The following is a 72,089-nucleotide window of genomic DNA, read 5'->3' as shown; positions in this document are numbered from 1 at the left end:
TTTCCTTCAGTCTCCCACTTGCACTAGAGTCAATAATCTAGTTCACATCGCCATGTGATTTAACATCAATAGTTCACATTACCATGTGATTAGCACCCATAGTTCACATCGTCATGTGACCAACACCCAAAGGGTTTACTAGAGTCAATAATCTAGTTCACATCGCTATGTGATTAATACCCAAAGAGTACTAAGGTGTAATCATGTTTTCTTGTGAGGGAAGTTTAGTCAACGGGTCTGCCACATTCAGATCCGTATGTATTTTGCAAATTTCTATGTCAACAATGCTCTGCACGGAGCTACTCTAGCTAATTTCTCCCACTTTCAATATGTATCCAGATTGAGACTTTGAGTCATCTGGATCAGTGCCAAAACTTGCATCGACGTAACCCTTTACGACGAACCTTTTGTCACCTCCATAATCGAGAAACATATCCTTATTCCACTAAGGATAAGTTTGACCAATGTCCAGTGATCTACTCCTAGATCACTATTGTACTCCCTTGCTAAACTCAGGGCAGGGTATACAATAGGTCTGGTACATAGCATGGCATACTTTATAGAACCTATGGCTGAGGCATAGGGAATGACTTTCATTCTCTCTCTATCTTCTGCCGTGGTCGGGTTTTGAGTCTTACTCAACTTCACACCTTGTAATATAGGCAAGAACTCCTTCTTTGACTGTTCCATTTTGAACTACTTCAAAATCTTGTCAAGGTATGTACTCATTGAAAAACATATCAAGCGTCTTGATCTATCTCTATAGATTTTGATGCTCAATATGTAAGCAGCTTCACCGAGGTCTTTCTTTGAAAAACTCCTTTCAAACATTCCTTTATGCTTTGCAGAATAATTCTACATTATCTCCGATCAACAATATGTCATTCACATATACTTATCAGAAATGTTGTAGTGCTCCCACTCACTTTCTTGTAAATACAGGCTTCACCGCAAGTATGTATAAAACTATATGCTTTGATCAACTTATCAAAGCATATATTCCAACTCCGAGATGCTTGCACCAGTCCATAGATGGATCGCTGGAGCTTGCATATTTTGTTAGTACCTTTAGGATTGACAAAACCTTCTGGTTGCATCATATACAACTCTTCTTTAATAAATCCATTAACGAATGCAGTTTTGTTTATCCATTTGCCAGATTTCATAAAATGCGGCAATTGCTAACATGATTCGGACAGACTTAAGCATAGATACGAGTGAGAAACTCTCATCGTAGTCAACACCTTGAACTTGTCAAAAACCTTTTTGCGAAAATTCTAGCTTTGTAGATAGTAACACTACTATCAGCGTCCGTCTTGCTCTTGAAGATCCATTTAATCTCAATGGCTCGCCGATCAATGGGCAAGTCAATCAAAGTCCATACTTTGTTCTCATACATGGATCTTATCTCAGATTTCATGGCCTCAAGCCATTTCGCGGAATCTGGGCTCATCATCGCTTCCTCATAGTTCGCAGGCTCGTCATGGTCAAGTAACATGACCTCCAGAACAGGATTACCGTACCACTCTGGTGTGGATCTCACTCTGGTTTACCTACCAGGTTCGGTAGTAACTTGATCTGAAGTTACATGATCATCATCATTAGCTTCCTCACTAATTGGTGTAGTAGTCACAGGAACAGATTTCTGTGATGAACTACTTTCCAATAAGGGAGCAGGTACAGTTACCTCATCAAGTTCTACTTTCCTCCCACTCACTTCTTTCGAGAGAAACTCCTTCTCTAGAAAGGATCCATTCTCAGCAACAAATATCTTGCCTTTGGATCTGTGGTAGAAGGTGTACCCAACATTTTCTTTTGGGTATCCTATGAAGATGCACTTCTCCGATTTGGGTTTGAGCTTATCAGGTTGAAACCTTTTCACATAAGCATTGCAACCTCAAACTTTAAGAAACGACAGCTTAGGTTTCTTGCCAAACCATAGTTCATACGTGTCTCAACGGATTTAGATGGTGCCCTATTTAACGTGAATGCAGCTGTCTCTAATGCATAACCCCAAAACGATAGTGGTAGATCGGTAAGAGACATCATAGATCGCACCATATCTAATAAAGTACGGTTATGACATTTGGACACACCATTATACTGTGGTGTTCTAGCTGGCACGATTTTGTGAAACTATTCCACATTGTTTTAATTGAAGACAAAACTCGTAACTCAAATATTTTTCTCTACAGTCAGATCATAGAAACTTTATTTTCTTGTCACGATGATTTTCCACTTCACTCTGAAGTTCTTTGAAGTTTTCAAATGTTTCAGACTTATGTTTCATCAAGTAGATATACTCATATCTGCTCAAATCATCTGTGAAGATCAGAAAATAATGATACCTGCCGCGAGCCTCAATATTCATCGGACCACATACATCAGTATGTATGATTTCCAACAAATCTGTTGCTCGATCCATTGTTCCGGAGAACGGAGTCTTAGTCATCTTGCCCATGAGGCATGGTTCGCAAGCATCAAATGATTCATAATCAAGTGATTCCAAAAGCCCATCAGCATGGATTTTCTTCATGCGCTTTACACCAATATGACCTAAACGGCAGTGCCACAAATAAGTTGCACTATCATTATTAACTTTGCATCTTTTGGCTTCAATATTATGAAAATGTGTATCACCACGATCGAGATCCAACAAACCATTTTCATTGGGTGTATGACCATAGAAGGTTTTATTCATGTAAACAGAACAACAATTATTCTCTAACTTACATGAATAACCGTATTGCAATAAACATGATCCAATCATATTCATGCTCAACGCAAACACTAAATAACATTTATTTTAGGTTTAACACTAATCCCGAAAGTATAGGGAGTGTGCGATGATGATCATATCAATCTTGGAACCATCCAATACACATCGTCACTTCACCCTTAACTAGTCTCTGGTCATTCTGTAACTCCTGTTTCGAGTTACTATTCTTAGCAACTGAACTAGTATCAAATACTGAGGGGTTGCTATAGACACTAGTAAAGTACACATCAATAACATGTATATCAAGTATACCTATGTTCACTTTGCCATCCTTCTTATCCGCCAAATACTTGGGGCAGTTCCGCTTCCAATGACCAGTCCCTTTGCAGTAGAAGCACTTAGTCTCAGGCTTAGGTCCAGACTTGGGCTTCTTCACTTGAGCAGCAACTTGCTTGCCATTCTTCTTGAAGTTCCCTTTCTTTCCCTTTGCCCTTTTCTTGAAACTAGTGGTCTTGTTAATCATCAACACTTGATGCTCTTTCTTGATTTCTACCTTCATCGATTTCATCATCATGAAAAGCTCGGGAATCGTTTTCATCATCCCTTGCATACTATAGTTCATCACGAAGTTCTACTAACTTGGTGATGGTGACTAGAGAATTCTGTCAATCACTATTTTATCTGGAAGATTAACTTCCACTTTATTCAAGCGATTGTAGTACCCAGACAATCTGAGCACATGCTCACTTCTTGAGCTATTCTCCTCCATCTTTTAGCTATAGAACTTGCTGGAGACTTCATATCTCTCAACTCGGGTATTTACTTGAAATATTAACTTCAACTCTTGGAACATCTCATATGGTCCATGACGTTCAAAACGTCTGTGAAGTCCTGATTCTACGCCGTTTAAGTATGATGCACTAAACTATCAAGTAGTCATCATATTGAGCTAGCCAAACGTTCATAACATCTGCATCTACTCCTGCAATAGGTTTGTCACCTAGCGGTGCATCAAGGACATAATTCTTCTGTGCAGCAATGAGGATAAACCTCAGATCACGGATCCAATCCGCATCATTGCTACTAACATCTTTCAACTTAGTTTTCTCTAGGAACATATCAAAAAATAAAACAGGGGTGCTAAACGCGAGCTATTGATCTACAAGATAGATATGCTAATACTACCAGGACTAAGTTCATGATAAATTTAAGTTCAATTAATCATATTACTTAAGAACTCCCACTTAGATAGACATCCCTCTAATCCTCTAAGTGATCACGTGATCCATATCAACTAAACCATGTCCGATCATCACGTGAGATGGAGTAGTTTCAATGGTGAACATCACTATGTTGATCATATCTACTATATGATTCACGCTCGACCTTTCGGTCTCAGTGTTCCGAGGCCATATCTGTTATATGCTAGGCTCGTCAAGTTTAACCTGAGTATTCCGCGTGTGCAACTGTTTTGCACCCGTTGTATTTCAACGTAGAGCCCATCACACCCGATCATCACGTGGTGTCTCAGCACGAAGAACTTTCGCAGCGGTGCATACTCAGGGAGAACACTTATACTTTGATAATTTAGTGAGGGATTATCTTATAATGCTACCATCAATCAAAGCAAGATAAGATGCATAAAAGATAAACATCACATGCAATCAATATAAGTGATATGATATGGCCATCATCATCGTGTGCTTGTGATCTCCATCTCCGAAGCACCGTCATGATCACCATCGTCACCGGCGTGACACCTTGATCTCCATCGTAGCATCGTTATCGTCTCGCCAATCTTATGCTTCCACGACTATCACTACCGCTTAGTGATAAAGTAAAGCATTACAGGGCGATTGCATTGCATACAATAAAGCGACAACCATATGGCTCCTGCCAGTTGCCGATAACTCGGTTACAAAACATGATCGTCTCATACAATAAAATTTAGCATCATGTCTTGACCATATCACATCACAACATGCCCTGCAAAAACAAGTTAGACGTCCTCTACTTTGTTGTTGCAAGTTTTACGTGGCTACTATGGTCTTAGCAAGAACCGTTCTTACCTACGCATCAAAACCACAACGATAGTTTGTCAAGTTGGTGCTGTTTTAACCTTCGCAAGGACCGGGCGTAGCTACACTCGGTTCAACTAAAGTTGGAGAAACTGACACCCGCCAGCCACCTGTGTGCAAAGCACGTCGGGAGAACCAGTCTCGCGGAAGCGTACGCGTAATGTCGGTCCGGGCCGCTTCATCCAACAATACCGCCGAACCAAAGTATGACATGCTGGTAAGCAGTATGACTTATATCGCCAACAACTCACTTGTGTTCTACTCGTTGCATATGACATCTATGCATAAAACCAGGCTCGGATGCCACTGTTGGGGAACGTAGTAATTTCAAAAAAATCCTACGCACACGCAAGATCATGGTGATGCATAGCAACGAGAGGGGAGAGTGTTTTCCACGTACCCTCGTAGACCGAAAGCGGAAGCGTTAGCACAACGCGGTTGATGTAGTCGTACGTCTTCACAATCCGATCGATAAAGTACCGAACATACGGCACCTCCGAGTTCAGCACACGTTCAGCCCGATGACGTCCCTCGAACTCCGATCCAGCCGAGTGTTGAGGGAGAGTTTCGTCAGCATGACGGTGTGGTGACGATGATGATGTTCTACCGACGCAGGGCTTCGCCTAAGCACTGCTACAGTATTATCGAGGTGGACTATGGTGGAGGGGGGCACCGCACACGGCTAAAAGATCAAACGATCAATTGTTGTGTCTATGGGGTACCCCCTGCCCCCGTATATAAAGGAGCAAGGGGGGGTGCGGCCGGCCAAGGAGAGGGCGTGCCAGGAGGAGTCCTACTCCCACCGGGAGTAGGACTCCCCCCCTTTCCTAGTTGGAATAGGATTCGGGAGAAGGAAAGAGAGAGGGGAAGAAGGAAAGAGGGGGCCGGCCCCCCTTGCCCTAAACCAATTCGGTTTGGGCCTTGGGGGGCGCACCCCACACTCCCCTTGCTTCCCTCTATTTCCACTAAGGCCCATATAGGCCCATTAAGCTCCCGGGGGGTTCCAGTAACCTCCCGGTACTCCGGTAAAATCCCGATTTCACCCGGAACACTTCCGACATCCAAACATAAGCTTCCAATATATCAATCTTCATGTCTCGACCATTTCGAGACTCCTTGTCATGTCCTTGATCACATCCGGGACTCCGAACAACCTTCGGTACATCAAAACATATAAACTCATAATATAACCGCCATCATAACGTTAAGCATGCGGACCCTACGGGTTTGAGAACTATGTAGACATGACCGAGACATGTCTTCGGTCAATAACCAATAGCGGAACCTGGATGTTCATATTGGCTCCCACATATTCTACGAATATATTTTATCGGTCAGATCGCATAACAACATATGTTGTTCCCTTTGTCATCGGTATGTTACTTGCCCGAGATTCGATCGTCGGTATCTCAATACCTAGTTCAATCTCGTTACTGGCAAGTCTCTTTACTCGTTCTGTAATACATCATCCCACAACTAACTCATTAGTTGTAATGCTTGCAAGGCTTTAATTGATGTGCATTACCGAGAGGGCCCAGAGATACCTCTCCGACAATCGGAGTGACAAATCCTAATCTCGAAATACGCCAACCCAACAAGTACCTTCGGAGACACCTGTAGAGCACCTTTATAATCACCCAGTTAGGTTGTGACGTTTGGTAGCACACAAAGTGTTCCTCTGGTAAACGGGAGTTGCATAATCTCATAGTCATAGGAACATGTATAAGTCATGAAGAAAGCAATAGCAACAAACTAAATGATCAAGTGCTATGCTAACGGAATGGGTCAAGTCAATCACATCATTCTCTAATGATGTGACCCCGTTAATCAAATGACAACTCATGTCTATGGCTAGGAAACTTAACCATCTTTGATTCAACAAGCTAGTCAAGTAGAGGCATACTAGTGACATACTGTTTGTCTATGTATTCACACATGTATTATGTTTCCGGTTAATACAATTCTAGCATGAATAATAAACATTTATCATGATATAAGGAAATAAATAATAACTTTATTATTGCCTCTAGGGCATATTTCCTTCAGCAGCCGCCCGTGCCACTGCTGCCACACGAAGCCCTACAGGGGAGAGACCGGCGCGCCACGCCGCCCACGCGGATGCACGCGCCCACCATGGCGCTCCCCTGAGAAAGCCTTTGCTGCAGCCTGAAAGTGCGTTATATCGACTAGAGGGGGCGTGAATAGGCGATTTTTATGGAAGTCTTCAAAACGTGGAAGTTTCGAAGACAAACGATAGAAATAAACCTATTACCATGCAGCGGAAGGTAGACTACACTAGGCAAACCATAGTCAAGTATTCAATGAAGTGAAAGCACAATGACTAATAGCAGCAATGTAGTGAGGATCGGGTAGGAAGATATTATGAAGCCAAATAGAACACGCAGTCACTCAGTGAAGACAAAAGATAGTGCAATCATACAATGACTTCACAAGGACCAACAGTAAGTAAAGGGAAGGGAAGGATGAAACCAGTGACTCGTTGAAGACAATGATTTGTTGGACCAGTTCCAGTTGCTGTGACAACTGTACGTCTGGTTAGGGCGGCTAGGTATTTAAACCTGAGGACACACAGTCCCGGACACCCAGTCCTGAACACGCAGCTCAGGACACCCAGTCCTCACCGTATTCCCCTTGAGCTAAGGTCACACAGACCTCGCCCAATCACTCTGGTAAGTCTTCAATGTAGACTCCCAAACCTTCACAGACTTCGTTCACCGGCGATCCACAATGTCTCTTGGATGCTCAGAACGCGGCGCCTAACCGGCTGGAGGATTCACAGTCCTCAAGTGTAATAAGTCTTCAGATCACACAAACAAGAAGACTTAAGTGATGCCTAACACTCTTTGGCTCTGGGTGGTTAGGGCTTTATCCTCGCAAGAAATTCTCTCTCAAAGGCTTCGAGGTGGGTTGCTCTCAAACGATAAAAGCCGTACTCTAACTCTGAGTAGCCAACCGTTTATGGTTGTAGGGGGTGGGCTATTTATAGCCACTAGGCAACCTGAACTGATTTGTCCGAAATGACCCTGGGTCACTAAGGAACTGACACGTGTTCCAACGGTCAGATTTCAAACACACACGGCAACTTTACTTGGGCTACAAGCAAAGCTGACTTATCCGACTCTGGACAAGATTCGCTCTCATAGTCTTCACTCGAAGACATAGGTTTTGGTTAAGCATCACTTCAGTCATTCTGACTGGTTCTCTTGGACCCCACTTAACAGTACGGTGGTTCCTATGACTCAACAGAGAAGAAGAACTACGAAAGATCTAAGTCTTCGAGCTCCATAGGCTTCATGCGATGTCTTCTCTTGTCATAGTCTTCAATGAGAATATCTTCATAAACCACCTTTGACATCAATGTCTTCATATATTTTTAGGGGTCATCTCTGGTAGGAAAACCGAATCAATGAGGGACTTCTACCTGTGTTATCCTGCAATTCTCACAAACACATTAGTCCCTCAACTAGGTTTGTCGTCAATACTCCAAAACCAACTAGGGGTGGCACTAGATGCACTTACAATCTCCCCCTTTTTGGTGATTGATGACAAACTAGTTGAAGTTTTCAACGGGGAATATAATATGTGAAATTGTAAGAGGATAGGGAATTGTCTTCATAAGCTGTGAGGGCTCCCCCTGAAGATGTGCATATAAGTAATTTGCTTTTGGAATGCAAATGCACATGGCAGGTTGTGCTTGTGGAGATCCTCTTCAACTTATGATGACAATCCACTATGCATGTGAAGGTATGTGAAGATAATGACATGCATAATGGAAAATGGACGTCTGCAAAATGATCTAAGTGCGGAATTTATCGTCGCACATGCGGAATTTATCATCACATCACAAAGTGGCAAATAAGTAGCAGACGACCATCGAGTTTAAGTGTTACAACTCAAAGAACCAAATGTATCAAAACGAGAGTTGCAAACACGAAGCAAAATATAAAGCAACCGCCCATATGGACCCGCTTGAAGACTATCAAACTCATATGCTTCTCCCCCTTTTGTCAGTAAGGACCAAAAAGGTTTGAAGACATAGAGCATCTACTCGTTCCCATGAAGAGTAGGTGAAGCAGCAGGGTCGTCGGTGGTGTTCGGCGGTGCAGAAGAACTTGGAGCAGTGTCGAAGCATGCTGAAGGAGGTGGCGGCGAAGTAGCATCGTCTTCATCCTCGATCACTCTAGCATTCACAGTTGCAGCAGAGGAAGAGAACTCAGAGTCTTCAAGAGATGGAGTTCGTCGCAGCACTGCCCTTCAAGGAGGTGTGGAGTCAAACTTGAAGCATTCAGAGAAGCCATCCTCTTGAAGATCATCTTCAGAGCACATGAGCGTCAGCCCTTTCCATGTGCGTCGAGAGGTTTCATGTGCAACAAAGGCATTCTTGGTGGCAAGATTGCGAATACGGTTGACATCCACCAAGAGAATTTGCATTTGGCGCTTCAGCCAGTCATGATGCCTATCCTGTTTCTGATGAAGAGCCACCAGAAGCTCTCGGTCATTGAGGACACGAGTGCGCTTCTTGGGTCGTTGGGCAATTGTGCTATCGGTGGCTTCAGTAAGGGCAGGATGTGGTGCACGTGTAGTTCCAGCCAAAGGATACACACGAGTGACTGCTTCAACTCCTTCAATGTTCTAAGAAAAACTTTGATGCTCCGCATTCTGAAGACTAAGAGGTTCTTTGGCAGGCTCAGGATAAATGGCTTCAATAGACATATCCACATCAGGCAGAAAGATCCGATGATTGCGAGCAGATGGCTGATATGAGATAGCGAAGTGGAGTTTGATCAGCCGCATTATCCATGGAGCGTAGAACTTCAAGCCAAAAAGATCAGAGCCTGATGCAGCAAGTTGGCGGATGAAGAAGTCCTGTGCATTGAAGCATTTGCCATGAAGAACATAGAAGACCAAAGTCTTCATTGCACCTTCTAGCTTGGCATGTGGAGAATGTCCTTTGATGGGCCAGAGAGTTCGTCTTATGATGTGATAAATAGTCCTTGGCAGATACTCAAGGTCTTCAACAAGGAACTCCTTAGGATATGCAGCATCGTGTGGCATTGGCTTCATCATACTGAGCATCTGACTCATGTTTGGTTCAGGCTTCTGAAAGACGCTCTCCATAGCTTCACTGTGAAGCTGACAGCCAGGTTCGTAGAGATCGCCAGGAGTGGGCAGACCAGTGAGCTCAATGATATCAAAGGCTTTGGTTTCGTGATGAACATTTCCTGTCATCCACTCCAGGACCCAAGTCTTCGGATCTCTGTTGTACCCACGGATGTGAAGTGTGGCATAGAATTGGAGCAGCAACTCTTCATTCCAGTGCTCTTGGTCGGTGACAAACGGTAGCAATCCAACCTCTTTGAAGCAATTCAGAGCTTCTTCCAGACAGGGCAGACCAGCTATTGCTTCGATGTCAAGACACTTGTGTGGGAAGATGCGACCTTGATTGTATAGAATGCAGGAGTAATAGCTTCGCTGTGGATAGCTCCAGAACTGATCAGATGATATTCTTTCCCTTGAGTAGGGGTTCCTGGAGCTATTGAAGAAAGTGTTGTCTGCTTTGAAGCCATTGACATTGAAGGATCCAGGTGCGGATGCAGGACCTGGAAACCTGGGCAATCTGGGGATTGGCTTCTGTACCTGAGGCCTGTGCTCAACATGATAGTCAAACTGAGGACCATCAGCAGGCGCGGGAACAGAAGCAGTTGCATCAGTGGCTTCGCTGACTTTTGGTGCTTGGGTTGGTGAAGGCTCCACATTGGCTTCAGCCATGACAGCGTTAGTGGCGTCGGTGGCAGCCTCAAGATTCTCAACCTCCACTTGACGAGCTGGAGGGTCGGTCACAGTCACGTTCTCCTCGAGAATAGCTTCTTGGTGAGATGGGGGTGTAGCAGAGCTTGGGGTTTATTCTTCATCGGCTGATGCAGCCGGAATGTCTTCAGCAGCTTTAGCTTCAGACTCAGAGACTGGAGGCCTTGGTCCTTTGCGAAGCCTGCGTAACGCTGGCGACGCCTGTGGAGTTGGAGTTGGCTGGGCCTCAAAGTCTTCTTCCTCTTGTGCGTGTGGGTGATCAGCCCATGATGCATCCTGAGCAATTGGCGTCAGAGGACGACCAATGCTGATGAGCTCGCTGTGCGTTAGCACAGGCGATGACACCTGTTGGTGCTCGAGCTGAGGAAGAACTGCATCATCTTCAACATGGTCATGGTGACCAATGTCTTCAGCAGCGATGGGATCAGCTGCTGGAAAGTCTTCAGCTTCATGAGCCTCTGTGAAAGCAGGCTCATGGACAGTCAGTTGGCGCTCTTGAGGTTCAGCGTCAGGGCGAACCATGGAGATGGGTTCAACAATCAAGGGCTCTGTGGGAGCAGCTCATTCTCTCTTCATCTTTCGCTTCTTCTTGGAGGGAGCAGTAGCAGAGGCTTCAGGATGTTTCCTCTTTCTGGCTTCAGCCTCAGCAGTCCTCGTCTTCTTCAGCTCTGAAGCGGTTGACCGGGCCTTTGGCTTCGAGCCAGTCATGCTAGTTGGGAAGATAATGGGATCTGCTTCCTGCCTTGGTGCGTCAGGTTCGGCCATAGCAGGCTTCTTCTTCTTCTTTGCAGCCACCCTAGGGTTGATGCCAGGACGCCCAAGGGCCTTGCGCTTCTCAGCCTCATTGTAGGCTTGCACACACTTGTCAGCCAGGCTCTTCATGCGCTCACGAGAACCTTGAGCTTCTTCACGCTTCTTGAGAAAAGCTTCTTTAAGCTCGTGCAGCATGAGCTTGAAGTTCTTGACGTCTTGCACGCTGAGCTTGGCCATATGCTTCTTGAACTGAGCTTTCTCATAGTCAATCTTTTGCTTCAGTTCAACAATGTGTTGGGCAATAGCTAATTCTGAAGCAATGGCGCCATGGAAGGCGACACTGAGGCCAATTGGAAGTTGCAGATCTTCAAAGCTGAGGTTGGGCGTGTCAAACCACTCATCAATGAAGTTGTGGATGATTGCCACATCAAGGAGAGGCTGATCATTGAAGATTTCTGCTTCTTCTTTGCTCTTGATCAGTTGCTCAAGAGCGTCATCTGCAAGATCTTCATCACTGGACAGATCAATGGCATCGTTGCGCAGAATAGCAGCAGCTGTCAGTTCTTGGCCAGTGTGTGGCAAAGGCATCTTGACCTTCTGGGGCTTGGAGATGCGTGACAAATCTTCAGAATGCACACTGTCTTCAGGAGGTGCAGTAGCCAGTGGCTTCGCCCGTGAGATTTTTGGTGCAGAGGCAGGCTTTGAAGCTTTTGGCTGCTTCAGTTTCTTTGGCTTCGGCGCTGCAGGCGCTTCATCTGATTCAACGTCATCTACAGGCTCATTCACGGCAGTCCCTTGAACCACGATATGGGTGATGAGACCTTCAAGGTTGTAGAAAGGACCGATGACATTGGGTTCTGCATCGCGTGTGCCGTCAGCCCGGGGAGCAGAAGGAACAGGGTTGAAGTCTAGTCCCAATGACTTCTTATTTTCCTTGGCCGATGCCTTTGCATGCTGGAAGTTGCGCTTGAAGAGATTATCGTCACGACACCATAGCAATGATGATGGGTCGGCATCTTTAGGCTGAGGTCCACGGACCATACACGGATAGAAACCCTGAGCAATAGCTTCAGCTTTGTTCTTGGGTGAAAGGCCTCGGAAGAGGCTGTATATTCAACATAGTGAAGATAATCATGAAGACATGTTGAGATTGAAGCCAAACCAAATGTGAAGACATAGCAAATGTAACGCCATGAGTGAAACACTTCAAACAGAACCTTTGGTGGTGGCGTTACCCACCGTATAGGAAGTATTAGACCCAGACACGGCGCACAATTATCGTGGCGCTCCGAAGTCAAATTCCACATTAATGTATTCACACTTAGAATGTATGTCTTCATTGATTGAAGATATACTTTACTTCATGTGTTGCACATCTAAGTCATCAATATGCATAAGAGTTAGGATGTGTGCCTGATCACAGGACATTTGAGGATTCCAAGATATTTAGCTCACACCGTAACTTGCAAAATCTCTTCTCATCCAAGGGCTTGGTGAAGATATCTGCCAATTGCTCTTCAGTGTTGACGTGTATGATATCAATATCTTCCTTCACAACATGATCTCTGAGAAAGTGATGACGAATTTCAATGTGCTTTGTCTTCGAGTGCTGAACTGGGTTGTTGGCAATCTTGATGGCGCTTTCGTTGTCGTAGTAGAGTGGCACTTGCTTCAGATGAATGCCATAGTCCTTGGGTGTTTGCTTCATCCACAGAAGCTGAGCGCAGCAAGATCCAGCAGCAATGTATTCAGATTCAGCAGTGGAGAGAGATACACAGTTCTGCTTCTTTGAAGACCAACATACAAGTGATCGTCCCAGAAAATGACATGTGCCTGATGTAGACTTGCGATCCACCTTGTCACTAGCGTAATCAGCATCCAAGAATCCAACCAGATCAAACTCTGAGCCCTTTGGATACCATAATCCTAGAGTTGGGGTGTGAGCCAAATATCGAAGAATTCGCTTCACAGCTAAGTGATGCGACTCCTTTCGTGCCGCTTGGAATCGAGCACACATGCAAACACTAAGCATAATATCTGGCCTAGATGCACATAGATAAAGCAAAGAACCAATCATGGAGCGGTATACCTTTTGATCAAACTCTTTACCATTGTCGTCGGGACCCAGATGATGTTTGGCTAGCATTGGCGTCGTGAAGCCTTTGCAGTCTTGCATACCGAACTTCTTCAGGCAATCTTTGAGATACTTCTCTTGAGATATGAAGATGCCGTTGTGTTGCTGTCGTATTTGAAGACCGAGGAAGAACTTCAGCTCTCCCATCATGGACATCTGATATTGCTCTTGCATCATATATCCAAACTCTTCACTGTACTTCTGATTGGTGTAGCCGAAGATAATGTCATCCACATATATTTGGCATACAAACAGTTCACCATCATATATCTTCGTGAAGAGACTGGAGTCGAGGGAACCAGGTATGAAGCCTTTGCTCTTCAGGAAGTATTTGAGTGTGTCATAACAGGCCCGAGGGGCTTGTTTGAGGCCATACAGTGCCTTGTTGAGCTTGTATACCATGTCAGGATGTTTCGGATCTTCAAAGCCAGGTGGTTGTGCAACATACACTTCTTCTTCAATCTTGCCATTGAGAAAAGCGCTCTTCACATCCATTTGATATAGAAGTATGTTATGATGATTTGCATAGGCCAGCAGTATGCGTATGGCTTCAAGTCGAGCCGCAGGAGCAAATGTTTCATCGAAGTCAATGCCTTCCACTTGAGTATATCCTTGAGCAACGAGACGAGCTTTGTTTCTGAAAACTTGACCATGCTCATCTTGCTTGTTGCGGTATATCCATTTGGTGCCTATTATATTGTGCTTCCGAGGATCAGGACGCTTAACCAGTTCCCATACATTATTCAGCTCAAACTGTTGAAGCTCTTCTTGCATAGCTTGAATCCATTCAGGTTCCATGAAGGCTTCTTCAACTTTCTTGGGTTCTGTTATTGAAACGAATGTGAAGTTCCCACAGAAATTTGCTAGCTGAGTTGCCCTTGAACGAGTGAGCGGACTGGGTGCATTGATGCTATCAATTATTCTCTCAATCTGCACTTCATTGGCAACATGAGGATGTACAGGACGAAGATTTTGCTCTTGCTGATCATTGTCATTGTTAGAAGGATTGTCTTCAGGCTGAGCATTGTCTTCAGGTTGATCAGGTGCGGATATGATAAGTTCCTCTTCAGGTTGAACTTCAGAGGGTATGATTTCTTCAGTTCCCATTAGTTTGATTGATTCACTGGATGGAACTTCATCTAGCACATTTGGCAGGTGCTCTCTTTGTGAACCGTTAGTCTCATCGAACCGCACATCCATTGTTTCAACCACTTTATAATGAAAGAGATTGAAGACTCTGTAGGAGTGCGAATCCTTTCCATATCCAAGCATAAAACCCTCATGTGCTTTCGGTGCAAATTTTGAAGTGTGATGTGGATCCTTGATCCAGCACCTGGCGCCAAATACTCTGAAGTAACTGACATTTGGCTTCTTGCCAGTAAGGAGCTCATAAGATGTCTTGTTCAGAAGCTTGTGAAGATAAACACGATTGATTGTATGGCATGCAGTATCAATGGCTTCAGGCCAAAATTTTCTTGGAGTCTTGTATTCATCTAGCATCGTTCGGGCCATCTCAATGAGTGTTCTGTTCTTGCGTTCGACGACGCCATTCTGCTGTGGCATGTACGGAGCTGAGAATTCATGTGTGATGCCCAAAGTATCAAGATATGTATCAAGGCCAGTGGTCTTGAATTCAGTGCCATTGTCACTTCTGATGTGCTTTATCTTGGCGACATAGTTGTTCATTGCTCGATTGGCGAAGCGTCTGAAGACATCCTGCACTTCAGTCTTGTAGAGGATTATGTGCACCCAAGTATATCTAGAATAATCATCAACAATGACAAAGCCATAGAGACAAGCAGTAGTAGTGAGAGTTGAGTAATGAGTGGGACCGAAAAGATCCATGTGGAGCAGTTCGAAGGGTCGAGTTGTTGTCATGATTGTCTTCGAGGGATGTTTGGCCCTCGTCATCTTTCCTGCTTCACAAGCACCGCATAAGTGATCTTTCTTGAACTTGACGCCCTCGATGCCTATGACATGCTTCTTCTTTGCAAGGGTGTGGAGGTTCCTCATGCCGGCATGCCCTAGCCTCCGATGCCAGAGCCAGCATTCTGAAGCTTTTGCTAGAAGACATACGGCAAGCTGTGGTCCTGCTGAGAAATCTACCACGTACAAATCATCTTTCTGATACCCTTCAAACACTAGAGACTTGTCAGATTCCATTAGAACAAGGCAGCGATATTTTTCAAACATTACGATCATGTTCAAATCGCAAAGCATTGAGACATACATTAAGTTGAAGCCAAGGGATTCAACAAGCATGACTTTATCCATGTGTTGATCCTTTGAGATTGCAACTCTACCTAGACCCAATACCTTACTTTTACCAGTGTCAGCAAATGTGATGTGACTCTTGTCGGATGGACGTAAGGTTGAGTCCATAAGAAGGCTTCTTTTGCCAGTCATGTGATTGGTACACCCACTATCAATAATCCATTCTGAAGACGCTGGTGTCGTACCCTACAGTGCAGTTAGGGGGATAGGCTTCACGAAGAGAATTGTGAAGCAAAAACATTTGACGAACCATTGGGTTATGAAAGCTTAGATCCAGATTAGGACTGATAGGGAGAGTAGCAAGCGATTCAGGAACGAAGTACATAATAATACCATTCGGGCATTTGATCTTGCGCCCTACAAGATGTTTAAGGTCCCCAGCAATAGCGTCAGACGATTTTGGTTTTCTGCTGGAGACCCTTCCCTGCAAAAGAGAGTTAAGCTTTCTTAGCCACCCACATCTTCAAGGGTGGCTTAGAAGCAATAAGTCTAAGTGCAGCATCTGAGAACTTTGGCTTTGGAGCCCTAGCAAACAGTCTTGTAGGCGGACAATAGTACTCATAAGAATAAGCAGAATAGTTCTTGGTCTTATGAACATGGCGGTTTGATGAACCGTGCTCATATTCATAGGCCTAAGTATGGTTTCCCTGCAAAACATTTGCGTTAGTGCGACTCAGGTGAGTCCTTTGTCTGTATGAAGCCTTTGGACCATATGAAGCCTGTGGTCTGGGGTTTGTCTTCTTCACTTGTGGTGTCATGATGACATTCACAGGAAGATTCTCCAGACACTTTTTCGGCACCCAGATCTTCTTCATAGGCAGTCCATTCTTGCAGTTAGTACCAATGTACCTGGCAAACACTTCACCATTCTGATTCTTAAACAGTTTATAGTTTGCATCAAAGGATTCATCAATGACAATGGGGTTAGCACAAGTGAAGCCAGATAGAGTGGATGGATCTGCTGAAGATTCCTTTGCAGCAACCCATGTGGTTTTGGGGTACTGCTCAGGTTTCCAGTAAGAGCCATCAGCATTCATTTTCCTTACGAACCCAACACCCTCTTTCCTCGGGTTTCGGTTCAGGATCTGCCTTTTGAGGACATCACATAGTGTCTGATGCCCTTTAAGACTTTTGTACATCCCTGTTTCAAGCAATGTCTTCAACCTAGCATTCTCATCAGCAATAGCAGTGGTATCCTCAGCAGAGGGGTTAGTTCCCACATCAACAGTTGAAGATATTGCAACAGTAGCAGCAGTAGAACATTCAGCAATAGAAGTGGCAGTATCACGCTCAATGCATTTAAGACATGGTGGTTCAAATCCTTCCTGAGCGGAACTGATCTGTTCGGCGCGAAGTGACTCATTCTCCTTTTGAAGATCTTCATGAGCTGCTCTCAATTTCTCAAGATCTTGCTTCCTTTGAAGATAATCATAGGAAAGCTTTTCATGAGTTGTTGAGAGTGTTTCATGACGACTTTAAAGTTCCTCATACTTAACGTGAAGATTTTTTATGTCTTCAATTAAGGACTCAGATCGAGTCATTTCAGCGCCTAACAGATCATCGCTTTTGTCTATCAGTTTTTGAATATGTTCCATAGCTTTCTGTTGTTCAATTGCAATTTTAGCACGTGTTTTGTAGCTGGGTCTTGAACCACAATCAGAGTCATCTTCACTAGATGTTTGATAGTGAGTAGTGCGTGTGTTTACCTTGGCACCGCGTGCCATGAAGCAGTAGGTAGGAGCAGAGTAGTCCTTGTCATTTGCATCGGTATCGGTTATGAAGTCATTGTCTTCAGTGTTGAAGATGGACTTGGCAACGTATGCTGTAGCCAGACTTGCAACGCCAGAATCGGACTCCTCCTCAGACTCCACCTCTGCCTCCTCAGAAGCGGACTCCTCCTCTGAATCCAATTTCCACATTTGATCAACCGCTTACACAACCTAATCAACCGCTTCAAGCAAAATGACAATGAGAATGTCCAGCACACATTTGATCGGCTCACTGACATCACAAATGAGCTTCAAGCCCTCGGCGCCACTGAGATCACCAAACATGAAATCGTCAAGACGCTGCTGACATCACTTGATAGTTCGTTTGACATACTAGCCCTGATGATTCAAGAACGTCCAGATTTCAAGACACTCGATCCGTCTGACATACTTGATAGGCTCAACACACATGAGTTTCAGCTTCTGAGAAAAGAGATATCTACGGTCCAAACTATGGCAAAATCGTGCCTTGAAGGCAGCTGTTTCCGCATCTGAAGAATGAATCTGACAGCAGCTGATGATCCTGAAGACATTGGAAGGGAACTGCAATGCTGTGAAGAAGTTCCAAAAGTTCACCAAGAAGAAGCTTCAGAAATCTTCACGATCAAGCTTAAGGAACGATGAAGCTTCTGCTCATGACTACAAGAAAAAACATGTCCACAAGTGCAAGAAACTTGGCCACTTCATCTCTGAGTGTCCACAGTGGGACAATGAGAACAAAAAGAAGAAGAAGAGCAAGGAATATGACTGACGACAAGAAGAAGAAGAAGAAATACTCAAAGTCGTCTTCCAAGTCTTCCTCAGTCTTCATCACACAAGGAGCTCATCTGGCAAGGCACGTGCGTTTGTTGGCAAGGAAATGGATTCAGAGGAGAGTCCGCTTCTGAGGAGGCAGAGGTGGAGTCTGAGGAGGAGGTCTAATTCTGGCATTGCAGTCTGGCTTACAGCATAACGTCGCCAAGTCCATCTTCAACTGAAGACAATGACCTCATCAACCACACCGATGGCAAATGACAAGGACTACTCCAGCTCCTACCTACTGCTTCAATGGCACGCGGTGCAAGGTAAAAACGCACTACTTCACTATCAAACATCTAGTGGACGATGACTCTAATTGTGATTCAAAACCAGTTACAGAAATCGCTAAATTGCAACTGAACAACAGAAAGCCATGGAACATATCAAAAACCTGTAAACAGAAGCGATGATCTGTTGGTCTGAAATGACTCGATTTGAATCCTTATTGAAGACATAAAAATCTTCACGTTAAGTATCAGGAAACTTGAAAGATCGTTCATGATACTCTCTCAACAACTCATGAAAAGCTTTCCTATGATTATCTTCAAAGAAGCAAGAACTTGAGAATTGAGAAGCGCTCATGAAAGATCTTCAAAGGAAACGACTTCACTTCGCGTCGAACAGATCAGTCCGCTCAAGAAGGATTGAACCACCTGTCTTAAATGCATTGAGCGTGATAATGCCTACTCTGTTGCTGAATGTTCCACTGCTACTGCTATTGCAATATCTTCAACTGTTGATGTGGTAACTAACCCTCTGCTGAGAATACCACTGCTATTGCTGATGAGAATGCTAGGTTGAAGACATTGCTTGAAACAGGGATGTACAAAAGACTTTAAAGGCATCAGACGCTATGTGATGTCCTGAAAAAGCAGATTCTGAACCGAAACCCTAGGAAAGAGGGTGTAGGGTTCGTAAGGAAAATAAATGCAGAATGGCTCTTACTGGAAACCTGAGCAGTACCCCAAAACCAAGTGGGTTGCTGCAAAGGAACCTTCAGCAGATCCCATCCAATTTATCTGGCTTCACCTGTGCTAACCCCATTATCATTGATGAAATCCCTTTGATGGCAAACTATGTACTGTTTAAAAATCAGAATGGTGTAGTGTTTTGTCAAGGTACATTGGTACTAAACTGCAAGGAATGGACCGCCTATGAAGAAGATCTGGGTTCCGAAAAAGTGTCTGGAAAATCTTCCTGGTGAATTTCTTCATGACACCTCACATGAAGAAGACAAACCTCAGTCCAAAGCTTCATGCAGACAGAGGACTCACCTGAGTCGCACCTAACGCAAATGTTTTGCAGGGAAACCCATACTCAGGCATATGAATATGAGCAGCGGTTCATCAAAAAACCGTCATGTTTCATATGACCAAAAATTATTCTGCCTATTCTTATGAGTACTATTGTCCGCCTGCTAGAACTGTTTGCTAGGGCTCCAAAACCAAAATTCTCATATGCTGGCCACCTTAGACTTATTGGCTTCTAAGCCACCCTTGGAAGATGTGGGTGGTTAAGAAATCTTAACTCTCTTTTGCGGGGAAAGGTCTCCAGCAAAAACAAATCTTCTGACGATATTGCTGGGACCTAAAATCTTGTAGGGTGGCAAGATAAATGCCCGAATGGCATCATTATGTACTTCGTTCCTGAATCGCATTGCTACTCTTCCCTATTTATCCTAAAATCTGGATCTAAGTTCCCATAACCCACTGGTTCGTCAAAATGTTTTTTGCTTCACAATTCTCTTTCGTGAAGCCTATCCCCTAACTGCACTGTAGGGTACGACACCAGCGTCTTCAAAGTCTTCAGAATGGATTATTGACAGTGGGTGTAACAAATCACATGACTGGCAAAAGAAGCCTCTTATGGACTCAAACCTTACGTCCATTCGACAAGAGTCACATCACATTTGCTGACACTGGTAAAAGTAAGGTATTGGGTCTAGGTAGAGTTGCAATCTCAAAGGATCAACACATGGATAAAGTCATGCTTGTTGAATCCCTTGGCTTCAACTTAATGTCTGTCTCAATGCTTTGCGATTTGAACATGATCGTAATGTTTGGAAAATATCGCTGCCTTGTTCTAATGGAATCTGACAAGTCTCTAGTGTTTGAAGGGTATCGGAAAGATGATTTGTACGTGGTAGATTTCTCAGCAGGACCACAACTTCCCGTATGTCTTCTAGCAAAAGCTTCAGAATGCTGGCTCTGGCATCGGAGGCTTGGGCATGCTGGCATGAGGAACCTCCACACCCTTGCGAAGAAGAAACATGTCATAGGCATCGAGGGCGTCGAGTTCAAGAAAGATCACTTATGCGGTGCCTGTGAAGCAGGGAAGATGACGAGGGCAAAACATCCCTCGAAGACAATCATGACCACTACTTGACCCTTCGAACTGCTTCACATGGATCTTTTTGGTCCCACTCACTACTCAACTTTTACTACTACTGCTTGCCTCTATGGCTTTGTCATTGTTGATGATTACTCTAGATATACTTGGGTGCACATAATCCTTTACAAGACTGAAGTGCAGGATGTCTTCAGACGCTTCGCCAATCGAGCTATGAACAATTACGGCGCCAAGATAAAGCACATCAGAAGTGACAATGGCACTGAATTCAAGAACACTGGCCTTGATACATATCTTGATACCTTGGGAATCACACATGAATTCTCAGCTCCGTACACGCCATAGCATAATGGCGTCGTCGAACGCAAGAACAGAACACTCATTGAGATGGCCCGAACGATGCTTGATGAATACAAGACTCCAAGAAAATTCTGAACTGAAGCCATTGACACTGCATGCCATACAATCAATCGTGTTTATCTTCACAAGCTTCTGAACAAGACATCTTATGAGCTCCTTACTGGCAAAAATCCAAATGTCAGTTACTTCAGAGTATTTGGCGCAAGGTGCTGGATCAAGGACCCACATCACACCTCAAAATTTGCACCAAAAGCACATGAGGGTTTTATGCTTGGATATGGAAAGGACTCGCACTCCTACAGAGTCTTCAATCTCTTTCATTATAAAGTGGTTGAAATAGTGGATGTGCGATTCAATGAGACTAACGGTTCACAAAGAGAGCACCTGCCAAATGTGCTAGATGAAGTTCCATCCGGCGAATCAATCAAGCTAATGGGAACTGGAGAAATCATACCCTCTAAAGCTCAACCTGAAGAGGAACTTATCATCTCCGCACCTGATCAACATGAAGACATTGCTCAGCCTGAAGACATTCCTTCCAACAACGACAGTGAACAACAAGAGCAAAGTCTTCGCGCTGTACATCCTCGCATTGCCAATGAAGTGCAGATTGAAAGAATAATTGATAGCATCAATGCACCTGGTCCACTCACTCGTTCAAGGGAAACTCAGCTAGCAAATTTCTGTGGGCACTTCGCATTCGTCTCAATAACAGAACCCAAGAAAGTTGAAGAAGCCTTCATGGAACCTGAATGGGAACTGAGTTAAGCGTGCCCGATCCACGGAAGCACAACATAATAGGCACCAAATGGATATACCGCAACAAGCAAGATGAGCATGGTCAAGTTGTCAGAAACAAAGCTCGTCTCATTGCTCAAGGATATACTCAAGTGGAAGGCATTGACTTCGATGAAACATTTGCTCCTGTGGCTAGGCTTGAAGCCATACGCATACTGCTGGCCTATGCAAATCATCATAACATACTTCTATATCAAATGGATGTGAAGAGTGCCTTTCTCAATGGCAAGATTCAGGAAGAAGTGTATGTTGCACAACCGCCTGGCTTTGAAAATCCAAAACATCCTGACCATGGTATACAAGCTCAACAAGGCACTGTATGGCCTCAAACAAGCCCCTAGGGCCTGGTATGACACACTCAAATACTTCCTGAAGAGAAAAGGCTTCATACCTGGTTCCCTAGATCCCACTCTTTTCACGAAGACATATGATGGTGAACTGTTTGTGTGCCAAATATATGTGGATGACATTATCTTCGGCTGCACCAATCAGAAGTACAGTGAAGAGTTTGGATATATGATGCAAGAGCAATATCAGATGTCCATGATGGGGGAGCTGAAGTTCTTCCTTGGTCTTCAAATACGACAACAACGCAATGGCATCTTCATATCTCAAGAGAAGTATCTCAAAGATTGCCTGAAGAAGTTCGGTATGCAAGACTGCAAAGGCTTCACAACACCCATGCCAGCCAAACATCATCTGGGTCCTGACGACAATGGTAAAGAGTTCGATCAAAAGGTATACCGCTCCATGATTGGTTCTTTACTTTATTTATGTGCATCTAGGCCAGATATTATGCTTAGTGTTTGCATGTGTGCTCGATTTCAAGCGGCACCAAAGGAGTCGCATCACTTAGCTGTGAAGCGTATTCTTCGATATTTGGCTCACACCCCAACTCTAGGATTATGGTATCCAAAGGGCTCAAAGTTTGATTTGGTTGGATTCTCAGATGCTGATTATGCTGGTGACAAAGTTGATCGCAAGTCTACATCATGCACTTGTCACTTTCTGGGACGATCACTTGTATGTTGGTCTTCAAAGAAGCAGAACTGTGTATCTCTCTCCACTGCTGAATCTGAATACATTGCTGCTGGATCTTGCTGCGCTCAGCTTCTGTGGATGAAGCAAACACTCGAGGACTATGGCATTCATCTGAAGCAAGTGCCACTTTACTGCGACAATGAAAGCGCCATCAAGATTGCCAACAACCCAGTTCAGCACTCGAAGACAAAGGACATTGAAATTCGTCATCACTTTCTCAGAGATCATGTTGTGAAGGAAGACATTGATATCATACACGTCAACACTGAAGAGCAATTGGCAGATATCTTCACCAAGCCCTTGGATGAGAAGAGGTTTTGCAAGTTACGGTGTGAGCTAAATATCCTGGAATCCTCAAATGTCCTGTGATCAGGCACACATGCTAACCCTTATGCATATTGATGACTTAGATGTGCAACACACGAAGTGAAGTATATCTTCAATCAATGAAGACATACATTCTAAGTGTGAATACATTAATGTGGAATTTGACTTTGGAGCGCCACGATAATTGTGCGCCGTGTCTGGGTCTAATACTTCCTATAAGGTGGGTAACGCCACCACCAAACGTTCTATTTTGAAGTGTTTCTCTCATGGCGTTACCTTGCAATGTCTTCACATTTGGTTTGGCTTCAATCTCAACATGTCTTCATGATTATCTTCACTATGTTGATTATATAGATATATATATATATATACTGGTGTTCTGTCCTCTACAGCATTCACTTATAGCTATGTCTTCTTGTTGAATCTTTTGAACTAAGTGAATGTGATCGGACCCAAACTTCTCTATGCTCTCTATCTCAAAATTCTATCCATGCATGGTTCGTGGGCCACAGCCTGATGATGCACATCCGTCGTCACTACTCTGGTGTCGTGACGACAATCTGTTCAAGCGCAACTTCCAGTTTGCCCAAAACTCAGCGAAGCAGAACAAGAAGAAATTTGGGTTAGACTTCAACCCTGGTCCCTCAGCACCAAGGGCAGATGGCACACGCGACGCAGAACTCAATATCATCGGTCCGTATGCCAACCTTGAGGGCCTCATCACCCGCATCTTAGTCCAAGGGACTGCCGTGAATGACCCTCCAGCTGACTCTGAGTCTGATGAAGCTCCTGCTGTACCGAAGCCAAAGCAGTCGAAGAAGCCAAAAGCTTCAAAGCCGGCCCCTTCACCAAAAATCTCAAGGGCGAAGCCATTGGCAACTGCACCTCCTGAAGACAGTGTGCAGTCTGAAGACGTATCCCGCGTCTCCAAGCACCAGAAGGCCAAGATGCCTCAGCCACACACCGGCAAAGAGCTCACAGCTGCTGGCATTCTGCGCAGCGAAGCCATTGATCTGTCAAGTGATGAAGATCTTGGAGATGACGCTCTTGAGCAGCTCATCAAGAGCAAAGAAGAAGCTGAAATCTTCAACAATTTGCCTCTCTTTGATGTCGCCATCATCCACAACTTCATCGACGAATGGTTTGCCACACCAAACATCAGCTTCGAAGATCTGCAGCTACCCATTGGCCTCAGCGTCGCCTTCCAAGGCGCTATTGCTTCAGAACTTGCAATTGCCCAGCGCATTGTTGAACTGAAGCAGAAAATTGATCATGAAAAGGCTCAGTTCAAGAAGCACATGGCCAAGCTCAGCGTGCAGGAAGTGAAGAACTTCAAGACAATGATGCATGAGCTAAAGGAAAACTTTCTGAAGAAGCGTGCAGAAGCTCAGGGTTCACGTGAGCGGATGAAGACTCTGGCAGACAGATGTGTGCAGGCCTACAATGAGGCTGAGAAGCGCAAGGCACTTGGGCGTCCTGGCATCGACCCCAAGATGGCCGCAAATAAAAAGAAGAAGACTGTTCCAGCTGAACAAGAGGCACCAAGGCAGGAAGCAGTTCCGCTTGTCTTCCCAACTGCAATGACTGGCTCGAAGCCAAAGAGCCGGTCAACAGCTTCAGAGCTCAAGAAGACAAGAACTGCTGAGGCTGAAGCCAGGAAGAGGAAAAGCTCTGAAGCCTCTCCTACTGCCCCCAGCAAGAAAAAGAGAAAGACCAAGAAATCTCGGGCTGCTCCCACAGAGCCCTTGATAGTTGAACCTATTTCTATGGTTCACCCTGACGCAGAACGTTAACTGACGGTGCATGAGCCTGCTTCCACAGAGGCTCCTGTTCCTGAAGACATTCCAGCAGCTGATCCCATCGCTGCTGAAGACATTGGTCATCGTGACAATGTAGAAGATGATGCAGCCCTTCCTCAATTAGAACACAGCGAACTCATCAGCATTGGTCGTCCACTGACGCCAATTGCACATGATGCTTCATGGGCGGATGCCATTCTGCTGTGGCATGTACGGAGCTGAGAATTCATGTGTGATGCCCAAAGTATCAAGATATGTATCAAGGCCAGTGGTCTTGAATTCAGTGCCATTGTCACTTCTGATGTGCTTTATCTTGGCGACATAGTTGTTCATTGCTCGATTGGCGAAGCGTCTGAAGACATCCTGCACTTCAGTCTTGTAGAGGATTATGTGCACCCAAGTATATCTAGAATAATCATCAACAATGACAAAGCCATAGAGACAAGCAGTAGTAGTGAGAGTTGAGTAATGAGTGGGACCGAAAAGATCCATGTGGAGCAGTTCGAAGGGTCGAGTTGTTGTCATGATTGTCTTCGAGGGATGTTTGGCCCTCGTCATCTTTCCTGCTTCACAAGCACCGCATAAGTGATCTTTCTTGAACTTGACGCCCTCGATGCCTATGACATGCTTCTTCTTTGCAAGGGTGTGGAGGTTCCTCATGCCGGCATGCCCTAGCCTCCGATGCCAGAGCCAGCATTCTGAAGCTTTTGCTAGAAGACATACGGCAAGCTGTGGTCCTGCTGAGAAATCTACCACGTACAAATCATCTTTCTGATACCCTTCAAACACTAGAGACTTGTCAGATTCCATTAGAACAAGGCAGCGATATTTTTCAAACATTACGATCATGTTCAAATCGCAAAGCATTGAGACATACATTAAGTTGAAGCCAAGGGATTCAACAAGCATGACTTTATCCATGTGTTGATCCTTTGAGATTGCAACTCTACCTAGACCCAATACCTTACTTTTACCAGTGTCAGCAAATGTGATGTGACTCTTGTCGGATGGACGTAAGGTTGAGTCCATAAGAAGGCTTCTTTTGCCAGTCATGTGATTGGTACACCCACTATCAATAATCCATTCTGAAGACGCTGGTGTCGTACCCTACAGTGCAGTTAGGGGGATAGGCTTCACGAAGAGAATTGTGAAGCAAAAACATTTGACGAACCATTGGGTTATGAAAGCTTAGATCCAGATTAGGACTGATAGGGAGAGTAGCAAGCGATTCAGGAACGAAGTACATAATAATACCATTCGGGCATTTGATCTTGCGCCCTACAAGATGTTTAAGGTCCCCAGCAATAGCGTCAGACGATTTTGGTTTTCTGCTGGAGACCCTTCCCTGCAAAAGAGAGTTAAGCTTTCTTAGCCACCCACATCTTCAAGGGTGGCTTAGAAGCAATAAGTCTAAGTGCAGCATCTGAGAACTTTGGCTTTGGAGCCCTAGCAAACAGTCTTGTAGGCGGACAATAGTACTCATAAGAATAAGCAGAATAGTTCTTGGTCTTATGAACATGGCGGTTTGATGAACCGTGCTCATATTCATAGGCCTAAGTATGGTTTCCCTGCAAAACATTTGCGTTAGTGCGACTCAGGTGAGTCCTTTGTCTGTATGAAGCCTTTGGACCATATGAAGCCTGTGGTCTGGGGTTTGTCTTCTTCACTTGTGGTGTCATGATGACATTCACAGGAAGATTCTCCAGACACTTTTTCGGCACCCAGATCTTCTTCATAGGCAGTCCATTCTTGCAGTTAGTACCAATGTACCTGGCAAACACTTCACCATTCTGATTCTTAAACAGTTTATAGTTTGCATCAAAGGATTCATCAATGACAATGGGGTTAGCACAAGTGAAGCCAGATAGAGTGGATGGATCTGCTGAAGATTCCTTTGCAGCAACCCATGTGGTTTTGGGGTACTGCTCAGGTTTCTAGTAAGAGCCATCAGCATTCATTTTCCTTACGAACCCAACACCCTCTTTCCTCGGGTTTCGGTTCAGGATCTGCCTTTTGAGGACATCACATAGTGTCTGATGCCCTTTAAGACTTTTGTACATCCCTGTTTCAAGCAATGTCTTCAACCTAGCATTCTCATCAGCAATAGCAGTGGTATCCTCAGCAGAGGGGTTAGTTCCCACATCAACAGTTGAAGATATTGCAACAGTAGCAGCAGTAGAACATTCAGCAATAGAAGTGGCAGTATCACGCTCAATGCATTTAAGACATGGTGGTTCAAATCCTTCCTGAGCGGAACTGATCTGTTCGGCGCGAAGTGACTCATTCTCCTTTTGAAGATCTTCATGAGCTGCTCTCAATTTCTCAAGATCTTGCTTCCTTTGAAGATAATCATAGGAAAGCTTTTCATGAGTTGTTGAGAGTGTTTCATGACGACTTTAAAGTTCCTCATACTTAACGTGAAGATTTTTTATGTCTTCAATTAAGGACTCAGATCGAGTCATTTCAGCGCCTAACAGATCATCGCTTTTGTCTATCAGTTTTTGAATATGTTCCATAGCTTTCTGTTGTTCAATTGCAATTTTAGCACGTGTTTTGTAGCTGGGTCTTGAACCACAATCAGAGTCATCTTCACTAGATGTTTGATAGTGAGTAGTGCGTGTGTTTACCTTGGCACCGCGTGCCATGAAGCAGTAGGTAGGAGCAGAGTAGTCCTTGTCATTTGCATCGGTATCGGTTATGAAGTCATTGTCTTCAGTGTTGAAGATGGACTTGGCAACGTATGCTGTAGCCAGACTTGCAACGCCAGAATCGGACTCCTCCTCAGACTCCACCTCTGCCTCCTCAGAAGCGGACTCCTCCTCTGAATCCACAAACGCACGTGCCTTGCCAGATGAGCTCTTCTTGTGTGATGAAGACTTTGAGGAAGACTTGGAAGAAGACTTTGAGTATTTCTTCTTCTTCTTCTTGTCGTCAGAGTCATATTCCTTTCTCTTCTTCTTATTTTTGTTCTCATTGTCCCACTGTGGACACTCAGAGATGAAGTGGCCAAGTTTCTTGCACTTGTGACATGTTTTCTTCTTGTAGTCATGAGCAGAAGCTTCATCATTCCTTAAGCTTGATCATGAAGACTTTTTGAAGCCTTTCTTCTTGGTGAACTTTTGAAACTTCTTCAAAAGCATTGCAAGTTCCCTTCCAATGTCTTCAGGATCATCAGAACTGCTGTCAGATTCTTCTTCAGATGAGGAAACAGCTTTTGCCTTCAAGGCACGAGTTCGCCCATAGTTTGGACCGTAGATTTCTCTTTTCTCAGAAAGCTGAAACTCATGTGTGTTGAGCCTCTCAAGTATGTCAGACGGATCGAGTGTCTTGAAATCAGGACGTTCTTGAATCATCAGGGCTAGGATGTCAAACGAACTATCAAGTGATCTCAGCAGCGTCTTGACGATTTCATGTTTGGTGATCTCAGTAGCGCCGAGGGCTTGAAGCTCATTTGTGATGCCAGTGAGCCGATCAAATGTGTGCTGGACATTCTCATTGTCATTTCGCTTGAAGTGGTTGAAGAGATTGCGAAGAACACTGATTCTCTGATCTCTCTGGGTTGAGATGCCTTGATTGACCTTGGAGAGCCAGTCCCAGACCAGCTTGGATGTCTTCAAAGCACTCACACGGCCATACTGTCCTTTGGTCAGATGACCACAGATGATGTTCTTGGCAGTAGAGTCCAGTTGAACGAATTTCTTGACATCAGCAGCAGTGACGCCTTCTCCAGCCTTGGGAACGCCGTTCTCGACGACATACCATAGGTCGACGTCAATGGCTTCAAGATGCATACGCATCTTATTCTTCCAATAGGGATATTCAGTTCCATCGAAGACGGGGCACGCAGCGGAGACTTTAATTATCCCTGCAGTCGACATAGCTAAAACTCCAGGTGGTTAAACCGAATCACACAGAACAAGGGAGCACCTTGCTCTGATACCAATTGAAAGTGCGTTATATCGACTAGAGGGGGGGTGAATAGGCGATTTTTATGAAAGTCTTCAAAACGTGGAAGTTATGAAGACAAACAGCAGAGATATGCCTATTACTATGCAGCGGAAGTTAGATTACACTAGACAAGCCATGGTCAAGTATTCAATAGAGTGAAAGCACAATGACCAGTAGCTGCAGTGTAATAAGGATCAGGTAGGAAGAAGTTATGAAGCCAAACAAATCATACAGTTACGTTGTGAAGACAAAGGATATAGCAGGCATGTAATGGCTTCATAATGAGTAACAGTAAGTAAAAGGAAGTGAAGATGAAACCAGTGACTCGTTGAAGACAATGATGTGTTGGACCAGTTCCAGTTGCTGTGACAACTGTACGTCTGGTTGGAGCGGCTAGGTATTTAAACCTTAGGACACACAGTCCTGGACACCCAGTCCTGAACACGCAGCTCAGGACACCAAGTCCTCGCCGTATTCTCCTTGAGCTAAGGTCACATAGTCCTCGCCCAATCACTCAGGTAAGTCTTCAAGGTAGACTCCCAAACCTTCACAGACTTCGTTCACTGGCAATCCACAATGTCTCTTGGATGCTCAGAACGCGACACCTAACCGTCTGGAGGATGCACAGTCCTCAAGTGTAATAAGTCTTCAGATCACTCAGACAAGAAGACTTAAGTGATGCCCAATTTACTCTGGCTCTGGGTGGTTAGGGCTTTCTCCTCGCTAGGAATTTTCTCTCAAAGGCTTCGAGGTGGGTTGCTCTCAAACGACAAAAGCCGTGCACTGAAATCTGAGCAGCCAACCATTTATGGTTGTGGGGGGTGGGCTATTTATAGCCACTTGGCAACCCGACCTGATTTGTCCGAAATGACCCTGGGTCACTAAGGAACTGACATGTGTTCGAACGGTCAGATTTCAAACTCACACGGCAACTTTACTTGGGCTACAAGCAAAGCTGACTTGTCCGACTCTGGACAAGATTTGCTCTCATAGTCTTCACTCGAAGACATAGGTGTTTTTGGTTGGGCATCACTTCAGTCATTCTGACTGGTTCTCTTGGACCCCACTTAACAGTACGGTGGTTCCTATGACTCAACACAAAAGAAAAAGAACTACGAAAGATCTAAGTCTTCGAGCTCCATAGGCTTCATGTGGTGTCTTCTCTTGTCATAGTCTTCAATGTGAATATCTTCATATACCCCTTTGACTTCAATGTCTTCATACATTTTTAGGGGTCATCTCTGGTAGGAAAACCGAATCAATGAGGGACTTCTACCTGTGTTATCCTGCAATTCTCACAAACACATTAGTCCCTCAACTAGGTTTGTCGTCAATACTCCAAAACCAACTAGGGGTGGCACTAGATGCACTTACATATAGTTTTGACATCCATTCGCCAGATTTCATAAAATGCGGCAACTACTAACATGCTTTGGACAGACTTTTAAGCATCGATACGAGTGAGAAAATCTCATCGTAGTCAACACCTTGAACTTGTCGAAAACATTTTGCGACAATTCGAGCTTTGTAGATAGTAACACTACTATGAGCGTCTGTCTTCCTCTTGAAGATCCATTTATTCTTAATGACTCAACGATCATCGAGCAAGTCAATCAAAGTCCATACTTTGTTCTCATACATGGATCCCATCTCAGATTTCATGGCCTCAAGCCATTTCGTAGAATCTGGGCTCATCATCGCTTCCTCATAGTTCATAGGTTTGTCATGGTCAAGTAACATGACATCCAGAACAGGATTACTGTACCACTCTGGTGCAGATCTCACTCTAGTTGACCTACGAGGTTCAGCAGTAACTTGATCTGAAGTTACATGATCATCATAATTAGCTTCCTCACTAATTGGTGTAGGAGTCACAGGAATAAATTTCTGTGATGAACTACTTTCCAATAAGGGAGAAGCTATAGTTACCTCATCAAGTTCTACTTTCCTCCCACTCACTTCTTTCGAGAGAAACTCCTTCTCTAGAAAGGATCCATTCTTAGCAACGAATGTCTTGCCTTCGGATCTGTGAAAGAAGGTGTACCCAACTGTCTCCTTTGGGTATCCTATGAAGAGACATTTCTTCGATTTGGGTTTGAGCTTATCAGGATGAAGCTTTTTCACATAAGCATCGCAACCCCAAACTTTAAGAAACGACAACTTTGGTTTCTTTCCAAACCACAGTTCATATGGCGTCGTCTCAACGGATTTAGATGGTGCCCTATTTAACGTGAATGCGGCTGTCTCTAATTCATAACCCCAAAACGATAATGGTAAATCGGTAAGAGACATCATAGATTGCACCATATCTAATAAAGTATGGTTACGATGTTCGGACAAACCATTACTCTGTGGTGTTCCAGGTGGCGTGAGTTGCAAAACTATTCTGCATTGTTTCAAATGAAGACCAAACTCGTAACTCAAATATTCTCCTCCACGATCAGATCGTAGAAACTTTATTTTCTTGTTACGATGATTTTTCACTTTACTCTGAAATTATTTGAACTTTTCAAATGTTTCAGATTTATGTTTCATCAAGAAGATATACCCATATCTTACTCAAATCATCTATGAAGGTCAGAAAATAACGATACCTGCCGCGAGCCTCAACACTCATCGGACTGCATACATCAGTATGTATTATTTCCAACAAGTCTATTGCTCTCTCCATTGTTCCGGAGAACGGAGTCTTAGTCATCTTGCCCATGAGGCATGGTTCGCAAGCATAAACTGATTCATAATCAAGTGATTCCAAAAGCCCATCAGCATGGATTTTCTTCATGCGCTTTACACCAATATGACCTAAACGGCAGTGCCACAAATAAGTTGCACTATCATTATTAACTTTGCATCTTTTGGCTTCAATATTATGAATATGTGTATTACTACGATCGAGATTCAATAAACCATTCACCTTGTGTGTATGGCCATTGAAGGTTTCATTCATGTAAACAGAACAACAATTATTCTATGACTTTAAATGAATAACCGTATTGTAATAAACATGATGAAATCATATTCATGCTTAACGCAAACACCAAATAACATTTATTTAGGTTCAACACTAATTCCGGAAGTATAGGGAGTGTGTGATGATGACCATATCAATCTTGGAACCACTTCCAACACACATCGTCACTTCACCCTAAACTAGTCTCTGTTCATTCTGCAACTCCCGTTTTGAGTTACTAATCTCAGCAACTGAACTAGTATCAAATACTGAGGGGTTGCTATAAACACTAGTAAAGTACACATCAATAACATGTATATAAAATATACCTTTGTTCACTTTGCCATCCTTCTTATCTGCCAAATACTTGGGGCAGTTCTGCTTCCAGTGACCAGTCCCTTTGCAGTAGAAGCACTTAGTCTCAGGCTTAGGTCTAGACTTGGGCTTCTTCACTTGATCAGCAACTTGCTTGCCATTCTTTTTGAAGTTCCCCTTCTTCCCTTTGCCCTTTTCTTGAAACTAGTGGTCTTGTCAACCATCAACACTTGATGCTTTTCTTGATTTCTACCTTCGTCGATTTTAGCATCACGAAGAGCTTGGGAATCGTTTCTGTTATCCCTTGCATATTATAGTTCATCACGAAGTTCCAGTAACTTGGTGATAGTGACTAGAGAACTCTGTCAATCACTATCTTATCTGGAAGATTAACTCCCACTTGATTCAAGTGATTGTAGTACTCATACATTCTGAGCACATGCTCACTAGCTGAGTTATTCTCGTCCATCTTGTAGGAAAAGTGCTTGTCAAAGGTCTCATACCTTTCGACATGGGCATGAGTCTGAAATACTAATTTCAACTCTTGGAACATCTCATATGCTCCGTGGCGTTCAAAATATCTTTGAAGCCCTAATTCTAAGCCGTAAAGCATGGTGCACTAGACTATCAAGTAGACATCATATCGAGCTCGCCAAACGTTCATAACGTCTGCATCTGCTCCTGCAATCGGTCTGTCACCTAGTGGTGCATCAAGGACATAATTCTTCTGTGCAGCAATGAGGATAATCCTCAGATCACGGATCCAATCCGCATCATTGCTACTAACATCTTTCAACTTAGTTTTTTCTCTAGGAACATATCAAAATAAACGGGGAGCTACATCATGAGCTATTGATCTACAACATAGTTATGCAAATACTATCAGGACTAAGTTCATGATAAATTAAAGTTCAATTAATAATATTACTTAAGAACTCCCACTTAGATAGACATCCCTCTAGTCATCTAAATGATCACGTGATTCAAATCAACTAAACCATGTCCGATCATCACGTGAGATGGAGTAGTTTTCAATGGTGAACATCACTATGTTGATCATATCTACTATATGATTCACGCTCGACCTTTCGGTCTCTAGTGTTTCGAGGCCATATCTGCATATGCTAGGCTCGTCAAGTTTAACCCAAGTATTCCGCATGTGCAAAACTGGCTTGCACCCGTTGTATGTGAACATAGAGCTTGTCACACCCGATCATCACGTGGTGTCTCACCATGAAGAACTGTCGCAAAAGTGCATACTCAGGGAGAACACTTATACCTTGAAATTTAGTGAGAGATCATCTTATAATGCTACCGCCAAACTAAGCAAAATATGATGTATAAAGGATAAACATCATATGCAATCAAAATATGTGACATGATATGTCCATCATCATCTTGTGCTTTTGGTCTCCATCTCCAAAGTACCGTCATGATCTCCATCGTCACCGACATGACACCATGATCTCCATCATCTTGATCTCTATCAATGTGTCGTCACATGGTCGCCTCACTAACTATTGCTTTTGCAACTATTGCTATCACATAGCGATAAAGTAAAGCAATTACATGGCACTTGCATCTTATGCAATAAAGAGACAACCATAAGGCTTCTGCCAGTTGCCGATAACTTAAACAAAACATGATCATCTCATACAACAATTTATATCTCATCACGTCTTGACCATATCATATCACAACATGCCCTGCAAGAACAAGTTAGACGTCCTCTACTTTGTTGTTGCAAGTTTTACGTGGCTGCTACGGGCTAAGAAAGAACCGTTCTTACCTACGCATCAAAAACCACAACGCGGTATAGTGATTGCTTTTTGATCTTCAAAAAGAACCATGTTCATTGAATCCGATTCAACTAAAGTTGGAGAAACAGACACCCACTAGCCACCTGTGTGCGAAGCACGTCGGTAGAACCAGTCTCGTGTAAGCGTACACGTAATCTCGGTCTGAGCCGCTTCATCCAACAATGCCGCTGAATCAAGAATCAACTAGTGATGGCAAGCAATATGTATATACCCACGCCCACAACTCCTTTGTGTTCTACTCGTGCATATAACATCTACGCATAAACCTGGCTCGGATGCCACTGTTGGGGAACGTAGTAATTTAAAAAAATTCCTACGCACACGCAAGATCATGGTGATGCACATCAACGGGAGGGGAGAGTATCGTCTACGTACCCTCATAGATCGTAAGCGGAAGCGTCATGAGAACGCGGTTGATGTAGTCGAACATCTTCACGATCCGACCGATCCAAGTACCGAACACACGGCACCTCCAAGTTCAGCACACGTTCAGCTCGATGACGTCCCATGAACTCCGATCCAGCTAAGCTTTACGGGAGAGTTTCGTCAGCATGACGGCATGATGATGGTGATGATGTTGCTACCGACGCAGGGCTTCGCCTAAGCACCGCTACGATATGATCGAGGTGGATTATGGTGGAGGGGGGCACCACACACGGCTTGGAACAAACAACTTGTGTGTCTTTGGGTGCCCCCCTCCCCCGTATATAAAGGAGTGGAGGAGGGGGCGGCCCTCTACTATGGCACGCCCTGGGGAGTCCTACTCCCACCGGGAGTAGGATTCCCCCCTTCCATGTAGTAGGAGTAGGAGAGAAGGAAAGGGAAAACAGAAGAGAAGGAAGGAGGGGGCGCCGCCCCTCCCCCTAGTCCAATTCGGACTAGGCCTTGGGGGGCGCGCAACCTCCCCTCTCTCTTTCCCCTAAAGCCCAATAAGGCCCATATACTCCCCGGCAAATTCCCGTAACTCTCCGGTACTCCGATAAATACCCGAACCACTCAGAACCTTTCCGATGTCCGAATATAGCCTTCCAATATATCGATCTTTACGTCTCGAACATTTCAAGACTCCTCGTAATATCCCTGATCTCATCCGGGACTCCGAACAACCTTCGGTACATCAAAACACATAAACTCATAATATCGATCGTCACCGAACATTAAGCGTGCGGACCCTACGGGTCGGGTTCGAGAACTATGTAGACATGACCGAGACTCATCTCCGGTCAATAACCAATAGCGGAACCTGGATGTTCATATTGGCTCCTACATATTCTATGAAGATCTTTATCGGTCAAACCGCATAACGGTATACATTGTTCCCTTTGTCATCGGTATGTTACTTGCCCGAGATTCGATCGTCGATATCTCAATACCTAGTTCAATCTTGTTACCGGCAAGTCTCTTTACTCATTCTGTAATGCATCATCCTGCAACTAACTCATTAGTCACATTGCTTGCAAGGCTTATAGTGATGTGAAGTACCGAGAGGGCCAGAGATACCTCTTCGACAATCGGAGTGACAAATCCTAATCTTGATCCATGCCAACTCAACAAATACCATCGGAGACACCTGTAGAGAACCTTTATAATCACCCAGTTACGTTGTGACGTTTGGTAGCACACAAAGTGTTCCTCCGTTGTTTGGGAGTTGCATGATCTCATAGCCATAGGAACATGTATAGTTATGGAGAAAGCAATAGCAACAAACTAAACGATCATCGTGCTAAGCTAACGGATGGGTCAAGTCAATCACATCATTCTCTAATGATGTGATCCCGTTAATCAAATGACAACTCATTTCTATGGTTAGGAAACATAACCATCATTGATTCAACGAGCTAGTCAAGTAGAGGCAAACTAGTGACACTCTGTTTGTCTATGTATTCACACATGTACTAAGTTTCTGGTTAATACAATTCTAGCATGAATAATAAACATTTATCATGATATAAGGAAATAAATAATAACTTTATTATTGCCTCTAGGGCATATTTCCTTCAGGGCGTGCCCCCCCCCAATCCCAATCCGAATTGGGAGGGGGCGGCCCCCCTTTCCTTCTCTCCTTCTCCCCCTTCCTTCCCTCTCCTACTCCAACTAGGGAAGAGGGAATCCTACTCCCACCGGGAGTAGGACTCCCCCCTTGGGCGTGCCTAGGAGGCCGACCCTCTCCCCCCCCCTCCACTCCTTTATATACCGGGGGCACCCCATAGACACACAAGTTGATCATTGATCTCTTAGCCGTGTGCGGTGCCCCCCTCCACCATAATCCACCTCGGTCATATCATTGCAGTGCTTAGGCGAATCCCTGCGTCGGTAGATTCATCATCACCGTCATCACGCGGTTGTGCTGACAAAGCTCTCCCTCGACACTTTGCTGGATCGTGAGTTCGTGGGACGTCACCGAGTCGAACGTGTGCAGATCGCAGAGGTGCCGTACTTTCGATACTAGGATCAATCGATCGTGAAGACTTACAACTACATCAATCGCGTTGTCATAACGCTTCCTCTTACGGTCTACGAGGGTACGTATACAACACTCTCCCTTCTCGTTGCTATGCATCACCATGATCTTGCGTGTGCGTAGGAATTTTTTTGAAATTACTACGTTCCCCAACAGAGTCAACCTAGTCAAGCACTTTGACTTGATTCGCCGTCACCTGCACTATGGCTAACTCCACCACGTGACCCCAAACGGACGTCCGATTTGGCCGGATTTTGTCCCTTTGGGTAGGGCAATGGGGTCGTGTCCGGGCCTGTCCTGGGATGTGGTGGCCGTGCGCCTAGTGCGCGGCCGCATCCGTTTGCCCCATCTTGTCTGCCTCCATTTTAAAAAGACAACAACGTTTCAAATGCCAAGCCCTAGTTCAGGACAGCGGCCCTAGTTCACGCTGGCAATAGAGCCAGCGGCCTACACGTCCATCGCCGGCAACACAGCCAGCCTTCAAAATGAATACTTGTCCTTGCCGGCAACACAGCCAGCCTCCAAAATGAATGTTTTTCTTGCCGGCATAGAGCCAGCGGCCCAGCAGGCGGGCGACACCCATGCCAGCCTCCAAAAAGAACGGCCACGGCCGATCGGACGACCTAGTTCAGGTCGTCGGCATCGAACATCTTCTTCTGCCTGGCCTCGAACCAGCTCCTCGTCTTCTCGCTCATCTTGGACAAGTCCATGCTCATGATCACAAGGGCCACCTCCTTTGCTTTGGTTGCGGCATTGGTGGCCTCGATGTCGAGCTGCCTCTGCCTGGCCGAGACATTGGCGGCCTCGATGTCAAGCTGCCTTTGCCGGGACGCCTCCTTCATGTCAATCTCCCTCCTCTTGGCCGCCTCCTCCATCTCAAGCTTCTTCCTTTGAAGCTCTAGGTATTGCTTCATTGCTCGTCCTTGCTTTGCCGCTTCTTCTCGTCCCTCACATCCTTTTGAGACATCATGCCATGCAAAGTCTCATGCAAGGCCATGGATGAGGCATCACGTATGTCATCCACCTTGGAGTTGGTCTTGCCTCTCGGCCTCTTCAACGCCTCGCCATCTCCACCTCCGGCGAACTTGGCCGTCTTCTTGCCTCTCTTCCTTTGGAGTTCACAGTATTGATCCTTGAACTTAGGGCAATTGTTGATGATTGTCCAACAATGCGTAAGAGTGAATGGCTTGTCATTGTGCCAGGCCTTGAATGCTTCCAAAGATTGAAATGCCTACACCACATGATCAACAACAATTGAACGTGCAAACATATACAAGGCCGAAGTCTCATGGCCGTAGCAAGGAAAGGACTAGGATAAGGAGATCATACCATGTCCCCAACGCCGAGACCACTCACAGGCTATGCTTCAACGCTCTCAAATGCGGCGCAATACTTGTTATACTCTTGATGATGAACAACCACCTCTTTTGAATCGAGGTGATGCCACGGTTGCTTGTAATTTGATAGGGCTCAAACATCTTCCTTTCATGAAATGTTTTGTGGACTCTCGTCCCAAAAACAAGGCCCTTTTGTTGCACGTCAGTCTTCGGATCTTGGCTAATCTCCATCCAACATTGGCAAATCAACTTGTCCTCATCTTGTATATATGAACCCGTGCGAATGCTCTTCCTCCTCTTTTGTGCTTCCACTCTTTGGGTGAGCTCGTCGATGAACAATGGCTCGCCACCAATATCAATGTCATTGACTTCTTCTTCATCACCATCTCCTTCGCAATAGATGTCATCGTCTTCATGCCACGAGTCACCATGGTCGTAGTCAGCACGGTCGTCGGCCTCTTCATCGGCAATGTACTGGGCACGACCATCCTGACTTTGGGTCTCGTCGGGGTCGTAGGCACGGCCATGCCCACCCTCGAAGATCACATCCTCCATGAACTGGTTGTAGAAGGGGTCGTCGACCGGTGGCATTGGTGTTGGCATTCCGTCGAACAAGACGCGGGGGGCGGCATGGTGCCCGTAAACGGTGGCAGTGCATGCTTTCTTTGCATCTCGACGGACGGCGGCCGACTGCCACTACTGGACCCAGGCGTGACGTTTAGGTCGATGACGACCGAGGGGCGCGGGGTGGACGGCGCGATCACACCAACATCCGGGGACCCCGAGAAACGGCGACTGGCAGTGCGGAGGCCGGGCGACCGATGAGCCTGTGCTCGCTGGGCCGACGGCCGCTGCAGGGAAACCGGCCGGACGACACATGCCAAGCATGAGGAGGGCGTGCTCTTTGTTGACGATGTCCTCCTTCTCGTCGACCGCGGCCTTGCGCCGCGCGGCCTCCATCGCATCGCGCTCGGCGGCAAACTTGGCCGCGGCGGCATTGACCTTGACGACCGCCCTCCAGCTCCTCCTCTTCGCCGCTTCCGCATCCAACTTGGCGATCTCCTCCGGCGTGCACTCCGCACGCGGCTTCCTTGGCGCCTTGGCCACCTTCTTCTTCACCTTTCTGGGTGGGTCGACGGCCAAGCCGCCGGAATTCGGCTGGGCGTCGGCCATGGACGGGGGAGGGAGGGGGCGGCGGGAGGGACGTGGGAGGGTTTGGGGAAAATGGCGCCAAATGGGGCGTGGGGGGTTTTGCTTTGTGCCACCGACAGGCGGGCCGGGGAAGGACAAGCGCGTGCGTCCCGCCCGTCCGCGCGTTGTCCGTTTCACCCCAAAATTGGTGCAAACTTGGGCCGAGGATGGGTTGAAAGCGGACAGAAAACGGACAACAGTCCGTTTGCTCCCGCACGTTGGGCCGCCTCGTTTGTCCCTTTTACTCCAAACGGACGGGACCGGACAGGATGGGGTCGCGCGATGGAGTTGCCCTAACCAACCCCACTCCACTCCTACTCCCCGGATGAACTCCAACAAAGAAAAAATCGACACAGGAGCAAAAGCCCTAGGCCGCTCAAAGGTGCAACCAAGCATTCCAACGTTCCCCTACTAGGGATCTCTTAAATTGGATACCAAGCGGTATTGAGTTTAATACTGCGGCAATATAATCCTCCTTATGTTACGCAATATTATATAAGGAGGAATATTGCAAAGTCAAAGACGTCTCTTCTAGCCATGTATCCTCTAAAATCTAGTAGTGACATCATTACCAACTAGGAACTTCACCCTTTGAAAGAAAGACAAAACTTATATATAGACTAAAAAAAGATCAGAGGGAGGGAGTAGCTACCAATGAGTTCCAGCAAGTTTTTTTTCGAGAGTACGCCTAGGCGTACCATAGCTTTATAGAAGGCAGAAATGAAATTACAAGAAGCTACCACTCGTTGCGAACAACGAGCGTAGCACACACCACACCACTCACGACCAAGATTACAAGCGGACAACACCGCAAAGCAAGCTACAACACAGAAGAGCCTATCCTCAGCTGACACACACACCGCGTCTCGACCGACGCCGGATACCTCCGAAGACCACCACTTTCCATAGAACATCGCTTGTCGACGCACCATCCACTCTGAGCGCCTAAGAGGAAGTGGCAACTGGAAAGCGGGACTTGCTCCAATCTAAGAGAAGCACCTTCTTGAAGACACCAGCGATGAGCGTACATAGCGCCGCAAAGAATCAACAGAGGACAGCGGCGAACACCGGAGGAGAGCAATAAGGACCCGACCATGTCTCCACACACAAAGCTCCCAACAGAGATACGACGTCGAGGACGCCGCCAATGTGCCGATCCAACATCGAATCGAGGCTTTCGCCCGGAGACAGCCACCAACTCCAAGTGAGCGAGGGGCATGGCGCACACACCTCGGCGGCGCCTTCAAGAAGGAAATGACACCCACAGGTGCCATCGCCGCCGGCCCGGCATAAGCCAAGCAGGATTTTCATCCGCGCAAACGCACATCACCACGCCTCCTGGAAATGGGCTACGCCGTCCAATTTGCCTCGCACCGCCGCCACCGCAACTCTAAGTCGAAGTAGCCGCAAAGCTGAGGACCGTCGACCGGCTGCATGACCAAGAAGAACCCGGCCACCGCACCAACTCCCAGCCTGAACAAGAGACTGCAGCCACCCCCACCTCCGGCAGGGTCCATGACCGTCCGCAACTGCCTACGCCCACTCCAAAGGCTGGCCTTGCGACGGACCCGCTCCTCCGCGAAGAACCAAGCCGCGCCACCGAGAGAGCCCCGCCACTCACCACACCGCGCAGAGGAGGCCGGCCACTCGCTGCTCGCCAAGACTCCATCTTGGCCGAGCCATTGCAGCGCCGCCACCACCAGCCTGGCCGTGGGTTTGCTCCGCTGCCTCCAGATGACGCCGCCACCGCCCAAGCACACCACCACACTGCTGCCAGCTCTGTCCAAGCCCGCTGCCCTGCCAGACTCCATGTTGCGCATCCGCCGCCATCCTCCTCCACCAGCAGCCGCAGATCTGGCCAAGACGAGTCCCGCCACGAGAGAAACGCCGCGCCGCCACCGGCACGCGCGCTCCGCCACGACGACGCGCCTCCACCGGCCAGCGGTTGCGCTGCCCCACGCCACCACCGCCAGCAGCGCCATCCGACACGCCGGCCTCCGGGATCCGCCGTCTTGAGCGAAGAAGAGGCCTCCCGCGGCCCCCGCTCCAGCCAAGGGCGAAGGAGATCCCGCCGCCACCGGCACCACCCGCCGGCGGCGGCAGGGGGAGAGGGAGCGGGTGGGGGTAGGTTATGGCGGCTAGGTTTGGGGCGCCCGGGTCGCCCGCGGGGGAGCGAGGCGGGGCCAAGAGTTCTTGGGGCCGAGTTCCAGCAAGTTATCTTGCACTCGTGGATGAAACACCTCCAAGTTATCCTTTGAAACTCTGAATACTGCCTCTCGAGTCTCGAGTGACACGCGTCAACCTAGTCAAGCACTTTGACTTGGTTCGCCGTCACCTGCGCTCACCAATCCCACTCCGCTCCAGTCCATTCCTCTCCCCGGACGAACTCCACCAAAGAAAAAATCGGCACAGGAGCGAAGCCCTAGGCCGCTCTCCCCTGCTCCGCGTCCATGGCGACGGACGCCTCCCCCCCTCCGCCGCGCAAGAGCCCGGGGCCTCAGCCGGCGGCGGACCCCCCTGAAGGCGCCTCGCCGCTGCCGGCGGGGTACATCTTCATGTGCAGCGGCGAGACCAGGCCCGAGTGCTTCAGGTACAGGGTGCTGGGCCTGCCGCGGGGGAGGCTGGACGCCGTCTCCCGGATCAGGCGCGGCGCCGCGCTCTTCCTATACGACTTCCACGCCAAGCACCTCTACGGGCCCTACCGCGCCGACTCCGACGGCGGCCTCGCCCTCGAGCCCGCCGCCTTCCAGGGCCGCTACCCTGCCCAGGTACCGCCCCCGTCCCCGTCCCCTGGCGATTCGTGCTCATAAGGTCTGGAGTTTGGTATTAGTGGGTGGAGTATGCTGGGAATCATGGTTCATTGTGCGCGTATGAATCTTTCCACCCTAAAGAAAGAATGGAGCTTGAGGATTTACGGCTCCATGTGTCACTGAAATGTGGGTCCTGGTGCCACATTTCAGTGGCAAATCACCAGGTCCCCCTTTTTTAGACAGGATATTAAAGAAAGAGAAGAGTTTTCACTTTTCACCAAGTAATTAAGCCACTATCACAAGTTTACGATGCGATGATTGATGAAAAGTTGGGAGTCAACTCAAGGACTGATGCTTGTAGCATACAGGGAGAACCTGAAATACATTAGTTACAAGTTAGAACAGTAATGTTTCATTCTCCAGCCATACAAGCATTTTGGGTCGCCCACTGTCGGTCCCTCTTAATCAGTCGTAAACTAATTTTGTAATTTACTACTGGCTTTGGCAATGAACTTTGCCGCACTTTCTTTTACGCATGGTGAAAACTCATTTCCAGTGCTATTAATGATACGTATTTTGTAAGTCCGTTATCTCCCAAAGGAGTCGTGACTATTTTAATTTTCTGAAATTTGATTCATCTTGGCTCATATTATGCTCTTTAGTTTCCAGTGACATCCAGCAATCAACTTCATAGGTTAGCTATACATTATTATTATTGTTCATAAACTGAGTGTTTAGTGTTCTTCTGCTATGTGCAGGTCAAATTTGTGATTGATGGTGATTTCATGCCTATCCTAGAGAGTAGCATAAGAAATGCCATAAGAGAGAATTATTCCCGTGGGAAATTTTGGCCTGAACTTACCTTTACGCAAGTAAGTGGGAACCAGTGTTTATTTATGTTTTGTACACTTGAGGAGAGGTGAAACGAACTGTGCTGAATCTTTCTTAACTCCTGTACAAAGAGGTTCTAACTTCAGGCAGTCTGCCAGATGAACACTCATTTTCGCTTATGTATGGTCTTTTGCATACAGCAAAGTATCAAATTAGTCAATTCACATCTTGCTGTGCCTAGTTTGAACTTTGAACAGTAGTTTCCACCCTTACTTCAGTACTTGCTGTTACGGTGTAAAGTGTAAACACATGTAGAAGCAAGTCGAGATTGATAGGGATTATTATGTAATCTGTATTCACTATGGTTTAACTTTGAAGAACTGAACTTATCTTTGCAATGCGTTTATCCTCCCATCTTTCTGTTCTGTCTTAATTTTATCAGTCCTTAGCTGTGAACTATATCATGCATTTACCTGCACTGAATTTTCAATGTTTTTGGTAATTCTGTTGTAGGTTGAGAAACTGAGAGCATTGTTCCGTCCAGTTACTTCACTGCCAGTGCCAGAGGCACCACCCCTGCATTATGTTGACAACAGGCATCCCGCTCAATCTGCTGCTTTTCTGCCTCCTTCAGCTTCATACCCAACACAGCCAACTTCTTATGTGCATCACCCAAGCACTTTTGCTCCTACTCCAGCTGCTCATCTGGTGCCAAATCAACCTTACCCACGCCCAGATTCTCACCTTCCTGTGACTGCTCAATACACAACACCTGCTTACTATGCGACCCCAACTGCGTATCCGTATCAAGCAGGTTATCAAGCATATGGTCCACCTCCTGCCACCTACCACTACGCCCAAGCGCCTCCTTTGCAATATCACTATGCGCAAGCCCAACACCCTGTGCCAGAACATGTTACAGACCCTGCCTATTCCTCTGATCCCTACTATGCTGCTAATCGGAATGATCCATATCGATATGATGCTGTGAAATCTCATTACCAGGAAACTACTTCTGGGAGGTATGTATGGTAGCCACCGATTGGTCCTAGTACTTTCCTCTTTCCTAATATCTGCTACATGCGAAGAAATCATTTTACAAAACAATCTGTATACATCCGTCAAATGTCGGCCCGTTGATGTCTCGAAACCGCATTGTTCAGCTAGTCTAGATAGTTCCAAAAAGAAACTACTTGCAGGGACAATGTGGATATAGATACATACTTTGCGTGTTGGAACTGCCCATTTATTCATGTGTTTTTCCTTGTGGCTACATGCACAAATAATTGATGGGTTTGTACGAGGCATGTGTTTTTCCTTGTGGCTACATGCACAAATAATTGATGGGTTTGTACTTTTGCCTCGTACGTTGTTGTGTTTCAGAGCTGCCTATGGTGCACCACCACATGAAGCAGCCGCGACGAACCTGCAGCTCGTCAGGCACCATGGGTACGCTCCAGGCAGCGAGGGTGCAGCCGGAGGAACCCCACAGCGCAGTGCTGAAGGAGCAGCGCCGGCGATCGATGATGACAACTGGCCGCCCGCCCCAGCGACCACACAGGCTGTGCCATCGGTGCATGGCGTCGCAGCTGCACCAGCTTACCTGTGACCATTCAGTTCTTTTTGCTGGTGTGCTTGACCAAGGGACTGGGATTTCAGACCGGTGAAAGATGGCATCGCTCTCGTTTCTGCTGATGTGTTTGGTATGATGTACAGATGGATTCAGCTGCTGCTCTTTGGTTTGCTAGACTAGTGGTACTAACTGGTAGCCTAGCACGATCCTTGACCGTTTTGCGCAAGTTGTTGAGATGGGTCATTGTGTTTGTGGGTGTTTTTTTGACAAAATTGACTCCTTATCGAAAGTTCAGCCAAAAGATAATCCTTTTGCTCAACTGAGTGAAATGAAGTTTCCAGTACAAGATTCTCACCGTTTTTTTTAATCAAATCGAGATAGCAATCGTAATCCAACTCCCTGAAGAGATGGTTTTCCCTCTCAAGGTTGCTGGAAAAAAAATCCAGAGATATTATGATGCTAAATCACCCAGAATTATTACAAGATAAATCACCCATAATTATTACAAGTATTATTGTTATCTTGATGTTCATGATGATAAGTCACATGAGAGTCCTGCATATTTAAAATAGGATTTTGTTGTATCTCAAATAAGTCGAGTAGTTGTCCAATGATGAATTTGGAAGACGTTCATAGTCTGAACCGCGGTGTGTTGCAGCTAGTTTGTCGTAGTCTTTTGGCACAACGATCACCAATGTAGCGCGGCCGTTGGATCCTCTGCGCCGGTCGATCTCAACGGCGGAGGACGCGCCCGAAGCGAGCCCCGCAACCCCATTGGAAATGGCGCTGTCGGCGCAGGCCGCCGTCGCCCCGCGTCTCCTCCACCCTCCCTCGCGCCGGCTCACGTCTGCTCCAAGTACGGCGCCTCCTCTCCTGCCCCTCCTCCGCTCCGGCTCCGTCTACCCCCGGTGGACGCGGCGGGCGAGCGTGCGGGTCCGCGCGGGCGCCGGCGGCGGAGGCGAGCGGAGGAGGGAGTCCCCGTACGAGGTGCTGGGCGTGGCGCCGTCGGCGTCGCCCGCGGAGATCAAGCGCGCGTACCGGCGCCTCGCGCTCAAGTACCACCCGGACGTCAACAAGGAGGTGCGGTGCTCCCATCCAAGCAGCAGGATTCAGCGATGGAACTAGCTTCAGTACTGCTACCCCAATGGAGATTTTGCTGACCAACCTCCTGGTTCAATGCAGGCGAATGCTCAGGCCAAGTTCCTGAGGATCAAGCACGCCTACAACACGCTGATGAGCTCGGAGGGCCGGTCCAAGTACGCCGATGCAGAAGAGGAGTTCGATTGGCTCGGTACTGACATCTCCTCTCTTCTCTTCTGCTCCAACAAACCATGTTTTGTTATACTCACTGAGATGGGCATCTCATTGAAGTTTTCTGCCAAGAAACTACTGTACTTGTAGATTTAAGGTTCCATTGCAGTCTTCTTTCTTTGAATCTGCAAGTAAATAAGATACTTATTCAGACGTAAACAAGCGTGATTGATCGAAAAGTGTTCATTTCGCTGACACCGCTCCGGTTCTCATTTTGTAGCGGCTATCATTAAAAGCATGGAAGCATATCAATATCAGGACTCGGATGATGACCTGGATTTAGACTGGAAACCTGAAGGCCTGTGGGAACAAGTGTTTGCGTACTCTCTAATTATATCCATGCTTATCTACGTTCTCACATAATGCACTTAGATATGTTTGTTATATATACTTGGATGTTCTCACACTTTTAAGGATGTGAGAATACACTTGTGTTCCTGGTTGTATATGCACCCTATATGGGTTTTTTTTAATATTTTAATAAAAACTCAAAATAGGTAAGAACTATTTTGACAAAAAACTTGACTTACCTTTGCACTAGTATATAAATTTTCACGAAAAAAATAAAAGTTGACTTCACAGCAAAAAAGTCAAAATTAATTTGCTATTATAGGTCACTATTCACACTATTTTAGCCAAAAATTTGTCTTTTTTGAAAAGAAGTCAAAGGGATATTTTCTTTTTGTGGATTTTTTTTCTCACGGGTACAATAAAAGGTGAAGTTTATTTCAAAAATATTTTCAGGATTTTTTTAATTTTTTGTTGAATTACTATTTTTTTCCATATAAGGTGTAGATGTCCACATAGACCACAAATCCGCCTCCCATGCTTATCTACCTTCTCACATAATGCACTTAGATATGTTTGTTATATACTTGGATGTTCTCACACTTCTAAGGATGTGTGCATTTGCATTTCTAAAGCAAATCTTAAAAAAAAACACAAATAGGGGGAGCTCAATTTGTATGTCAATCATCTCTTCTTGATGCATTGTTTTTGTAATTATCTCATGCTATACTCAATGGCTTTGTCACCAATCATCAAAAAGCGGAGACTGAAAGTGGACCTCCATTACCCTAGTTGGGAGTGAAATTCACCTACGGTCGCTGGACTCATCCCCAAACTTGACATCGGTCACCGGACTTATGAATACCTTGATAATGGTCATGAACGTTACATCAGTGAACAGAGACGGTCACCGCGTACGGTTTGGCTTCGTATTACGCCTTACGTGGCATACAGTTTGACCACTTGACCGACAATGTGACAAAAGTGTGTGTGTGTGTGTGTTGGGGGGGGGGGGGGGGGGGGGGGGGGGGGGGGGGTGGGGGTCATAAAAGCTCCCTGTACCTTAGTGTACAATTTTTCGTCAATCTTCCTAGCCTCTCCCTCTCTCATTTCGATCGCGGTTGAGGCGGGAAGATAAGGGGTTAGGGGGGAGTAAGTGGTGGACTTGATCAACCACCGGCGGCTTGATTGGCGACGAGATGTTTTGTCTGGAGGAAGGCTCGGGCAATGCCTGTTCGTCAGAGGCAGGTGGGTTGAAGGAGACGCTAGTAACCGATGGCCCCTGTTGTTTGTCACCCGGAGAATGAACCACCACCCAATGGTAAGTGCCCAATGATCCACCCTTTTCTGCTCGAAATCATGTGGCGTCATCCATGTTTGGTGTCGCATTGCCATAGTCAATCGATTTTGAGCATGTACCATGTCAAAATCGGGGTTCCGTGCTAGGGTTTGGAGTGGGGTTTTGGTAGGATTTAAATATAGGGACATTGAGGTCCAAATCATGTGATGTTGTCGTTCTTTAGTATTGCATTGCTATAATATATTCACTTTGATTTAGCATGACAAAATCTTGATGTTGCGATAGGGTTTTGGACTGGTCGGTTAGGGGAGGGTGTAAATTTGGGGCTTTTTGTTTATGATGTTTAATTATGTACTCTGGATGTTGCATTAATGCAATACATTTACGTTGGGATGTTGTATATATGCACATATGAAGATAACCCATATCTGTCTGTTCAGACATGGCAGGGAGAATTTACATGGAGAATGGTAGACATAAGAAGTATGGTGGCTAGAGACTTTGGTATGTTCACATAGACAAGATGACTTGGTGACCATCGGTTGTGGATGATCTAATAGAGGAGACAGGTTATGAGGTGGGAAGGATGAAAATGTATTACCGTATGCCTGGTCTACAAGTAAAAACTAATGGACTTAAAGAAATAAATGATCCTTATGGCAATATGAGGGCCTTTGTGACCTTTAGGCATCACTTCATGGATATATACCTGGTCCATGATGAAACCATTAGGGATCTTGATAATGTTGTGAGATTTCCAATTATAAAATTACCTCCTATCGTTAGCTCTCTTAAGCTTGGAGCTGTGGGAGCATAGTCCAAACCTATAAAAGTGGCTAGGCCTATAGTAGAGGAAGCAAAGTTCATGTGTGCAGCTACATTACTGAAGAAGAAAGGCAAGAGAGTGGCTGATATGGATGTTGCTAACAGTGCTAAGTATGGTGATGAGACTGGAGATGTGAATGACAGTGGAGACGCAACAGAATCATCAGATGATGACAGTGGCATTAACTACAATGCAGAAATTGCAGACAATGACTATGCCATCTCAAAAGGAGATGATGATTTGTATGTCAACGATTTCTTTGATGAAGAAGAGAAAAGGAATGAAGAACATGCAGAGGATTCAAAAGATGATGAGCTACACAGGCCAAAGTCTGATGAAGATGGAGTTAAGATGAAATTCAAAGCATTTAGGGATGATGATATTCTATGTCCTATTCCATCTGGGCAAGTGTTCTAGAGTGTTGAGCTACTTAGGAAGGTTGTCAAAGAATATTCACGCAAGAACAGGGTCAACATCAAGATAACATCTAATGACAAGATGAGGCTGACTGTACGGAAAACCGCCAGCAATCTTGATAGGGTGGTGCGCATGACCGGAAGTACCAGAAGGGATCACACATGGGGGGTTTAACCTAGGTTTGGACCCTCATCTTGGAGGTAACACCCTACTCCTGCTTTAGTTTTTGATTGATGGGGGGAACGCCTCGTGTGAGGGGGTTACAATATCTATGGAGATGTTGCTATCGAGACTGTGACTTGATGTCAATGCCCTGAACTATCCTAAGGTATCACCTTATAAAGGGGGGCGAGTCCTAGGGTTACTTGGTTTGCTAACTGGCCTGGAGCCCTGATCGGTACGAGGGCTTCTTGACTTGCATGCCAAGATGAAGACACTTCCGGATTGAGGGCTTCTTGTGGGACGAGGGGCTCTGGCCACACCTTGTCTTGTTGGGACCTAAGGCCGGCCCATCGACAAGCCACCCTCGGTTCAGTACACCGTCAGTAGCCCCCGAGCTTGTTTGGAGTTTTGGCCATGCTTTTCCCAAATTTCTTGAGGACGAAATCCGGACAAGCTCCTCCCATATAAAATGATTGAACTAGTCTGGCTTCAACTTACCCGGCCTTAGCTGGTTCGTCTTCTTTTCCAACTTTTACATGCAGAGATCATTTGACAATGTCATTGTGAGAACTAGCTGGTTCATTTCCTCTTTGCCTTGGATTGTAATTAACTTGTGGTCACATACCCGTAAACCTCAACGAGAGTCAAATACCATTTCTTGTGCTCTCTGTGGGATCCATACTCTTACTTCGAAAAAGCTAGAACTGTACTTTGTGCACTTGCAAACCATCAAGGGGACGGTGAGCAGTTATAGCAGACCGGGCATAGGCAAGACAAAAAACAGACCCGAATCTTAGTTTGCGGCAAGAACAAGCGTGAAGAACAGGCACAACCAAAGAACATAGTAGATCCCCGAGTAGCTGGAAATACGAAAAGGAACGACGAGCAAGGACGTCAGATCAGGAATAGGCAAAAGCGAAACCAAGTCCGAACTTTAGTCAGTCGGAGAAGCAAACGACACGTTGGCGGACGAAGCAAACAGAGCGCCAACGAGCGGCAAAACCACCATGGAAGCTGGAGGAACCGGGCACGGGATGTAAGAAGCACCTGGCGTGCACAACGTGTGGCATGCAGTGTGGAACGACGAAGATGAAGAAATCTCGACAGAAGCGAGAAGAGACATATGAGAGTTGGGGGCTACCCCACGCACAATGCAAACCCATTGCGAGAGACGGGCGACAAGAAACATGAGCCACTAACCAGCGGGACTAGAAACAAACATGTGGTTGGATGGTTAGAAGGACAATGATATCACCAGCCCACCAGAGAGTAATGGTGTTCATATTTTTCTGTATTTATTTCAAATTTTCCGGCGATGCACTTTCAGTGAAAGAAGACGTTCCTGTTGACTACAAGACATCCGTGGTGACTTCGTCAATCTTAAAATGATATGTCGGTTCAGTCTCTCGAAGATGCTTATAGGAATAAGATGTGCGTCTCTGTGTTTATAAGGACACAATCACGGTCGCGCATACAACATTGATGCGAAGTTGCATGATAAGAGGAGAAAAGGAAGTATCTCAAATAAGCCGAGTACTTATTCAATGATGAATAGATCAAAAAAATTCTTGGAAAAAGAGAGAAAATGTTCATGACGATAATTCACACGCTAGTCTTGCATATTTAAAATGAGGACGGATTTTCTACCATGCACGGGATATTCCGTGCATGCATCTTTCCGACACACACTGTTGTTGTGTACTATACACAGTACATCTCATTCCACTTCTCTCTTTTCACTCAACTTCTCCATTCTTTTTCATTTGATTTTCATTTTCATATATCTTTTGGGTCAAAAGTGTGAATTTTGATATCTTTGCATATTTGGGTTCTTGGCGACAAGAGCTATTTAATGAGACCATTGTTGAATGTATTTCCAGAAAAATGATTTTTGAATCTTAAAACATGATGAGACTTAATGAAACCACACAAAATTATAGACATTTGTCTAGCATAATGTATCGAAATGTTACATAAGAATTTATTGCGTCCCAATGTCAGGGATCTTGGTAGCACTTGGTAAATTTGTTTAAAAAATAATATTACGAGTTTGAATTTAACATGTATTCTTATGAAGTTATAGTAGGGTTTTTCATGTTCTAGAGTGCATCACTTTGTCACATAAAGTTTTACACAAATATTCAAAACATTTATGAACTAGACTCTCAGTTCAAAAGATAAAATGCATTCAAACTTGAAAATAAGATGGAAAAAACATGGGTGGGTAGAACATGGCATAGACCGCACAAAGGTAGCTACAGGAAAAGCTGCCAGCATTGATGGAGGAAGTGGGCACGCATATGCATATAACCAAATCTCCAACTAGATCAAGGGCTGAACCATGCAGGGCCGTTCCTGACATTTCAGGGGCCCGGGGTGAAAGTAAAACACGGGGCCCTTTAATATAAACATAAAATACTAGTGTATAATTTGACCTCGGCTCTTGAACATCCTAATACATATGTGTAAATATCTCCTGCAGCTAGCCCATTAATTATCATTAGGTAAATATGAAAGCATAGCTTAGATTCTCCCTCTAATTTGAACTCCAAAGCACGTCATATACAAATTTCTAGGCTACAGATCGGTGATCCATTTTATGAAATGATAAAAAGAAGCAAATCAGGATATTTAACATGAAGCTATGTCCGTATTTCATGTTGTAATCAAAAACTGATCATACCTGGATATTGACTAGTTCTTGTGAAATAGAAATATGCTAAAAGTCACGAAAACAGTATCCGCTAAACTTTGAAAATACTTGTAAAACAACACCGTTCTGGTGATACCTCGGCAACCATGAATCCAAACTGAGCAAACTGGTTTCGATTGAAATACAATCAACGACCATTAGAAAGTTGATTTTTGTGTCATCTCGAGATTAAGCACGGATAGTGCAGTTTTCAGCACACTAACCTTATCCAATGATTGGATTATCAAAAAGCAATTCTCGGCATCGACTTCAATTAACAAAAAGCAAATTCGGGAACCAGGGACTAGGGACTACCAGAGGGGTTACCTTTGAGCTGTAGATCATGGATTTAAAAATCAACTGAGATTCTGACGATCTGATCCAATGTAAGCAGACCTTGTTCGCTCTTGTCCTTTGCTCCTGCCTGCTGCTGTGCGGTGACAAGGCGAGGTGAGGGCGCTAGATCAGGCGATGATCAGGAGATGACAAGGGCGCTCGGCGCGAGGGGAAATTCATCCTTCGCCTGCGTGCGTGCATGCATGGTTGCCATATCAAGTTGTATACGTACACGCAAAAGGACTGAAGCCATGCTACGATCCAGATTCGTTTTCTTTCCTAGAAAAAATTGATTTTTTTTCAGCCGAAGCCATGGGCTACTTGCAAACCTGAGAGTGGGCCCTGCATCTTGGGGGCCCGGGGCGCCCCCCCCCCCCCCAGGGCCGGCCCTGGCACCATGCATGGGATATCCCGTGCATGGTAAATATGCTTTTCTCTATTTAAAACAGGATCTTGTATTTTGTGTCCTTAAATAAACAGGATCTATACTTCGGCGGCTAAAATTACAGTTTGCGTAAAAGTAGTAAGGAAGGTGCTGACACATCGAGAGGTTGCTAATCATCAGCTTATAACAGCGGCCGTTGGATCCTCAGTGCCGGTCGATCTGAACGGCGGAGGACGCGCTCGCCGCGAGCCTCGCAACCCCATTGCAATGGCGCTGTCGGTGCAGGTCTCCGCCGTCGCCGCCCAGCATGTCCTCCCTCTCTCACGCCGCCTCGCGTCTGCTCCGGGCCCGGCGCCTCCTCTCACTCTCCACCGGTCCGGCTCCAGCTCCGGTCGGTTGGCGCGGCGGGCGAGCGTGCGGGTCCGCGCGGGCGCCAGCGGAGGCAGGCGGAGGAGGGAGTCCCTGTACGAGGTGCTGGGCGTGGCGCCGTTGGCGTCGCCTGCCGAGATCAAGCGCGCGTACCGGCGCCTTGCGCTCAAGTACCACCCGGACGTCAACAAGGAGGTGCGGTGCTCCCCTCCTCTTCCCATCCAAGCAGCAGGATTCAGCGATGGAACTAGCTTCAGTACTGTTTCCTGATGGAGATTTTGCTGACAAGCTCCTGGTTCAATGTAGGCGAATGCTCAGGAGAAGTTTCTGAAGATCAAGCACGCCTACAACACGCTGATGAACTTGGAGAGCCGGCCCAAGTATTCGGGCGGCGGCCATGATGCACAAGAGGAGTTTGATTGGTTCGGTACTGAAATCTCTTCTCTTTTGCTCTAATGTCGAACTATATTTCGTGCCAGTCAGTAAAATGGACGTCTGATCAATGATCAACCACTGATCAGATGTCTTTGTTTTTCCGTACTTACTCAGATATAAGAAGTGTAATTGATCGAAAATGTTCATTTCATTGACACCACTTCGGTTCTCATTTTGCAGCGGCTGTCATTAAAGAGATGGAAACATATCTGAACTCGGAAGATGGCCTGGATTTAGAGTGCAAACCTGAAAGCGTGTGGGAAGCAGTATTTTCGTGTTTTCTAATAACCGCCATGCTTATCTTCGTGCATCAAGAAGACTTGATTGTCCTCATCAAGTTCTTATCATTAGAAGTGCGCATTTTCATCAAAAAGTGTTGTATGACAATCAACTCTTGTATCAGAAAGAGTTGATCGTCAGTGTTTATGTATTCTCTAATGATAATTGGTCTTATCGCCACTCTTATCTTCTATATACTATACCTGACATAAACATGATACTTATTGAGCTTATTTCATGTATAGCATATAATCTTACTATCTACTATCATGTTTGGCTATAAGTGGCACATCATTGGTGGCCCCCACAAAATGTATCTAGTTGTTGTCCTCATCAAGTTCTTAGTATGTACTTTCAAGGTTTTTAGTGAATCCAAGATTCACATTGAGTATAGAACAACCATACTATGAAGTGGGGCATAAGCAAATACTATGTTTGAACTCCAAGAACAGTTCCTAAGCCAAAATCCTCCAAATTCTACTCCATGGCCATCACTTTGTATGGGTTTCTCTAAGAGCCTTGTACCTCCGAAAATTTATCTTCCTACACTATCAACCCTCTTAGGGTTATTCATATTCAGGGAAGAAACCTAGTTTCAACAATTCGGAGCCACCGCTTATGTTGTTCCAGAACTGCCGAGTCAAATCCTCCTTACACGTCCTTTGTTTGCTATGGCACTTTTGAGCACATCATTTTTCTTCGGCACTTCCGAGCCGTGTCGGTTTGCTTCTCCACTAACTACTGGTCACAGTAGAACTTGGGTACCTCTCTTTCTTTTCAGACGGAACTTCCTAGTTGTGACTCAACACTTTCTACAAATTCTCATTCCAACAACTGCTCGGTTTACTACGGTAGCCATTCTATCTCCGCAAAAAGTGCTGCATTTTTTGTTTGGAAATGTCGGTCAACTTTCAGTTGGTACTTTTGAGTACTGTATTTCTTATGGTTCCTGAACATTGCCCTGCTCGTTCAAATTTATTTGAATTGTCTTGATAGTTTTGTTAGTTTACTACCTAAGTACCTATGCTTCCGCCCCTAGTATCTTCTCATACCCTTTCATGGCTACAACAATCTGTTTCATTCATCATTGTTCATCCTTGTGAGCCACTTCCATCCCACTTCACCTCACTCCATCCACCTACCACATAGAGAAAGAGGGATAAGGCAAGAAAGAAGAAAGAAGTGTTGGGTGATTCCATGTGGTAGGTGGATGGAAAGCCAGGAACTCCTCTTTATTAAATCCCTACACCTCAAATTCATATTTTCACCGCAATCCTACCCTTGTGTCAACATGGCAATGGGGAACCGCTAGCCACAGGGGGGAGAAACCTATTAGGGCAAGGGTATGGAAAAAAATACCCATGGCTAAATAAATGAGAAAACCTCACCCATCAGGTAGTGCAGATACGGGAGGTAGAAACCATACCTGCATATCCACGTACCCATGTACTAATATACTCTAACATGTGGGACCTAGATGTCATTGTCTAAAATTAAAAAACCTTGCTTGTAAGACCCCCAGTCTGTGTCGCCCAAATTCCATCACGCCATCGCACGCACCGCACACACTCATCCACCCTCCCAACTCTCGTTCCTGATTCCTCGCCCTGTCTCGCTGCTTAATCCTAGGTGGATAGGCGGGAGACCTTTTCCCCGCATGCACCTGCAATCCTCCCGTGTGACCATGCAACTGTCTCCTCTCGCGGTCTTGCCTCAGCGGATGCATGGATGCACCTCACTTATTTTTCCTCCATAAAGTCAGGCCGCCCCCTTCACCACCGCCAGACGACCAGAGCATCTCCTCCCAGCCACCTTCTATGCCACATGAAAGTGCATTAGCCCCTAATGGTATTTCTGTGTAATGACAATGTGGAGTGAGGACTAATGATGATTACTAGTTTAGCTCAAGTCATCGGTCTCTAAGAATTATTTTATGGAGACGGTTGAGCCCCACTTTAAAAGGAAAAAAAGGTGTGGTTATCCGAAGACTTGAGAGTTTTGTTTTGGTTTCTTTTGAGTAATAGGAAAACCACACTATTAAGAGGGGTCGAGGTGTTGGGAGAAGGTGTGAGGTCATGCAAAACATATACACCAACTATCCTACTCCTACCACTAAATATAGCCCATTATCTCACTTCCTTTGTGCTCTTGGCTAACCTACCCTATGCCCATGGGGTCCAGGGGCCGTGTTCACGTCGTCCTGAGTTTGCTCTATGGACACCGTATGCACACGGGCTTGCTAACCCCCATGCCCACTAGGTTGAGCTGGAAACCCCATGCACACGGGATCTAGGATTTTTGTCTCTCTTGACCCGTGCACATGGGGCCATCTAGTGGGAACGATCACTTTGAGGGTTAAAGTATAAAAAACCCTTCTTTGACCTCTAACAACTAACCCTAATGTCTTGAGCTACTCCACCATTCCAAACCTTCAAAAGCTCAAATATTCTCGATCCCTCCACTCAAACTCCATCATATTTCAAGGATTGAAAGAGTAATAACCGATCTACACTTCCATGAAACAAATTTGTGATCCCCGATCGATTTCATCATCAACACTTTTACTTTAGGATATTTAGGATCCTAGACGCTAGGAGTCAAGGCCCATATGCTTGCTTGCTAGTGGTGTTCTCCGGGAAGTTTGTAATGGTTAGGTGGTCGTCGTCAAGATCATACCCTGAGTGATTTTAGGCTTGTCCGTTGAGGGTGACTCAAAGGGAGAATAAGGTGAGGCACTTGGTGGCGCTCCAGAGCTTTGGCTTCGGCACCTCTCCAGCGGAGACTAGAACTCCCCAAAGAGTGTGTACTTCGGGATACATCTGCGTCCTCGACTCACTAGTGGCTTATCCGTTCTCGTTCCTTTACTTTCTTTGTATGCTTGTTGCCTTGCTTACCTTATTGCTAACTTGATTGCCATATATGTTGTTCTCACCATAGATTGCATATCTAGAGAACTTACTTTATCTGCATTAGCCCCTAAAATAGGAAGTTGAGCTAAAATTTGTAGTCTCCTATTCACCCCCCTTCTAGTCGACCTCTCGATCCTTTCAATTCGTATCAGAGCTTTGACTCTTCATTAGGGCTTAACCACCTAAAGAGATTATGGCTGATCATCCATAGGAGGGTGTGGAACTACCACAAGGTGAGGGGGTTCATGCCCCTCCACCCGAGCTTCCCGCCATTGCTAACCCCATTGTTCCTACATCAGTCGCTACCTTGACTGTAATGGACTTCTCCTTACTATTGTTGGATTTAAATTTTGTTATGTTGAGAGAAGCACGCTCCACCATCAAGTATGAGGTGGATGTTCTCTTCAAAGCCTCCACATCTGCATGATCCTCATTTGTTCCAAGTGTGGCTCATGATGTGATGATACAAGAGAAACTCTTGCTCATCTCAAGCTTACCACCATACCTCTCTACAATTCCATAGAGCCTCATTACTCGCCACAACCTATCCCTCATCCAGATATCAATCATGTTGGGGCTCCACCCCCTTTGAAGGTTAACTCATTTTCTAAGTGGAAAATAGTTACGGGCCTTACATTCGCAATGCCTCGATGCAAGTTTGGTGGGTGATTATCAATGGCTTCAAGCACCATGATCATTGGAGCCTTACTCCAAGGGAAGCCATTGATGATCAACTCAATGATATCGCCCACAACATGCTTTGACTTGCAGTCACTGATGAATATAGCGATTCCATTGCTCCTTTCAAGACCGCCAAGGAAGTGTGGGATTGCCTTGAGTACATTCTCGAAGGTGATGCCAACATTCAAATATATTGGTTGGCCTTCTCAAGAAATAAGTCAATTTGTTTGCGAACAATGATGGAGACCGCAGAAGGAGGTGTATCGGAAATTGAAGTCTCTTGTGTTGGGTCCGAGGAACTTTTGTTGCACATGGGTGGATGACATTTTTATTGAAGTCATTGTTTTGAGGAACACACTATGGTTATGATGATTCATCAAAGTCCCGACTATGACCGAATGACTCCCAATCAATTTGAGTTTACTTTCACCACCCATGCACTTTTCGACACTACTAGGGAAAAGCCTAGTAGTAGCGCGGGTTAAACAGCTAGTAGTAGCACGGGTTCCCGTGCTACTACTACGGCGCTACAGCTAACTTGTAGTAGTAGCGCGGGTGCACCCGCATTACTACTACATTTGTTAGTAGTAGCGCAGAGTAGTGGCGTGGTTGCCACCCGCACTACTACTATTAATTTAAAAAACAAAAACAAAAATCTCAACCCCGTGCATGCTGTCAATGGCAGCAATGGTTCGATCCAGCGATGGCAGGGGTCGCCAGTGATGCGAAAGGGCAGCGGCAGACCAGATCCAGCGACCGCTGCTGTAGAGGGCCCGGATCCATGGCCGAGCAAGGCGGCGACATGGGGCTCCTCTTTTCAGCAAAGGCAACGAGCTCCTGGTCGTCCATGGCGATGACCTGAACGGGCAAGGACATGGGAGGGTTGAGTCAAACCATAGGGAGAGAGATAAAAAGAAAAACGAGGGAGAGAGGAAGGAGATGGGGGTAGCAGCGGGGTTGGTCGCCGGTGGTGAGGTGCTCCGGCGTGGTGGCATGGAGATGCGGGGAAGACCGACGAGCTCCAGGACACCGCTGGCCTCTTTTGGCGCCATGGAGGAGGAGGCGCGCATGGGTAGGAGGTCCATGTGGGAGCCTAGGGAGATAGAGGGGGAGAGTGACGGGGGAGAGGAAGGATTTGGGGGAGGAGATAGGGATTTCAGGGCTCTTCAAAAACCATGTACTTAGTAGTAGCGAGCGATATAAACCCGTGCTACTACTATCAACTTAGTAGTAGCGCGGGTTTATATATACCCCTCGCTACTACTATGGCATGTCCCGGGGGGCACGGTAGACACCACTTAGTAGTAGCGAGGGGTATAAACCCGAGCTACTACTATCAACTTAGTAGTAGCGAGGGGTATAAACCCGCGCTACTAGTAAGCGTCTACCTATAAGCTTTTCCCTAGTAGTGGGAGACCAAGTCAAAAACACCCTTGCAATTGTTCAAGGGACTAATAACTCCAACCTTGCATTGAAGGCCAAGAAGGTGGTTGTGAGTGCTTCAAGAGAGGAAGTTGGAGAATAAAGATGTGTTGAAGATGAAGAAGATAGCACGTGCTCGACAATTGACTTTGAAGAAGACTTGGCCCTCTTGGTCAAGAATTATTCAGGCACCATGGGAAACAAGGGGGAGAATCTCAAAGGGAGGTCCTTTGGGAGAAGAAAGTGCTACAATCATGATTGCTCGTGACACTTTGTTGCGGATTGTACTTCTGAGAGAAGAGAAGACGAATCTGAGAAGCTTGTGCTCAAGACAAAGAAATTCTCCAAGTTCACCAAGAGGAGATATGATAAGGCGTTTGTTCATGAGGATTACATGTCCGGTGACGAAGAAGGCGATGAAGATGAGAATGTGGGTACGACCGCCATTGTTGTGCACTCCACACCCTCCTCCTCCACTGACTTTTTCGACTCCCCCAATGAGAACATGACATGCCAATTGTTGGGTAACGTAGCAGAATTTTAAAATTTTCTACGCATCACCAAGATCAATATATGGAGTCATCTTTTTTAAAATTTTCTACGCATCACCAAGATCAATCTATGGAGTCATCTAGCAACGAGGGAGAGAGGAGTGCATCTACATACCCTTGTAGATCATCGAGCGGAAGCGTTCAAGAGAACGGGTTGATGGAGTCGTACTCGTCGTGATCCAAATCACCGATGACTAGCGCCGAACGGACGGCACCTCCGCGTTCAACACACGTACGGTTGGGAAGACGTCTCCTCCTTGATCCAGCAAGGGGAAGGAGAGGTTGATGGAGATCCAGCAGCACGACGGCGTGGTGGTGGAACGTGATCTCGGCAGGGCTTCGCCAAGCTCAGGAGAGGGAGAGGTGTCACAGGAGGGAGAGGGAGGCGCCAGGGGCTAGGTGCGGCTGCCCTCCCTCCCCCACTATATATAGGACCCCTAGGGGGGCGCCCCTAGGATGCATCTCCAAGGGGGGCGGCGGGCGGGGGTGCCCCCCAAGCCAAGTGGGGCGCCCCCACCCTAGGGTTTCCATCCCTAGGCGCAGGGGAGGCCCATGGGGGGCGCACCAGCCCACTAGGGGCTGGTTCCCCTCCCACTTCAGCCCATGGGGCCCTCCGGGATAGGTGGCCCCACCCGGTGGACCCCCGGGACCCTTCCGGTGGTCCCGGTACAATACCGATTACCCCGAAACTTCCCGATGGCCGAAACTTGACTTCCTATATATAAATCTTTACCTCCGGACCATTCTGACTCCTCGTGACGTCCGGGATCTCATCCGGGACTCCGAACAACATTCGGGTTACCTATATACATATCTACAACCCTAGCGTCACGAACCTTAAGTGTGTAGACCCTACGGGTTCGGGAGACACGCAGACATGACCGAGACGACTCTCCGGTCAATAACCAACAGCGGGATCTGGATACCCATGTTGGCTCCCACATGCTCCCGATGATCTCATCGGATGAACCACGATGTCGAGGATTCAATCAATCCCGTATACAATTCCCTTTGTCAATCGGTACGTTACTTGCCCGAGACTCGATCGTCGGTATCCCAATACCTCGTTCAACCTCGTTACCGGCAAGTCACTTTACTCGTACCGTAATGCATGATCCCGTGATCAACACCACTTTGGTCACATTGAGCTCATTATGATGATGCATTACCGAGTGGGCCCAGAGATACCTCTCCGTCATACGGAGTGACAAATCCCAGTCTCGATTCGTGCCAACCCAACAGACACTTTCGGAGATACTGTAGTGCACCTTTATAGTCACCCAGTTACATTGTGACGTTTGGCACACCCAAAGCATCCTACGGTATCCGGGAGTTGCACAATCTCATGGTCTAAGGAAATGATACTTGACATTAGAAAGCTAGCAAACGAACTACACGATCTGCTATGCTTAGGATTGGGTCTTGTCCATCACATCATTCTCCTAATGATGTGATCCCATTATCAATGACATCCAATGTCCATAGTCAGGAAACCATGACTATCTTTGATCAACGAGCTAGTCAACTAGAGGCTCACTAGGGACGTGTTGTGGTCTATGTATTCACACATGTATTACGATTTCTATGTATTCACACATGTATTACGATTTCCGGATAACACAATTATAGCATGAACAATAGACAATTGTCATGCGCAAGGAAATATAATAATAACCATTTTATTATTGCCTCTAGGGCATATTTCCAACAGTCTCCCACTTGCACTAGAGTCAATAATCTAGTTACATTGTGATGAATCGAACACCCATGCAGTTCTGGTGTTGATCATGTTTTGCTCTAGGGAGAGGTTTAGTCAACGGATCTACCACATTCAGGTCTGTATGTACTTTACAAATATCTATGTCTCCATTTTGAACACTTTCACGAATGGAGTTGAAGCGACGCTTGATATGCCTGGTCTTCCTGTGAAACCTGGGCTCCTTGGCAAGGGCAATAGCTCCAGTGTTGTCACAGAAGAGATTCATTGGGCCCGACGCATTGGGTATGACTCCTAGGTCGGTAATGAACTCCTTCACCCAGATTGCTTCTTGTGCTGCCTCCGAGGCTGCCATGTACTCCGCTTCACATGTAGATCCCGCCACAACGCTTTGCTTGCAACTGCACCAGCTTACTGCCCCACCATTCAGAATATACACGTATCCGGTTTGTGACTTAGAGTCATCCAGATCTGTGTCGAAGCTAGCATCGACGTAACCCTTTACGACGAGCTCTCCGTCACCTCCATAAACGAGAAACATATCCTTAGTCCTCTTCAGGTACTTCAGGATATTCTTGACCGCTGTCCAGTGTTCCACACGGGGATTACTTTGGTACCTTCCTACCAAACTTACGGCAATGTTTACATTAGGTCTGGTACACAGCATAGCATACATGATAGACCCTATGGCCGAGGCATAGGGGACTACACTCATCTTTTCTCTATCTTCTGCCGTGGTCGGGCATTGAGCCGTGCTCAATCTCGTACCTTGCAATACAGGCAAGAACCTCTTCTTTGGCTGATCCATATTGAACTTCTTCAATATCTTGTCAAGGTACGTACTCTGTGAAAGACCAATGAGGCGTCTCGATCTACCTCTATAGATCTTGATGCCTAATATGTAAGCAGCTTCTCCAAGATCCTTCATTGAAAAACACTTGTTCAAGTAGGCCTTTATGCTTTCCAAGAATTCTATATCATTTCCCATCAACAGTATGTTATCCAAAGACAATATGAGAAATGCTACAGAGCTCCCACTCACTTTCTTGTAAATGCAGGCTTCTTCATAAGTCTGTGTAAACCCAAACGCTTTGATCATCTCATCAAAACGAATGTTCCAACTCCGAGATGCTTGCACCAGCCCATAGATCGAGCGTTGGAGCTTGCACACCTTGTCAGCATTCTTAGGATCGACAAAACCTTCCGGCTGCATCATATACAATTCTTCCTTAAGTAAACCATTAAGGAATGCCGTTTTGACGTCCATTTGCCATATCTCATAATCATAGAATGTGGCAATTGCTAACATGATTCAGACGGAATTCAGCTTCGCTACAGGTGAGAAAGTCTCATCGTAGTCAACCCCTTGAACTTGTCGATAACCCTTAGCGACAAGCCAAGCTTTATAGATGGTTACATTACCATCTGCGTGTGTCTTCTTCTTAAAGATCCATTTATTTTCTATGGCTCGCCGATCATCAGGCAAGTCAGTCAAAGTCCATACTTCGTTTTCATACATGGATCCTATCTCGGATTTCATGGCTTCCAGCCATTTGTCGGAATCCGGGCCCGCCATCGCTTCTTCATAGTTCGAAGGTTCACCATTGTCTAACAACATGATTTCCAGGACAGGGTTGCCGTACCACTCTGGCGCGGAACGTGTCCTTGTGGACCTACGTAGTTCAGTAGTAACTTGATCTGAAGTTTCATGATCATCATCATTAACTTCCTCTCTAGTCGGTGCAGGCACCTCAGGAACATTTTCTTGAGCTGCGCCACTTACCGGTTCAAGAGGTAATACTTCATCGAGTTCTACTTTCCTCCCACTTACTTCTTTCGAGAGAAACTCTTTCTCTAGAAAGGATCCATTCTTGGCAACAAAGATCTTGCCTTCGGATCTGAGGTAGAAGGTATACCCAATAGTTTCTTTAGGGTATCCTACGAAGACGCATTTTTTCGATTTGGGTTCGAGCTTTTCAGGTTGAAGTTTCTTGACATAAGCATCGCATCCCCAAACTTTTAGAAACGACAGCTTAGGTTTCTTCCCAAACCATAATTCATACGGTGTCGTCTCAACGGATTTCAACGGAGTCCTATTTAAATTGAATGCGGAAGTCTCTAAAGCATAGCCCCAAAATGACAGCGGTAGATCGGTAAGAGACATCATAGATCACACCATATCCAATAGAGTGAGATTACGATGTCCGGACACACCATTACGCTGAGGTGTTCCAGGCGGCGTGAGTTGTGAAACTATTCCACATTTCCTTAAGTGCGTGCCAAATTCGTGACTCAAGTATTCTCCCCCATGATCTGATCGCAAGAACTTGATTTTTCTGTCACGTTGATTCTCAACCTCACTCTGAAATTCCTTGAACTTTTCAAAGGTCTCAGACTTGTGTTTCATTAAGTAGACATACCCATATCCACTTAAGTCATCAGTGAGGGTGAGAACATAACGATAGCCACCGCGAGCCTCAACACTCATTGGACCGCACACATCAGTATGTATGATTTCCAATAAGTTGGTTGCTCGCTCCATTGTTCCTGAGAACGGAGTCTTGGTCATTTTACCCATGAGGCATGGTTCGCACGTGTCAAATGATTCGTAATCAAGAGACTCCAAAAGTCCATCTGCATGGAGCTTCTTTATGCGTTTGATACCTATGTGACCAAGGCGGCAGTGCCACAAGTATGTGGGACTATCATTATCAACCTTACATCTTTTGGTATTCACACTATGAATATGTGTAACATTATGCTCGAGATTGATTAAGAATAAACCATTCACCAGCAGAGCATGACCATAAAACATATCTCTCATATAAATAGAACAACCATTATTCTCAGATTTAAATGAGTAGCCATCTCGAATTAAACGAGATCCTGATACAATGTTCATGCTCAAAGCTGGCACTAAATAAAAATTATTGAGGTTTAAAACTAATCCCGTAGGTAAATGTAGATGTAGCGTGCCGACGGCGATCACATCAACCTTGGAACCATTCCCGACGCGCATCGTCACCTCGTCCTTCGCCAGTCTCCGCTTATTCCGTAGCTCCTGCTTTGAGTTACAAATGTGAGCAACCGCACCGGTATCAAATACCCAGGAGCTACTACGAGTACTGGTAAGGTACACATCAATTACATGTATATCACATATACCTTTAGCGTTGCCGGCCTTCTTGTCCGCTAAATATTTGGGGAAGTTCCGCTTCCAGTGACCACTTCCCTTGCAATAAAAACACTCAGTCTCAAGCTTGGGTCCATTCTTTGGCTTCTTCCCGGCAGCTTGCTTACCGGGCGCGGCAACCCCCTTGCCGTCTGAGGGAGTCCTGGATTAGGGGTTGTTCGGGTAGCCAGACTATACCTTCAGTCGGACTCCTGGACTATGAAGATACAAGATTGAAGACTTCGTCTCGTGTCCGGAGGGGACTTTCCTTGGCGTGGAAGGCAAGCTTGGCGATGCGGATATTCAAGATCTCCTACCATTGTAACCGACTCTATGTAACCCTAACCCTATCCGGTGTCTATATAAACTGGAGGGTTGTAGTCTGTAGGACAGAATCAACTCAATACACATCAATCATACCATAGGCTAGCTTCTAGGGTTTAGCCTCCTTGATCTCGTGGTAGATCTACTCTTGTACTACCCATATCATCAATATTAATCAAGCAGGAGTAGGGTTTTACCTCCATCGAGAGGGCCCGAACCTGGGTAAAACAAAGTGTCCCCTGTCTCCTATTACCATCCGGCCTAGACGCACAGTTCGGGACCCCCTACCCGAGATCCGCCGGTTTTGACACCGACATTGGTGCTTTCATTGAGAGTTCCTCTGTGTCGTCGCCCTTAGGTCCAATGGCTACTTCGATCTTCAACAACGATGCGGTCCAGGGTGAGACTTTTCTCCCCGGACAGATCTTCGTCTTCGGCAGCTTCGCACTGCGGGCCAATTCTCTTGGCCATCTGGAGCAGATCGAAAGCTACGCCCCTGGACATCAGGTCAGGTTTGGAAACCTAAACTACACGGCTAACATCCGTGGGGACTTGATCTTCGACGGATTCGAGCCACAGCCAAGCGTGTCGCACTATCTCGATGGGCATGATATAGCTCTGCCGCCGGACAGCGCCTTGGAGGCCACACACGCATCGGTTTCGACCATTAATTTGGAACCTACTACGCCGATCGAGGATCAGCGGTTGGATGCTGCCTCAAGGGCTGCGATCTCAAAGGCGATCGAGCCGAACTCCGGTCCCGCACTCCGCGTGGCCCGTGACTCCAAGGAGCCGGATTCCTCTCCGAACTCCGAGCCCCCCGCGCCCCTCCCAATCGAATCCGATTGGGCGCCGGTAATGGAGTTCACCGCCGCGGACATCTTTCAGCATTCGCCTTTTGGCGACATCCTAAATTCTCTCAAGTCTCTCTCTTTATCAGGAGAGCCCTGGCCGAACTACGATCAGCAAGGGTGGGATATGGACGGAGAGGAAATTCAAAACCCACCCACCACCCACTTTGTAGCCACTGTCGACGATTTAACCGACATACTTGACTTCGGCTTCGAAGACATCGACGGCATGGACGATGATATAGGAGACGAACAGGAACCAGCACCTGTAGGGCGCTGGACCGCCACCCCATCTCACGATGTGTACATGGTGGACACCCCTAAAGGAAGCGACAACGAGGAAAAAGGGGAGGGGGCGAGAGATCGACCCCCCGAAAAGCAATCAAGGCGTCGTCGTAAACGCCGACCCAAGCCCCGCCTCGACAAAAACCCAGCCATAGAGCAGGACGAGCCGGTAGACGACGGGCAGGCCTTAGAGCAACCGTCCGAACAGGGCAACATGGATAGAGAAACCGAACATCCCTCCTCCGGCGAAAACGGCATTCTAGACGACCTCACGCCGAATAAACTCACGGAGCAGAAGAATCTCCATGAGAGGCTCGTTGCAACTGCACGCAGCCTAAAAAAGCAGAAGCGGAAGCTAAAAACAGCGGAAGACGCACTCCGGATCAGATGGAGCAAGGTAATCAATGCCACAGATAAGTACGGCGACAATCGCCGCACTAGAAGCTATCCGAAAAGAAAGCTACGGCTTGAATTCGACGAAGAGGCCTCAGAGCCCTCACATTCAATAAATGAAAAAGCCACACGGTCGGATAGACGACCCCATAAAGCGACAAGCAGCGCCGCACCTAAATCGGCATGCGACCCACTTAAGGATCCGCATCATGGCCCAGTCAGGTCCATCTATGGGCTAAGAAAGCAAGCTCTCGTAAGCAACGCTATGAAGCCATCATCAGAATCCGGCATACCCAAATACAGGGGTGCCACACACCCCCTATGTTTCACCGATGAGGTCCTAGACCATGAATTCCCAGAGGGATTCAAACCCGTAAACATAGAGGCATATGATGGAACAACAGACCCAGGAGTCTGGATCGAGGATTACATCCTCCACATACACATGGCTAGAGGAGATGATCTCCACGCCATAAAATATCTACCCCTTAAGCGTAAAGGGCCAGCCCGGCATTGGCTTAAAAGCCTTCCCGAAAACACAATTGGAAGCTGGGAAGAGCTCGAGGATGCTTTCCGAGCAAACTTTCAAGGGACCTATGTCCGCCCTCCGGATGCAGACGATCTTAGTCACATAACTCAACAACCCGGAGAATCAGCTCGGCAGTTATGGAATAGATTCCTCACTAAAAAGAATCAGATAGTCGACTGTCCGGACGCCGAAGCCCTAGCAGCTTTCAGGCATAATGTCCAAGACGAATGGCTCACCAGACACCTCGGCCAAGAAAAGCCAAGAACAATGGCCGCACTAACAAGCCTCATGACCCGCTTTTGTGCAGGGGAGGACAGCTGGTTGGCAAGGTGCAGCCCCAGCGACCCAAGTACATCCGAAACCAGGGATGGAAACGGAAGACCGCAACGCAACAAGGACCGTCGCCGAACTAAGGACAAAAGTCCGAAGAGCACGACAGTCAACGCCGGATTCAAAGGCTCACGACAAAATCAGGAAAAATCGCCCCCCAGGATAACAGGGATGATCCATCCAACCTAAATAAAATCCTGGACAGGATATGTCAGATACACAGTACTCCAACGAAGCCCGCTAACCATACCCACAGAGACTGTTGGGTCTTCAAACAATCCGGCAGACTTAATGCCGAACACAAGGGGCTCGACACACCAAGCGAAGACGAGGACGAACCCCAACAGCAGAGCACCAGGAAACAAAAGAACTTCCCGCAAGAAGTAAAAATAGTGAACTCACTTCACATAACAAAACATGTGGTGCCCGTAAAGGTACGCACCACACGGCCCATCCCCAAAGGATCCTGCCACTGGTTGTCAAAACCAATCACCTTCGATCAGCTAGATTATTCTAGGAATATCAAGAATGTAGGATGGACTGCCTTGATACTCGATCCAATAATTGGCGGACTCAAGTTTTCAAATGTCCTTATGGACGGCGGCAACGGACTAAACCTGATATATCAGGATACAATACAACACATGGGGATAAACCCAGCAAGAATCCGCCGCAGCAAAACCTCCTTTCAAGGGGTAATACCGGGCCCGGACACCCATTGTACGGGTTTTCTCCGGCTCACGGTCACATTCGGCTCTCCCGATAACCTCCGCCGTGAAAAGCTTACCTTCCACGTCGTCCCGTTCTCAAGTCGCTATCAAGCACTACTGGGACGTGAAGCTTTCGCTCGATTTAACGCAATACCGCATTATGCATCTCTTACGCTTAAGATGCCCGGTCCACGAGGCACCATCTCTTTGATGGGGAAGCACTAAAATGCGCCTCCCCAAGCTTAGGACAGTGCGGCCGCTTTAACAGCCCCACGGCAAAATGGCCTCACCGGCCAAAAAACTTCAAAATAGGTCATTTAAAGACCACGAACGCGGATAGACGAGTTCGGTGCAAAATCATCATTGATGCAGGCCTAGAAGCCATATAACCCCGCACAAGGGGCTCCACGCATATACAATAAGAAACAATAAAGCTCAAACTTCCATATCTTACTTTATACTTTGCTTATTTTTAAACTTTTTCCGCACAACCCGTTTTCAACTCAGTTCCTCTCTTTTACAGATGAACGTCGTGCGGCGCCCGTCCAGGATACGGCACAACAGAGACACAGGCACAGACGTGCAGTAGGGACCCGTCCTAAAGGATTCTTTTTAGATTAAGACCCTGCGTAAACCTTTTTTACTGTCTCTTGTTGCTACACTTCCCCTGGTTTTTTCTTTCCAGTATAACCAAGGAGGAGGCTGGCGTCTTGGCATGTGGCCACATCAGAATTTTTGCACGTACCTGGACACTAGGGGCTTTTTTAATAAAGAGTGTTCTTTGGCCCACACTCATAAAGACCGAACACCTTAGGGAGTGTTCGGCGTCGCGAGTTTTGGCATTATATGCATCAGCTCCGAATCATGTCTTTGGTCAAATGTTGGGTTGCCCGGCTCCTGAGTTCGGCTACCTTACGTTCCGCTCTATTGGCTAAGGTAGCACCAGGAGAACTACTGCGATTGTGCCCCCGGTTCGGCCAGGGCGAGCACCTCAGTAGAGAAAGCCAAAAACTGACTGTCATGATGTAGCGTGAGACTGGTCAGCCACTCGATGACCGATCGGAATCTATCGGATTCCTCCGCTTTAACGAAGGGCCTCTTTCCGGTCAGGCACATACGCGCCCCGAATTCGGACGAGCGCAGTTGCCACCAAGGAGCTACCTAAAGAGTCTCATTTTCAAACTCCTATGGCTAAGTGAAAGTGTTAAAGCATTATAGTCCGGTTGCCTGGCCCGCTGCGCTATCACCTCCTTTGTAGGACCAAGACGTTGGGTTAAGTGTGAAAATGCGTCTTCTGCGAGCACCCCCGCACTATGTGCGTGGGGGCTGAAGCCAACGACTGCCATCTTTCAGATTCTATATATATATATATATATATATATATATATATATAGAAGGTGTTTACAATACTTGGAGGCACAAGTATAAAAAAGGCCACTACAGTTTATCAAAATATTACTTTATAATTACATATGCTATCATAACATAGCATCTTTCGGGCACTGCGTCTCTATTACACGAGCGCCTTCAAGAACTTCCTGAAAATAGTGCTCGGAGGGTACTCGGCTTTGGTCCGAATCTCGGGACGCAACAACGATGGTCTCCATCTCTGCCCAGTATGTGTTAACACGAGCTAGAGCCATCCTAGTGCCCTCTATGCATGCTGACCTCTTAATTGCATTTATACGCGGCACCGCGTCAAGGAATTGCTGCACCAAGCTGAAATAACCCTTCGGCTCCGAACTCCCCGGCCACAGGTGACCCACAACGTACTTCATGGCGAGTCCAGACAACCTATTCAGTTTTGCCCATTGAGCCAAACGATCATCCACTGCCATTAGACGCTCTGGATTGTGAAACTGTGACCAGAAAAGCCTTTCCACTTCGCGATCTTTCTGATCTCGAAAGTGTTCGGTCGCATCAGCAGCACTCGCTGCCAAATCCAGATAGGTGTCCTCCACACTCCACATCCGGTCCAACGGAGCAAACTTCCGATCACAAACCTTCCTTCGCAGCATAAAGGGCTTTCCAGCCACAATCTGTTCAGCCTGACGCAGCTCTTCCTTCGCAGCTCTCATCGCAGAGCGCGCGTCCTTGGCATTGGCGACAGCCTTCTCTAAGTCCGTCTGTTTCGCCTGGTCTTCTTTTTCAAGAAGTCTGCAATGGTCGGTAGCGCTTTTTAACTTTTTGGCCATCTCGGCCATCTCCTCTTTGCTTCGGCAATGAGCAGCCTGTTCGGCTCTCAGCTCTTCAAGGGCCTTCTGGGCAGCCGCATCGCTTTTTCTGGCTTGCTCCTTAGCTCGGGCAATTCCTGCCCTAAGATTCTCCACGGCGGCCATACCATCTGCGTCAAGCACACACATTGTAAGGCACTAGCATGAAGCTCCTCTTACCTGGCGCCGCCCGAAGAATTACATACCTTGAGCCTCATCAAGCCGCTTGTTGACAAGCGCGATGTCGGCATCTGCCACGTCCAGTTGCCGCTTTAGTTCGGCAAATTCATCAGTTCGGCTCGATTCCGAACACCTCGCCACCTAAATTCAAAGGCGACATCTTAGACCTGGGATTATGATCCTCCGCGTGCCGTCATTTCTTGACAACGCGCAGAGTCTCAGGGGCTACTATCTACACAGGGCGCATCTTACTTATGCGCAACTGACAAAAGTGTACATCATCTAACATACCTCAAAACCCGTCAGCAAGCTTTTGACGGCCTCATGCAATCCGTCTTCTGCGGATGAAATCCTTTCAATCACCGTGCCCATCAATGCACGGTGCTCCTTTGAGATAGAAGCTCGCCCCGGCAGAATCTTTAGCTCCTCCAGCCGAGCACCAGACGGTGCTGGACTTGTCCTATGGCCTCTTTCGAAGGCCGGACGCGGAGAATTTCAGGGGGCCGCACTGCCACCTTCCGCCCCTGACGGATTCGGAGAAACCCTCCGCGACGACACCTCAGGGTCGCCCGCCTCGCTAGGCAGCACGGCAGGGGGAGGCGTTCCGCTCTCCATCATCTCCGAAAGAAGATCCCCCGAAGACGAGCTCTGCTGAGAAGGGCTGAGGTCCGAGCTACAAGGTAAAATTTCGGTTAATCTTCTCAGATATAAATCAAAGATTTCTCTCATCCCTCAAAAGGAAAGCCTCTCTCTACTTACGGCTCGCTGGAGGGATGATCCCCTTGAGGGCATAGTCCGGCCGAGGAATTCCCCGGCGCCGGACCCTCTGACGAGGATTTTCTCCCCTGTTTCAAGACCATGGTTTCCAGGTCGTCAGAGGCGGCTCTCTTCTTCCCCTCGGGAGAGGAATTGTCGGTTCCTCCCTTCGGGGCAGCCTCCTTCGAGGAGGCCATAGCTTCCTTGTCCTCCCCCTCCAAAGGCACTATCGCCAGCATCCTGACCAGCACGGGATCCGGCCCGGTTTCGGGAAGGGGAGCCGGACACCTGATCAGCTTTGCCTTCGCTATCCACTCCTGTTTAAAAGGACGGCTCTTTTAGGGGCAAGTTTATGACAATTAAGCGGATGGAAGGTCCGGGCACAAGGTTGCTTACTTGAGTATCCGGGCGATTGCAGCTTAGACCTGTGTCCTCGGTTAAATCCGGACACATCTCTTGTGATCCGAAGAACAGTCTATACATCTCCGCGGGCGTTGCGCCCATGAAGTTCTGGAGAACTCGCGGTCCCTCCGGATTAAACTCCCACAGGCGAAGGGGGCGACGTTTGCTGGGCAATGTTCAGCGAATCAGCATGACCTGCGTCACCTTGACCAGGTTGAGGTCTCCTTCTAAGAGATCCCTAATGCGGCCCTGCAACAGGGGCACGTCTTTGGGTAACCCCCAATCTAATACTTTGTTGACCCATGATGATAGCCGTGGTGGGGGACCCGAGCGAAAGGCAGGAGGCGCCGCCCACTTGGCGCTCCTGGGAGCGGTGATATAGAACCATTCTCGTTGCCACAAGCCGAGCTCCTCTTGAAAGAAGCCCTCGGGCCATGGAGCATCGGCATTCTTACTTATGACAGCGCCTCCGCACTCTGCATGCCGTCCCTCGATCATCTTCGGCTCCACTCCAAAGGTCTTGAGCCATAATCTGAAGTGAGGGGTAACACGGAGGAATGCTTCGCACACAACGATGAATGAAGAAATATGGAGGATGGACTCCAGAGCTAAGTCATGAAATTCCAGCCCGTAATAAAACAGCAGCCCCCTCACGAAGGGATCCGTCGAGAAGCCTAACCCCCGAAGGAAGTGAGACATGAACACTACGCTCTCACCGGGCTGGGGGCTGAGAATAGCTTGCCCTTGAACAGGCAACCTATGCGGAATTTCAGCGGTCAAGAACTTAGCCTCTCTCAACTTTAGCACGTCCTCCTCCGTGACGGAGGAGGGCATCCATCGGCCTTGAAGGTTGGAACCGGACATTGTCGAAGGTCCGAAGCGCCTGAAATCTGAAGCCTAGGGTGTTGGAACTCGAGGCGACGGGCGAACTTGTTTGAGATTGAAAAAGGAGTAAGGCCTTGGTCTCTTTATAAGAGGTCGAATACCAAGAGCCCTCCCCGTAACCGTTTGAGACTCGCCTTTAATCGAGAAAAAGTGCTAACGGGCACGATTGGGTTACCCACGTCCGTATTGATGAGAATCCCGTAAAAGGGGGGTACACGATCTCTACTTTGACAAGATGTGCCAAGGAAACCGCCTCGCAAAACATGCTGAGGCGGAAAAACAAAAACGATTCAAGTAAAGGACTTGGCTGTAATATGATGGTGCACTGCAGAATACGTCAGCAGATTTGATTTGTGTTAATATTATTCTCTCTATGGCAATACGTGGAAACTTATTTTACAGAGCCGGACACTACTCTTGGTGATTAAAATCTTCTATGAAGGACTTGGAGGAGGAACCCGCCTTGCAATGCCGAAGACAATTTGCGCGCCGGACTCGTCGTCATTGAAGCCTGGTTCAGGGGCTATTGAGGGAGTCCTGGATTAGGGGGTGTTCGGGTAGCCGGACTATACCGTCAGCCGGACTCCTGGACTATGAAGATACAAGATTGAAGACTTCGTCTCATGTCCGGAGGGGACTTTCCTTGGCGTGGAAGGCAAGCTTGGCGATGCGGATATTCAAGATCTCCTACCATTGTAACCGACTCTATGTAACCCTAACCCTATCCGGTGTCTATATAAACCGGAGGGTTGTAGTCCGTAGGACAGAATCAACT

At 46.5% G+C, this 72,089-nt stretch overlaps 3 protein-coding genes across 3 annotated transcripts; all 3 read left to right on the top strand.

The window, feature by feature from the left end:
* The first annotated feature begins 41,390 nt into the window (after positions 1 to 41,390).
* On the top strand, positions 41,391 to 44,547 carry LOC125511201. The gene is made up of 4 exons (XM_048676520.1): positions 41,391 to 41,818; positions 42,559 to 42,672; positions 43,145 to 43,653; positions 44,015 to 44,547. Exons 1-4 carry the CDS (start codon positions 41,501 to 41,503, stop codon positions 44,238 to 44,240), a joined length of 1,167 nt encoding a protein of 388 aa, XP_048532477.1. The 5' UTR covers positions 41,391 to 41,500; the 3' UTR covers positions 44,241 to 44,547.
* A 99-nt stretch (positions 44,548 to 44,646) lies between these two features.
* On the top strand, positions 44,647 to 45,997 carry LOC125511202 (chaperone protein dnaJ 39-like). Its single transcript, XM_048676521.1, has 3 exons — positions 44,647 to 45,284; positions 45,387 to 45,495; positions 45,736 to 45,997. Exons 1-3 carry the CDS (start codon positions 44,985 to 44,987, stop codon positions 45,876 to 45,878), a joined length of 552 nt encoding a protein of 183 aa, XP_048532478.1. The 5' UTR covers positions 44,647 to 44,984; the 3' UTR covers positions 45,879 to 45,997.
* Positions 45,998 to 52,117: 6,120 nt separating this feature from the next.
* Positions 52,118 to 53,138, top strand: LOC125507531 (dnaJ homolog subfamily B member 12-like). The gene is made up of 3 exons (XM_048672084.1): positions 52,118 to 52,485; positions 52,597 to 52,717; positions 52,906 to 53,138. Exons 1-3 carry the CDS (start codon positions 52,189 to 52,191, stop codon positions 53,136 to 53,138), a joined length of 651 nt encoding a protein of 216 aa, XP_048528041.1. The 5' UTR covers positions 52,118 to 52,188.
* The last annotated feature ends 18,951 nt before the right edge of the window (positions 53,139 to 72,089 follow it).

The sequence above is a fragment of the Triticum urartu genome, chromosome 5 (genome assembly GCF_003073215.2).
Source record: "Triticum urartu cultivar G1812 chromosome 5, Tu2.1, whole genome shotgun sequence".
Lineage (NCBI taxonomy): Eukaryota > Viridiplantae > Streptophyta > Magnoliopsida > Poales > Poaceae > Triticum > Triticum urartu.
Note: the sequence above shows the minus strand (reverse complement) of the source record. Positions and strands in the feature narration are given on the sequence as shown.

What these genes read in the sequence shown, in the direction of transcription:
- LOC125511201 (XM_048676520.1), top strand. Translation starts at nt 41,501, where the DNA reads ATGGCGACGGACGCCTCCCCCCCTCCGCCGCGCAAGAGCCCGGGGCCT. An exon ending in CTGAACTTACCTTTACGCAA is followed by an intron (nt 42,673 to 43,144) that starts GTAAGTGGGAAC and finishes ATTCTGTTGTAG; the next exon opens with GTTGAGAAACTGAGAGCATT. An exon ending in CAGGAAACTACTTCTGGGAG is followed by an intron (nt 43,654 to 44,014) that starts GTATGTATGGTA and finishes GTTGTGTTTCAG; the next exon opens with AGCTGCCTATGGTGCACCAC.
- LOC125511202 (XM_048676521.1), top strand. Translation starts at nt 44,985, where the DNA reads ATGGCGCTGTCGGCGCAGGCCGCCGTCGCCCCGCGTCTCCTCCACCCT. An exon ending in ACCCGGACGTCAACAAGGAG is followed by an intron (nt 45,285 to 45,386) that starts GTGCGGTGCTCC and finishes GGTTCAATGCAG; the next exon opens with GCGAATGCTCAGGCCAAGTT. An exon ending in AGAGGAGTTCGATTGGCTCG is followed by an intron (nt 45,496 to 45,735) that starts GTACTGACATCT and finishes CTCATTTTGTAG; the next exon opens with CGGCTATCATTAAAAGCATG.
- LOC125507531 (XM_048672084.1), top strand. Translation starts at nt 52,189, where the DNA reads ATGGCGCTGTCGGTGCAGGTCTCCGCCGTCGCCGCCCAGCATGTCCTC. An exon ending in ACCCGGACGTCAACAAGGAG is followed by an intron (nt 52,486 to 52,596) that starts GTGCGGTGCTCC and finishes GGTTCAATGTAG; the next exon opens with GCGAATGCTCAGGAGAAGTT. An exon ending in AGAGGAGTTTGATTGGTTCG is followed by an intron (nt 52,718 to 52,905) that starts GTACTGAAATCT and finishes CTCATTTTGCAG; the next exon opens with CGGCTGTCATTAAAGAGATG.